The sequence below is a fragment of the Rutidosis leptorrhynchoides genome, chromosome 10, assembly GCF_046630445.1.
Source record: "Rutidosis leptorrhynchoides isolate AG116_Rl617_1_P2 chromosome 10, CSIRO_AGI_Rlap_v1, whole genome shotgun sequence".
In the NCBI taxonomy this organism is placed as follows: Eukaryota; Viridiplantae; Streptophyta; class Magnoliopsida; order Asterales; family Asteraceae; genus Rutidosis; species Rutidosis leptorrhynchoides.
In genome coordinates, this window is record NC_092342.1 from 24,363,942 (window position 1) to 24,436,030 (window position 72,089).

A 72,089-nucleotide genomic window follows, 5' to 3' on the forward strand; every position below is an offset into this window, starting at 1 on the left:
AAATGGGAAAACATTACCATGGATTTCATCACTAAATTGCCAAGGATGCAAGTGGTTTTGATACTATTTGGGTAATAGTTGATCGTCTCACCAAATCAGCACACTTCCTGCCAATAAGAGAAGATGACAAGATGGAGAAGTTAGCACGACTGTATTTGAAGGAAGTCATCTCCAGACATGTAATACGAATCTCTATTATCTCTGATAGGGATGGCAGATTTATTTCAAGATTCTGACAGACATTATAGCAAGCATTAGGAACTCGTCTAGACATGAGTACTGCCTATCATCCACAAACTGATGGGCAGAGTGAAAAGACAATACAAACGCTTGAAGACATGCTACGAGCATGTGTTATTGATTTCGGAAATAGTTGGGATCGACATCTACCGTTAGCAGAATTTTCCTACAACAACAGCTACCATTCAAGCATTGAGATGGCGCCGTTTGAAGCACTTTATGGTAGAAAGTGCAGGTCTTTGATTTGTTGGAGTGAAGTGGGAGATAGACAGATTACGGGTCCGGAGATAATACAAGAAACTACCGAGAAGATCATCCAAATTCAACAACGGTTGAAAGCCGCCCAAAATCGACAATAGAGCTACGCTGACATTAAAAGAAAAGATATAGAATTTGAAATTGGAGAGATGGTCATGCTTAAAGTTGCACCTTGGAAAGGCGTTGTTCGATTTGGTAAACGAGGGAAATTAAATCCAAGGCATATTGGACCATTCAAGATTATTGATCGTGTTGGACCAGTAGCTTACCTACTTGAGTTACCTTAACAACTCGCGGCGGTACATAACACTTTCCACGTCTCGAATTTGAAGAAATATTTTGCTAAAGAAGATCTCACTATTCCGTTAGACGAAATCCAAATCAACGAAAAACTTCAATTCATCGAAGAACCCGTCAAAATAATGGATCGTGAGGTTAAAAGACTTAAGCAAAACAAGATACCAATTGTTAAGGTTCGATGGAATGCTCGTAGAGGACCCGAGTTCACCTGGGAACGAGAAGATCAGATAAAGAAGAAATACCCGCACTTATTTCCAGAAGATACATCAACACCTCCAACTGCTTAAAATTTCGGGACGAAATTTATTTAACGGGTAGGTACTGTAGTGACCCGAACTTTTACATGCTTGTATATATTAAATTAAATTGTTATTTACATGATTTAGTGTTTCTAATATATTAAGCAATCAAACTTGTTAAGACTTGATTAATTGAAATAGGTTTCATATAGACAATTGACCACCCAAGTTGACCGGTGATTCACGAACGTTAAAACTTGTAAAAACTATATGATAACATATATATGGATATATATATAGTTGACATGATATTATGATAAGTAAGTATCTCATTAGGTATTTTAACAAAGAGTTATATACATAAAAATGAGACTATTGAATTAAGAAACTTGAAAACGATATATATAACGATTATCGTTATAACAACGTCTTACTAATTACATATGTATCATTTTAAGATATTGATACACTATATATAAATATGATAAATGATAAGTAAACATATTATTAAGTATATTAACAATGAACTACATATGAAAAAACAAGACTACCAACTTAAGGATTTCGAAACGAGACATATATGTAACGATTATCGTTGTAACAACATTTAACTGTATATATATCATACTAAGATATATTAATATATCATAATATCATGATAATGTAATAAATTAACATCTCTTTAGATATAATAAATAATGGGTTAACAACATTTAATAAGATCGTTAACCTAAAGGTTTCAAAACAACACTTACATGTAACGACTAACGATAACTTAACGACTCAGTTAAAATGTATATACATGTACCGTTTTAATATGTATTCATACACTTTTGAAAGACTTCAATACACTTATCAAAGTACTGACACTTATCAAAGTACTTACAATTACATCCTCATTCATTTTCATCAACAATTCTACTCGTATGCACTCGTATTTGTACTCGTACAATACACAGCTTCTAAATGTATTTACTATTGGTATATACACTCCAATGATTAGCTCTTAGCAGCCCATGTGAGTCACCTAAACATGTGGGAACCATCATTTAACATCTAGCATGAAATATCTCACAAAATTACAAACTAATGGAGCCTGTATGGGACTTACATATTCACGTGAAGTAGGAGACTCACAAACACATTTCCATTTCAATTTTCTTGAATCAAATTACTCTCTCTCAATTACCCTCTTAGTGTTCTAAGTGTTCTTCATCATCTTCATCAAAATCTAGCTCAATCTAGTTCATAAATCCATACATAAACCAAGTTACAAAACAACTACTCAAGAACACACCAACAACACTTCCAAGTTTGCTAGCTTACTTTCAATCTTGCAAATCCACTTTGAGTGATCATCCAACCTCAAGAAATCTTTCTTATTTACAGTAAGATATCTTTCTAATACAAGGTAATACTCATATTCAAACTTTGATTCAATTTCTATAACATTAACAATCTTATTTCGAGTGGAAATCTTACTTGAACTTGTTTTCGTGTCATGATTCTACTTCAAGAACTTTCAAGCCATCCAAGGATCCTTTGAAGCTAGATCTATTTTTCTCATTTTCAGTAGGTTTATCCACAAAACCTGAGGTAGTAATGATGTTCATAACATCATTCGATTCATATATATAAAACTACCTTATTCGAAGGTTTAAACTTGTAATCACTAGAACATAGTTTAGTTAATTCTAAACTTGTTCGCAAACGAAAGTTAATCCCTCTAACTTGACTTTTAAAATCAACTAAATACATGTTCTATATCTATATGATATGCTAACTTAATGATTTAAAACCTGAAAACACGAAAAACACCGTAAAATCGGATATACGCCGTCGTAGTAACACTGCGGGCTGTTTTGGGTTAGTTAATTAAAAACTATGATAAACTTTGATTTAAAAGTTGTTCTTCTGGGAAAATGATTTTTCTTATGAACATGAAACTATATCCAAAAATCATGGTTAAACTCAAAGTGAAAGAATGTTTTCCAAAATGGTCATCTAGACGTCGTTCTTTCGACTGAAATGACTACCTTTACAAAAACGAATTGTAACCTATATTTCCGACTATAAACTTATACTTTTTCTGTTTAGATTCATAAACTTAAGTTCAATATAAAACCATAGCAACTTGAATCACTGAAAACGGATTTGAAACGAAGAAGTTATGGGTAAAACAAGATTGGATAATTTTTCTTGTTGTAGCTACGTGAAAATGGGTAACAAATCTATATTAATCATATCCTAGCTAACTCATATTGTATTATACATGTATTCTAATATATTATGTAATCTTGGGATACCATAGACACGAATATAATGTTTTGACATATCATATCGACCCATTTATATATATATTTCGGAACAACCATAGACACTCTATATGCAGTAATGTTGGAGTTAGCTATACAGGGTTGAGGTTGATTCTAAAATATTATATATACTTTGAGTTGTGATCTAGCCTGAGGCTTGTATACACGAGGTCGTGGATTGATTCGAGATAATATATATTGCTTTATTTTCTGTACATCTAACTGTGGACAACTAGTTGTAGGTTACTAACGAGGACATCTGACTTAATAAACTTAAAACAGCAAAACGTATTAAAAATGTTGTAAATATATTTTGAACATACTTTGATATATATGTACATATTTGTTATAGGTTCGTGAATCGACCAGTGGCCAAGTCTTACTTCCCGACGAAGTAAAAATCTGTGAAAGTGAGTTATAGTCCCACTTTTAAAATCTAATATTTTGGGATGAGAATACATGCAGTTTTATAAATGTTTTACAAAATAGACACAAGTAAATGAAACTACATTCTATGGCTGGATTATTAAACCGAATATGCCCCTTTTTAGTCTGGTAATCTAAGAATTAGGGAACTGACACCCTAATTGACGCTAATCCTAAAAATAGATCTATTGGGCCCAACGAGCCCCATCCAAAGTACCGGATGCTTTAGTACTTCGAATTCATCATGTCAGAAGGGAGTCCCGGAATGATAGGGGATATTCTATATGCATCTTGTTAAGGTCGGTTACCAGGTGTTCACCATATGAATGATTTTTATCTTTATGTATGGGATGTATATTGAAATATGAAATCTTGTGGTCTATTATTACGATTTGATAAATATATAGGTTAAACCTATAACTCACCAACATTTTTGTTGACGTTTAAAGCATGTTTATTCTCAGGTGATTATTAAAAGCTTCCGCTGTTGCATGCTAAAATATGGACAAGATTTGGTGTCAGCATGCTTGTATAATATTGTTTAAAACTGCATTCGAGATTTACTTTGTTGTAACATATTAATATTGTAAACTAATATGTATTGGTAGTGTGTAAGTGTGATATTTTAGATTATCATTTCTGGAAAATCTAGGTGGTGACTTTTTAACCTTGTCGATAAAATAAAGGTTATGGTTTGTTTTAAAAACGAATGCAGTCTTTGAAAAACGTCTCATATAGAGGTCAAAACCTCGCAACGAAATCAATTAATATGGAACGTTTATAATCAATATGAACGGGACATTTCATTAGGCCGCGTTGTGCCTAGGAGAGGCCGAGATGCGCCTCTTCCCTTGAAACATTTTCTTTGACTTGTTTAACTCGATTCGCACTCCAACAATCTCCCACTCGAAGTGTGATGACCAGGAAATTTCTGACCAAATTTAAACTTAATCTTTGTATGATTAACATTTTCGACACGATAAGCAAAGTCTGTAAAACTGAATCTCAAAATTTTTGAACTACTCAAATACCTTTCGGTTGTTCTTGACGATTCGAGAACAATTATATGTATATATATATATATGTATATATATATATATATATATACATACATATGTATATATATATATATACACTATAACTTGAAAACGTAACAATGTATTAATTGTTTGATACCGTACATTAAACTTATTGGTTTAAATATTTATTTGAATATATATAATAAGTTGGAATTGTATGAATAATTTGCGACGTATATTTAAAACGTGTTTATAAATGTTGAAAATATATATTAACTTGGTCATAAAACGATTTGTTATTATATATATATCAACAAATAGCGAGATAATGATTTATAGAAGTAAATGACCAAAACACTCGAAAGTTTAAGATACACTTTGAATGATATAGTTTATTGATAATTTAAGACTATATTTTGACAAAGGTACGAGTCACAAAACATAAATTGCGAGTTTTCTAAGCGTACGAAAATGCGTTCGAGAAACCGGAACTGAGACATAAGTCGAGTGACAACGTACGAGTCATCGGAACGAAAATTACAAGTCAACTATGCACATGAATTTAATATAATATATAATTAATTATTTAAATTATATATATTTTATTTAATTATGTCGACAAACAAAAAAACAAAAAATATGTGAGCTGGATCTGACGGTCATGCGATCGCATGGAAAATAGGCATAAAACCCATGCGAGTGCATGAGCTCATGCAAGTGCATGAGATTTGCACTAAAATCCCATGCACTCGCATGGGCATTAGAATCAGGCCACATTATAAAGCTCAATCATTCGGTTCAGTTTTGCACACACAATTCACTTCTCTCGATCTCTCAAGCATATAAATACAAAAAATATTTATTATTAATTTTATTATTATTATTATTATTATTATTATTATTATTATTATTATTATTATTATTATTATTATTATTATTATTATTATTATTATTATTATTATTATTATTATTATTAATATCAATTATTATTATTATTTATACATAAAATACTACGACGAGGTTCTGCTTGCATGTTTTCAAAATGAATTTTTCGAGAGGGATAGAATTAAGGAAATTATGGGTTATAGCTATGGAGGTTATGTGTATGGATCGGGGTATAGCTCGTGAGGTCAATCTAGTGTTTATCATCTCCGTTGCGTCTACGTACTTTTCTACAATATTGAATCATAATATTGATACGTAAGCATTTATATCTTATCTATTATATATGAATAGTGTATCCCTGACTAGTGCTCGAGTATATAGGATTATGCATGCTAGTACGATTAATTTTGTCGTTAAATAGTTTATGATAGATCAGGAATTTGATACATATGTTATTGATAAAAGGTATATGATATGCATGTTTTTAGAAAGCTGGCGAAAAATCAATAACTTTTCATTTAGAGATCGCGTAATTTCGATGAACGAATTAAAAAATATGGACAACTGAATTATGATTAACGTTAATTGAAATTGTGTTTGAAACTGTAAATTAATATTTAAACAACTTGTCTATGAGATTGATAAATTGGATTTTTAGATATTACTAATCGAGTAAATGAATTTCCATATAAGGCACGTCTCGTTTTGTTGACCAATTGTCAAGTTGACTGTCTTATCATGTTTTAAAGCTTTATAAATACTAAATCTGGTTTTACAAGTATTAGGAAACTATATGAAATGTTAAAATATATCCAATTACCATGATCATTCAAACTATAGTATAGATTTTAAAAGTTACTATTGAGTCAGGTTGACTTTTTGAAATGACTTTTGATAACTTTTGTATGTCAATCTCGAGCATTAGGATTGTGATACACTATGACCCAACCTAGCTTATTAGATATGTATTAACCAACATATGTTCTCTAGGTTGAGATTTACGGTTAATTTTGCATTCCGAGTTTCAGTCACTTTTTGGTGAATGACCTTATGTGCTGCTAAGGTGAGTTTCATATGCTCCCTTTTTAATTGCTTTTGCAATCTATATTTTTGGGCTGAGAATACATGCACTTTATTTTAAACGCAATGGATACAAGTACATACTTAATTCTACACTGAGCTTGAACTGAAAATCCCTTAGCTTTGGTAACTAGTAACTACCGGTTATAAGAACTGGTGGGCGCGAGTAGTAGTATATGGATCCATAGGGCTTGACATCCCCGTCCGAGCTAGAGCACTAGCCTTTTAACGGACGTATGCTATTTGAGAAGCGTATACGTTGGTTTGCGTGTATTATTAAGATTATTATACAAAGGGTACTTATTATATAGACGTTAAAGTTTAGTTACCAGGGTGCTCTGTTACGTAGAATCTTTTGGTAAACGTTTCTGGATGAAACAACTGAAATCTTGTGATCCACCTTTATATACAGATTATGCGCAACATTAAAACTATGAACTCACCAACCTTTGTGTTGACACTTTTAAACATGTTTATTCTCAGGTTCCTAGAAGTCTTTCGCTGTTTGCTTATACGTTATACAAGCTATGTGCATGGAGTCATACATGCTTTATTCAAGAAAACTTTGCATTCACAAAATCATCACCGTGTATCTTATTTTGACTGCTTTGTCAACAGACGTAGTATTGTAAACTATTATATACGGTAATTGTCTATACGTGGAAATTATCAGACGTTGAAAACCTTGGATTTATATATTCATTTATGGTGTGCCTTTTTAAAAGAATGCAATGTTTACAAAACGTATCATATAGAGGTCAAAACCTTACTATGAAATCAATGAATGATGTATTCGTCCAAAGGAGTTTGGAAGGATCGTCACACGAAGATACGTTAAACAACATCCATCTTAACCTAACATCATCAACTTCATCATCATCCCACAATAACAACTTGACCCGCTAATTATATCTCCTTTTGATACCGCCGGATTTGCACCCGAATCACGCCACACTTCTCCCGATAACCTTCGAGCAAGTGAAGTCTTTCGACACCAAAAATACCGCTGAGCTATAATTCGACCCTTTTGTTACTAGCTTGGGAAACAAGAACCTCTCTTTGGCTATGTCACATACCTCCTTAGTTTTGGAGATAACGGGTCGTTTGAGTCCGACCCACCCAATTAACCCCATCTCCCAAGCGATCCACCCGTACACAATATCATCCACCCGATTCAACTTTCCAACAAAGAATAAACCCGCCGGTAGATCAAACATATGGATAACACCATCAAGGCAGCCGTGTGAGAATGCAATCACACCCTTGATCTTCCACATAACCGCCTTTACTTTCACCACTGGAACACCGACCACATACGTGCGCACGTCTTTTGACAAACCTGATTTTCTATTTCGAGCCAACTCCCATTGTACAGATGTATCATCAATCATGACTCTTAAGAAAACCTCTTGTTCATCTTCCTCGATCGACCACAACAAAGTTGCCATTGGAGAAGATCTACCCGAAGTACCGAAAATCTCTAGTGTACCCAATTCGACCCGAATTTTCACTAGCTTCAACTTCCTTTGAGCTCCCACTCAACCAAGATCCCTCAACAATTCTGGAAAGCATTAGCATGCTAGGACTTTGAGCCTCCACAAAATCACCTAGCCATTCTTCCTTAGGAACTTCAACCATATACATGGTTCCCCTTTTAAATCCGCGAACAACCACATAATCTCCCTTAAACACTACACACTTTTGATCTCCAAATAGGACATGACAATTATCGTCATCCAATTGCCCAACCGAAATCAACCGACTCTTAAGCTTTGGTGCGAACCGCGTATTCCTCAAGATCCAAGCATAATTCAAGTGTCTAACTACGAGATCACCAATACCCGCAATTTCAAGTGTACTCCCATTCGCAACTCGAACCTTACCGGAGTATTCCTTGAAGTTCACCATCTCGTTCATGTATGGGGTAACATGATACGAGGCATCCGAATCAAAAACCCAAGATTCATCAAGAACCACTTTTTGACACATCAACACATCTTCGATCACCACAGTCGATACGCTCTCACTCGACTTAAGACTCGGGCACTTTGACTTATAGTGACTAACTTGTTGACAATTCCAACACACCACGTTCTTGATCCTTGACGGACTTCTTGACCTAGCTCTTCCCCGACTAGCACTTAGAGCCAAACCCGAACTTCCATTTGAATCTCTCCTACGAATACCTTCGCTAAGAATCAAATCCCAGATTCCTTCAAAAGTTAACTTAGTAGTTCCGGATGAACCACTAACCGCCATAACTGTACCGGCCCAACTATCGGGCAATGAAGATAGCAAAAACAACGCCTCAAGCTCATCATCGAATTTAATATTCACCGACTTCAAACGAGTTAAAATCGAATTAAATTCGTTAACACGATCAGCCGCCAAGGAACCCTCCATCATCCTAGCATTCACCAATTGCCGAATCAAGAAAACTTTATTCAAAGCGGATGGTTTTTCATACATGTTAGATAAAGCTGCAAGTACACCCGCCGTTGTGGTTTCACCCACGATGTTGTAAGCAACGTTCTTGGCCAGAGAAAGTCGAACAACTCCTAGGGCTTGCCTATCCAACAACTCCTACTCGCCTTGAGTCATCTCTTCCGGTTTAATACCCTTCAACGGTTGGTAAAGCTTCTTTTGATAGAGCACATCTTCAATTTGCATCTTCCAAAAGCTAAAATCATTCCCATCAAACTTATTAATCTTCACATCACTCTTTTCCGCCATTGTTCCCGTGAAACCGAACCGAAGCTCTTGATACCACTTGTTAGGAATTAAGCACGTGAGCCCTAACAAGACTTGATAACCATAGGTTATCAAACCCACTTACAATAAACGAAAATAATTGATGTATATGAAGAAACTAGCAAAAACGATAAAAACAAGAGAATTTAACGAGGTTATATGTAATCACGAATGATTACTTTAATCCTCGGCCACCAAAGAGTTCTTTTATTGACAAATTTCGTGGATATATGTATGGGTTACAATAAAATGCTTAAATAGGCAAAAACTCAACAAGGAAATAGCTTTGGGAACAAGAAAACGCGTTTTGGAAACTTCCTCGTCAGGCATAGCCGCGCCGCGCCTAGAAAGGGCCGCGCCGCGGCTCCAAGGCAAATTCCATGACAGAAGCTTCTCGAATCTGATGCTCTGTTTATGCGTTTGGCCACGTCGCGCCTAGTAGAGGCCGCGACACGCCTCTTCCCTTGAAACATTTTGTTCGACTTGTTTAACTCGATTCGCACTCTAACAAAAGAAAATGAAGTGAAAGGAAAATTTAAATATTTGGTGTTCCTGAGTTTAAGTTTGAAGAGAAAGGAAATGAAGTGAAGATTATTCAGTGTAATTTTCTGTCTAAAGCTTACTTCTGGAAGGATCCTCTTCCCTCCCTTTCATTCAATTTCATTTCATTTTTTTCTCAAATAATCTTTGAAACAGAACCTAGAGGTAGAGATAAGTCAAATTTAGTGTGTGTTTTTTTTTTTTTTTTTTTTTTTTTTTTTTTTTTGAAGGTACAAAATGGAGTGGTTCATTGTTAAAGTTCACTGTTCATGACTATATATATACTATATATGAACCATTAACAAAAAAAAAGAATGAAAGAATTTTTTTTTTTTTAAAGCATGGAACTTCGATAACTTGGGGTCTATTTCAAGACTTTCAGAAGGAACATCGGACCAGAGAGGTGGAACTTCAAATCACGACGTTCTAGAGGTATAACTTTGGAAAAAATGAAGGAAACTTCGACCATTCTTGGTGCTCTAAGAGCACCGAAAGTAACTCGCCGATTTCAGCGTTTCGCTTGTGAAACTTCTATTGCAAAGCTCCACCACTCCCTATCCAAGTCCCGCAAGTGTTTCGTCACCGATGTCTAAATCAAGATGTTGAATAAAGCTGACATTGATCTGTTTTTCCCTAAAAATCGCATAATACCTATATTTGCTGTTATTTCTGAGCAAACTGTTAGAAATAAGGGTTGTAAATGATAATCCCGGATTGATTCTTGAATCGTGAAACACTTTCCTAATTAAGTATTTCGACCCTACTTGCCTCGGGTTACACGAAATCTTAATTGGGATAAGACAAGAACACAATTTGTCTCTAGGCAAGAAGAGATCAAATTATAGTATTAGTGAGAATGTGATTTTTCTTGTATGTTCTTATGAAAGCAAAACTCATATCCCATATATATAAGAAATGAAAGGGTGCGATGAAAGGTCGCAACCTTTCAACTAAAATAGGCAATCTTTCAACGAAAAGACGCAACTTTTCGTTAACACCTAATGGAAAATGGTGGAATTTTGAGCCTTTTCAATACCACAATTTTCATGCCAGCATCAAGTTAACTCTTACGGGCGTGTACTCCACACACTCCAAACCCGTTACTAAGTATAACTTGATTACCCTTGCTTTCAAGTAAATCCCAATTAACTAAAATGCTTGTTGATAACAATAAAATCACCAACACAAACTCAATTATCTCGATTCTAACAATTGTACAGCCAAAGTTCCCCAAACTCAATTCTCTTAACAATTAAATAAATATGAACAAACGTAAATTTAGTGTAACAAGACTTGTATACAAAGTGTAACCACGAGATTAAATTGTTCACAATTAACCTTAAAATTAGAGTTCAAAATTGAATCATTACATAGGTAATTAAATCAAGTAATTACACATCAATTTTTATCCACTTTGTATCCACCATGTTCTTTCACTTTTAATTGATTTGTTATAGATTACTTGAAATGAGAAACGTATGAGTTTAGTAGAATTACTTCAAAAAGAAAATAAAAATATAGTAGTATTTTTGTAAAGGAATTCATATAAAAAGTGTGTTTTTAGATTCTTGTTTTCTTTTCTTTCTTTATGGGTGCATAGGATTCTATACTTTAAATCAAAACAATTAAATAAAAGACACTAACATAAAAAGAAAAAAAGAAAAAACAAATGAACTTTTGCTTTTAAGAAAGCAACTTTCACATAGAAATACAAAGAAGAAAAAGTCAGCTGTATTGTGTTGTACTCAATCGCATCTATTAGTAGTATGTAGAAAGACTTGTACATATATGAAAATTTTATTTTTAAGGTTATTTTATTAAGGTTATATTACGAAAAAAATGTTTTATTTAAATTTAACCTTTTCCAACTTTTTAATAGCCGTTCCAAGGTAGCTTATTAGTTCGAGCCTTCAAAATCCTCGCAACAGATTTCAAGTTCGAATCATGAGTGACTATAGAAGAGTTGAAAATAGTTGTGTATAGTAAAGTATCCAGTTGGATTATCTACCATCATGAATACCTGAAGTCGTTTGTTCTTTGCTTGAACAAAGTATATAATTAACGAGGTTTGAAACTGAGATCTATTATAAGGTTATTAGAATGTCTAACTATTATTAAAATACATTAAGATTAAAATGATAATATATATTATTTATATATTATTCATAATAATCCATTGAGGCGTGCGTCTAAAATGGACGGGGCGTGTAAGTGGTATTATGTGGGCTCGGGATCGAGACGTGCATTAGGAAAGGAAGGTTTTATTGCGGTGATATATGTGATATACACTTTTCTTATAATATTAGTCCTACCACTCCATGCTTGTTTATCGACGAAATCAGATTCATCTCGTTGCCCTAATCTATGTTGATGATATCCTTTTAATGGGAAATGATGGTAAAAGGATCGAACAAGTAAAAGTTCACTTGCATACAAACTTTAGCATTAAAGATTTTGGTAGACTCAAATACTTCTTAGGCATAGAAGTTGCACGTTCTGATAAAAGTTTTCTCATTAGTCAACGTAAATACACGCTGGATATATTAGAAGATTATGGTGTTCAAGGGGCTCGTCCTAGTGCTTTCCCTATGGAGCAAAACTTGCTACTTAAAAAGGAAGACACGAGTGATGAAGTAGATGTTGCTAAATATAGGCGGTTAGTAGGAAGACTTTTGTATCTCACGGTTACTCGGCCCGTCATTGAGTATTCCGTTAATCATCTTAGTCAGTTTTTGAGCAATCCACAAAAGACTCATATGGATGCTGCAATCCGTGTCTTACGTTATTTAAAGGGCACACCTGGGCAAGGATTGTTTCTAGCGTCAACTGAGACCCTAGAACTTGTTGCTTATTGTGACGCGAGTTGGCTTAGTTGCCATCGTACCAAACGTTCGTGCATGGGATATTTTATTAGTCTTGGAGGTGCACCTATCTCGTGGAGGACAAAGAAACAGAGTTTGGTATCCCGTTCCTCCACTGAATCAGAATATCGCGCCATGGCTACCACTGTTTGTGAAATTTTATGGCTCTGTTGGTTGTTATACAGACTACGACTACTCCATTGATGTGTGACAATGAGGCAACGAGACACATTGCATCAAATTCGGTTTATCATGACAGAACGAAACATGTGGAGATGGATTGTTATTTTGTCCGAGAACGTGTTAATAATGGTGATATTAAACCGTGTGCCATTCGCTCTGAATTTCAAGTGGCTGATATCTTTACTAAAGCTCTGGGAACGGACAGATTCTTGTTCCCGCGTGACAAGTTGGGTGTTTGTGACCTACACATTCCAACTTGAGGGAGGAGTATTGCAGTGATATATGTGATATACACTTTCCTTATAATATTAGTCCTATTGTATATATAGTTGGAGAATTGGTCTATATGTATTAGATTAGGATTGGTATGTTTTAGATATAAATACAGCCTCTTGTAAACAAGGTTTATTCATAAGTAATAATAAAACTAGATACCTGATTGAATTTATTAGGTTTTTTTGAGGAATTTAGAAAGAATGGTTTGATTCTCCTCCGCCGGGATCTATAAACGATGAGGATTCGACTTTCTCCTTCAAGGCTTTTGCGGGTAATGGTGATGCAATGAACAACACCGGCGATGAAGTTTGATTTTGTGTTAGTTGGTAGTTTAGCTCCATTGTTAGTTTGGTTCCTTTTTCGTTTTTTTTTTTTTTTTTTTTTTTTTTTTGCATTTTTGTTGTGTGAGTTTGTCGTGCTGTTTTTTAGGCTTCGGTCGGGCTCGGGCTTAGTTTGCTGTAGGATGGTGTGTGCCGTCAGGTTTAGTATACTCTTCTCGAGCCCATCCTTATTTTGCTTCTTGTATCTCGTTTTTCTTTTTCTCTTTACAAAAAAAAGATTTGTTATAAAGTTCTCGTTTTTAGCCAAAAAAAAAAAAAAAAAATTATTCTATTCACCCATGCAATGCATACTCACTCGATATTGTATTCATTGTGGGTTGTGACACTTCTTTAATGACATTTCTTGAATCGAAAAATATTGAACTTGAATGCGGTTAACCATTCCACCGGCCATTTGACCTCTTGAAGTGTTACCGAGCCACGGGTGTTCCATGAGGCTATCATCAGGGTTTGAATTTTTTGCTCGGCAACTCGTCCGCTGCCATGCTCACATTTAGTATATCAAATTTCATCACTTTTTTTTATACGTGACTTTTTTTGAACTAACTTTTTTCTTAGTCGCTTTGAGATAGCACTACACGACCCTTACCCTTGCCCAACGTCATTAATTATATCACTTGAAATGTCAAACATTTACCGAGATATCGTACACATCATTTGAACAATCTTTTTTTATCCTTTGCTCTGATTGTATCCTTCTCACTGCTTTCAGAAGAGCAAGAGATGCCAAATGAATTTTTTTTGTTTCAATCCCCTTTAGTACGAACAAGATGAATGAGGTCCGCGCGTTGCGACCGATTGTTGCCATTATTTTCAGGTGTGGTTAATGTGCTTAAGTGAACGATTATAAGCATTACAGATGTTATAGAACAACATTATATGACTATTTTGTTTTGTTTACGAAAACTTCCTACTTAATAAGCATATAGATAGACAGGCCGCCAACAGAAGGTACTTTCTCAGGTACATTTTTGCTGAACAGTGAACAAGTGAAGGATCTCGAAGTAGCTTTTTGTGAAGAAGAAATTTGGGAAGCGTTAAAAGGTTGTGCAAGTAACAAGGCCCCGGGACCGGACGGTTTTAACATGCGATTCTTTAAAAAATTTTGGCCTATTATTCGTGAAGATTTAGTGGAAGCAATTAGTAATTTTTGGTATACGGGTGAGATTTCTCCGGGTTGTAATGCCTCTTTCATCACACTAATTCCAAAGATTACTAACCCGATAAATCTAAACGAATATAGACCAATTAGTCTTATTGGAAGTTTCTACAAAATTATTGCGAAGCTACTATCCAACCGTATCAAGAAGGTAATTCCGAATCTAGTTGGTTTTGAACAAAGCGCGTTTATAAAGGGTAGGAACATAATCGATGGCGTTTTAGTGGCAAACGAATCCCTTAAATTCTTGAAGTCTAATCATCTCAAGAGTATGGTGTTCAAAGTGGACTTTGAGAAAGCTTTTGATAGTATTAGTTGGGAATTTTTGGAAGAAATGATGATTTTGATGGGTTTTGGCCAAAAGTGGAGAAAATGGATTGCTTCCTGCCTCAAATCCGCATCTATCTCGGTCCATGTGAATGGTTCGCCAACAAAAGAATTCAAGCTAGGGAGAGGGGTTAGACAAGGAGATCCTCTTTCTCCTTTTCTTTTCATCATTGCAGTGGAAGGTCTCAATTGGTTAGCAAAGTCGGCAGTATCTAACAATCTTCTCGATGGGGTTGAAATTGGTAACGACAGGATTCCTATCTCCCACTTGCAATATGCGGATGACACCATGTTCTTTGGCAAGTGGAGCTTCGAAAATATTGAGAATCTAATGAAACTTTTAAAATGCTTCGAGTTAACTTCCGGTTTGAAGGTTAATTATAATAAAAGTTATCTCTTCGGGGTTTGTGTTGAAAAGAATGAAGTTGTCGATATGGCAAACTTATTTGGTTGCAAGGCAGTATCCTTTCCTATGTCTTATCTCGGACTACCTATTGGTGCTAATATGAATAAACTCTCTAATTGGAAACCGGTGGTCGAAAAATTTGAGAAAAGGTTGGCGGATTGGAAAGCTCGTGCGATTTCTTTCGGTGGACGTTTGACTCTCGTGAATGCGGTTCTAAATAGCTTGCCGTTGTACTACTTCTCTCTCTTCCGTGCTCCGCCTTCCGTGCTTAGAAAACTCGAGAGTGTAAGACGTAAATTTTTTTGGGGCGGGTCAGGGGATATTTCAAAAATTTCATGGGTAAAGTGGGATGACGTCATTTGCCCTTGGGTGGATGGTGGTCTAAATTTGGTTTCTCTTAATTGTAAAAACTTGGCCTTAATCGGCAAGTGGTGGTGGAGGTTTTTATTCGATACCACTTCCTTGTGGGTTAAAGTCATTAGAAGCATTTATGGGGGGTCGGGGTTTACAATTTCGGGGGGGGGGGGGGGGGGGGGGGGGAATTTTTCCACTAATAATTCTACTTGGAGTAATATTGTGAAAGCAGGGCTCGAGATTAACAACATGGGTGTTGACTTCACAAATTCTTTCGCGAGGGTGATTGGCAACGGTCATAGCACAAAATTTTGGGAAGATATTTGGATTTTAGACAAACCACTTAAAGATGTTTTCAAAAGATTAGTTCGGCTCGAATCAAACCCCAACGTCTTAGTATCTTCTCGTCTACATCAACACAACGGTTCGGTATCGTTTTCGTGGGAATGGACACGGGATGCTACGGGACGTACAAAAAATGAATTGGAGAATCTTGAATCGCTACTATCCACTTTAGTAATGGAATTAGAAAAGGAAGACTCTTTCTCTTGGAAGCTATGCGAGTCGGGGAAATTCACAACAAAAAAGTTAACAAAACTTATTATGTCGAAAGCATACCCTTCAAGGAATATATCCTTAGCGACCATGAGAAATAACTTTGTTCCAAAAAAGGTTGAAGTTTTCGTATGGAGAGCAAAGCGAGAACGATTGCCCGTTTTATGTGAACTAGACAAACGGGGAATTGATCTTCATTCCACTCTTTGCCCTTTTTGTGATGGGGACATTGAATCGGTGAGACACTCACTGTTTTCGTGTTCGAAGGTTCGAGAAATTTGGGAAAAGGTCCGAGATTGGTGGGGTTTTGATTCGGTTGGTCTATCTTTTGAAAATCTTCTTTGTGGTGTTGTCCCCTCATGTTGCACGGAATTAGGTAGCAAATTATGACAAGCGGTTGAGTGGATTTGCGTCTATCTTATTTGGAAAAATAGGAATAAAAAAGTTTTCAAGAAGACTTCATGGACCACTCCAAATGCGCTTAGTGAGATTCAAGCAAAGAGTTATGATTGGGTTGCGAAGCGTTGTAAAAAGAGAAAGATCGAATGGCACGAATGGTTGCATAATCCACGCGCTTTACTTATGTAATTATTTCTAACGTTTTTTTGTGGTGCGCTTCACTCATGTAAATTATTTAGGCGTAGGATTCTAACTCAGCATCTCTACGCTTTGCGATGTAATTAACTTTGTACATGTGATTTTTTCGAGGAATAAAATCTTTCTGCTGTTCAAAAAAAAAAAAAATAAGCAAATAGATAGATGTTATAGAACATATACACGTTATATTGACTATAATAATAATAATGTTATTTTGTTTACAAAAGCTTCTTACTAAATAAGCAAAAGATGTTGCATGGAGTGGTTCTACTTGCAAAATATTGTCCTATAAAAATATCAAAATATCTTCTGCTCCTTGTAGCTGCAACTGGTTCAATTTTCAACCTGCAATATGTATATCAAAAGCTAATACATTAACATACTTGTTCTTGTTACCCAGTTCTTTTTTTCTGTTCCTTCCTGTCACCGATGCTCCTGTTAACAAAAATATACAATTGATTTTAGTTTAGATAGTTTGTTCAGAATATGACCTGACTGATCCTTTAATCCGCATTATAATCAATAGGAATAGTATGTAGATCGACTATAGTTGAAGCAGGAATAAACAACGATAAATTAAGAAACTAAAACTCTGGTTAAAGACTAAATTAAAAAAATAGATAGGAAAAGACACAGTAACAACATGTTTTAAAATTATGATAACCAAAAATAAGAAAACCAACCATGTTCGAAACAACATGTTATAAAATTATGATAACCAAAAATAAGAAAACCAACCATGTCTCGAACGTGGGTGTAAGGTAAAGAGTATACAGCTCACTCATATGGGTCAGTCTACGGTAATTATGACAGTAATTTAGACGGTAATATTGACATTTTTTTTTACATACTTCCCTTGTTATCTCCACATCAAAAACATCATCGACACTCAACATCAATGAGTGTTCAAAACCCAATCAAATTGTTTTTCAAAACCCACACATAATAATTGCTCAAAAGCCTAATTTTTTGATTTCACGATCTAGTTATCGTCAAAACCAAAAATCAAAATAACAAATGTTCTATATACGATTTCGATTTTAGGTACCTTGAATTTGCAACAGGTAGTCAACATGAGGCTATCAATCATTCCAAGTAAAGCCCTCGGGGACATTTCCCGGCTAATGTAACACACATGGCGTTCACTCCACATATGTCATGGATGTTGTTTCTCAAACAACAAAAAGACGAACTAAAAGTAAACATGACCTGCAAAATAAGGACGACAACAATAAACTACAAAAGTATACAAACAAAAGAAGAATCGAAGAAAACAAACCTTAATACCTTCGATGAAGGATGAGGGCTGAAACCTGACATGTAAAGACCATGAAAGCAAAAAAGAAAAATAAAATAAAAAATCAGGTATTACCTTTACCTTATATACATATTTAATTGAACGTCGGTCTATGTTCTTTAAAGTTGATTTCGGATGTCGTGAAGCAAAATCTGAAATCAAGAACAAAATAACAACAACAACAATAAATAACAATTTTATAAAAAAAAATAAAAAAAATTCATATCTTCGACGAAGAATCTAGTCAAAAGCTTAGATGTAAAGAAGATAAGAGGAAAAAGAAAAGGTGAAAAAAAATAGATTTGTGGGATCACCAATAAAGAAACTGCATGAACACTCCACAACCACCTAATGACACGTGTGTGAGGAGTAACCAAACATTGAATATTAAAAACAAAAACAGATAAAAATTCCAACCAAAAGTGAATCAATAAAACTATCGGAAAAAGGGAAACGATCATACCTGAGTTGCAGATAAAGCGGAATATATGAATACGACACGAAAACAATTGAACATTAGACCCAAAAAAAAAAAAAAAAAAAAAAACCTAACCAATCAACCAGTAAATTAAGCATGGAAATCAATAAACACATAGAAGATATTACGCGTATAGAAAGAGCAGATGGAAAAACCTAATAACCGTACCTGTGAAAATCACAGGGAATAAGAAATCGAGGCAGAGCAAGAAAGGCACGAGTTTTGGCGCGCAAAAAAAAAAATAATAAGAACAGCAAAGGTTAAAACGTTGAAGACGATAAACAGGATGAACACGTGGACGACATGCGTGAGATACGTCCGATAAGATTTTACACCGGTGCAAGTTTATTTGCTGCGATACTTGACCTCAAAATATCCAATTTATATATATTCCTTTATTCTTAAGCAGCCGAAAAAAAAGAAAAGCAAAAAAGTTGAATAGTTGGTGGCCCAATAGGAAGGCTGGGTTAAATGTATGGCCCAATGAGGAATGAGCTTACTCGGGTAGAGATAGGGTAATTATGTTGTTTGATATAAAAATTATGTTTATCACCACAGGTTTTTCGCACACAAAGCCAATTAAATACGTATTTATTATTATTATTTTTTGGCAAAAAAACTTTAATTTTATAAAACTCGAGCTTCATCAAAAAGATGAAAACCCGCAACAAAGATACAAAACAAGACACCGAGGCCCGCACATGACTAAACAACCACCTAACATGCTAACATTAAAGAACTAAGAAATCAAAATAGTTCATAAACCTACAACATTAGCCTTTTATAGTACCTTTTTTCTTAACTTTAAACTCCTTTTTCAAAGTTTCGGAAGCGCCTTCGAATTAAGCAGTTTACCTTCCACCCTAGTACATCCTTCAAGATTTTTCGCCACCTCCTCAAAAAAACTAGTAGCCAAATCCTAATACTTATTTCCTTAACTATAGGTTTTTCACCAAAATTAAATTGCTACGACATAGTGTTGTTTAATACAAAAATTATGTTTATTGTTTAAGGGTGTTGATTCGTACACCACTAAAATTATCCATACACCACTAAATGTGCAATACAGTGTTGTACTGTACAAATCTCTAAAACATATTTAGTGGTGTATGGATAATTTCAAGTGATGTACGAATGTCGTTCCCCATTGTTTAATCCTACAAAATTACGGGTAATCTGTCTTTAGTTTATTTATCGTTTGTGGGGACAGAATGTTTAATACAAAATGAAAAACAGTGGAATACATATGTTTCTGTGGGGACAAAGCTAGACGAAATCGATGATGAACTATGAGACACACAAAGCCGACATATGGGTCCCACAATCCACTATCCCCACCCCCAAAATGTTCAGTTTTTTGCTCCAAATTCATCATAATCCCCTGTTTACTACACCTCTTTCTTTCTTTCATCAAAGCTTCAATCTTTCTTTGTAAAATTCAATCTTTTTTCATCAAGTTCTAACCTTTCTTAAAAAATGAATGTTACCCTTGGTTTATTAGGTCATACTGGTGGCGATGGTGGTGGTGGGGGTGGTGGTGATGGTGTGCCTTCTGGTGGGTCAACTACTGCAAGGTCAATTTTGACTGGGTCAAAAGAAAATGGTACTACTGAGGTTAGCTCATCGTACCCTGATGAAAATTTAGATGGTCTTGAATTGGGACTTGGGTTAAGTATTGGTGGTTGTGGTGGGTTGAAATCAAAAGGGGTGGTGGTGGCTAATGGTGGTTGGGGTCCATATGCAAGAATCTTGACTGCAAAAGATTTTCAAGTTTCTAAACCTAATCCTAGTTCTTCATCATCTTCTGTTAATATCCCAAATTTATCTAGCTCTGGTACTAAAAGAACAGCAACTGATTCTGTTTATCCTCCTAATGGAACTAGGTATGAATTTATTTACTTATTTTGTTATTTTTACTGTCTGTAGTGTTTAGAGTAAACCAACAAAACCCTTTTTATAGTTTGTTGTATACTTGTGTTTTGACTGATTTATTTATAAAAGTTTAAGACTTGTTGAGTAATTCATTAGTTTGTGGATATTGGATGCTTCTGTTATGCATTTATTATCTTCAATTTTTATCCCCCTTTCAAAAGAAGAAATGCATTTTTTTCTTTCTTTCTGAATTTATTAGAACCCTCTAGGTCTATAGATTAGTTTTTGTGTGAATCTTGGGAAAAAAATTCATCAACCACACTTTTGTATCTGATGGTGTGGGAAAAACTGATTATTGACATAAATGTAAATTACTATCTAAATTTAAGCACATGTTCAATGGCTCTTTCAGTATCAGAACTTAATGGGGTCATGAATTTTTTTTTTCCCGTACTAATTATATTTGAATACTATTTTAGTGCTTGTTTATCTTCAGAACAATTACAAATTTAAAAAATATAGAGTTCGAGTAGTTAAATTAGTGGTGTAAACTATAAATTTAAAAAATATATGGGGTGTTATAGTTAAATTTAGTAGTGTCCTATACAAAATTAAAGGATATTTTATATAAAATAATTTCAAACTAGTTGTGTTCCGTGACTCTGCATGCTATAACCTATACTCGCCAGTGCACATGTTCATAGTGTATGTGTATGAATCAAAACATCAAGACATTTCCTTAGAGTATGTGTATGAATCCTGAAAGATCATATTTTTTCATGATTTTACGTCATATATAACGAGGCTAATTTGTGTTTTGAATTTGTGTAAATGAAGTGTGGTTGGGTGGCCTCCTGTAAGTAAAGCAAGGATTCCTAGTTTGGCTAACCAGATCAAGTCACCAACCGAAAACCTCATGAAAACAACCGAACAAACCAAAAGTAAGAACCAAATGATTGGAATGAAAGATTCTTCTAATGAAAGAAAAGTAATATCCAACACGAAGTATCGGTCAATAAAAGTCAACATGGACGGAAGTTTGATCGGAAGGAAAGTTGATCTCGTTGCTCACACCTCGTATGAGATGTTGGCTCTAACTTTAGAAGAAATGTTCTTCGGAAGAAGTAAGTAGGCCCCACTTCAAAACGATATGAGTTTGTTTCTTAATTTCTTCTATCAATTTAGGTTTTGTTTGATTTTCTTTAAATCAATTTGATCTTTCGAAATATCATTTACTTAAATGATTGATTCATTTATATTTGTTTATTATATGTTTATAGGGTCAAGCGCAGATGCCGCAAAACCTTCAAGATTGTTGAATGGAACATCGGAATTTGTTCTCACTTATGAAGACAAAGACGGAGATTGTATGCTTGTCGGAGATGTTCCTTGGCAGTATGATTTCGTAACTTTCAGTTTTTTAAATACTGAACAATTAAAAATAAAAACAGGTTAGGGAAACGGGTCAAATGGGGTTTGAGTTACTCAAAACGTATATGCAATGCATAATCCTCTGAAATCATCTTATATAAATGAAAATAATATAAATTTAGTAATTATATTGCATTCACTATATATTTATAAAGTAAAGATCAATACTTGTGGACGAAACCAATTCTAGGTCAAGCCAACTAATGTGATCTGTATCAAAATGACCCATTTCGACCCATTTCAAAACCTGCCTGACCCATTTATTTTTGGCATCTAATTTGTTTGGATATAGTTTGACATCTGCTTCACAAACTGATTTCAGGATGTTTATTAGCTCGGTTAAGAGGCTGCGTATCATGAAAAACTCGGAGTCTAATGAGTTTAGTTCTGAATTATCAACAAAACAACAACAGAACTGATGCTGTGTAATGATATACATATAAACTGTCTTTTTTTTGTTAGATAAACTCTAGCCAAAGTAAGTGCTTGTTAAATGGTAGAAAGAGAGTAATGATTTGGTCGATGCGTTTGGTTTTGTTCTTAGTAATAGTAAGCATACAAAATGCACAAGTCACTGTTCTATGATATTGTAATTAGATTATGAAATTTACTATGAATGAATGAAAGAATTAGGGGTTATCAGTTCATTTGTGTAATTTTGGATGTGTGACTTTTTGCTGATTGAGATTGTTTGTTGTTCACCCTTAACAATGGGTGGGCATAAACAAGCCAATTCGACTTTGATTAGACTTAAGCTCGGCTCGTTTTGAGCCTAGTATAATAGAAAGCTTGACCCCGACTCGTATTTGAAATCGTTTCGAACGTATTATGTTTTTGGTATATATTTTTGAGCTATAATGTGATTCGAAAGTATAAAAGAATAGTTTAATGTATATAATAATGTAAATGGAGAACTCATTTAAGGGTATGCTTTGATATGAGCTTTTATCTTCTAGTTTTTATTAATAAAACTCACATATAACAAAACGTTTCGTTTGGTTGAAAGCTTTTAAAGCTTTTAAACGGAGGGAAAAAACAAGAAATTAACAGATTATATGACGTTTGAAAAAAGCTGCTAACTTTTTGTCATTTTATTCTTTATTTTAACAGTTATGCTAAATACCTAACTACATATAAAAAGCTAACAACTACTAGTTAATTTTACCAAATATATTCTAAGCTTGAACGCTAATTTTAGCGTAATATAAGCTCAAGTTTGCTTATCAAGCGAGCTCCAAACTATATTCAAGGCTTCAAGCTCAAACTCAAGACTCAAATCGAGCTTTAAAAGAATTGAAATCAACTAAAAAGAAAATAAACATTCCAATAAAAATGGATCCATTAATCATTTTATACAACAATATTTGAACAATTCAAGAAACTGCTTGCAAACTACAACCCAAGAATTCATCCAACCAATGACACAAACTTCACAGTTGCATACAAATCTACAATTCCACAACCAAAACCATGAAATAATCAAAGAACACAAAATGGGTGACAGCCCTTTTATAATATTAAAGGCTCAACCCTAGCCATTACTAATAATCTGGCTATAAATTACCATTACCACTCACTGTTATTTTCAATCAGTATATATGTACTTTATTTATCTCTGTATAAAGGTGGCGAGTTGGGTCTCAATTTACGCCCAAAATGAAGGCGTGAATCTCAGCCCAACTAGAAACCGTGTAAAGAGTACCAGAAAGACCTTTCCAACAAGGACAACCGTCTTCGATTAACTCTCTTTGTTTCTTCACCAAACCAGAAAACAACGGGACAAATGAAAACCCGAATAAACTTCCAAGTTTCAACAAATTTGCACTTGGTGAAATTACGACTCCTATATCTGCTGTTAGCAGGCATAGTAATTCTTCTATAGAACCTCCTATGTAAACCGACAAGTTTCTGCCTTTGTTATAATTGGAGTTTTTGCAGATATCGTTGAAAGTTTGTAGCTTTTCAATCGGACATTGCACTTTTGTCAAGATTTCTCCAGTTGATATCGAATCAATGAAGAGTAACTCATTTGAATGGACATTCGGATATTTTGAATCTCCTGTTCACAAAAGATAATCAAAATGGATCTAGATTATCTATATGATTGTGCATATACATTAAAGGTGAAACTAACAGGTTGAAAAACGTTTTTGTTTTCAGGATTATCATAAAATATCAAAGTAACAAATAGGATACAAGTCAAACAGGTTGAAAAATACTTTTGTTCATTAAATTGCATAAAACCTCCAAAGTTGGTTGACTAATATGATGATAATTTAGTTTTCAACACCATATATAACACAACATTTTTTTTTTTTTTTCCTTTTTATTGTCAAAAAATATAAAAAAGGATGGTGAGCGTGTTTTTGTAGGTAGGCCTAGCCTGGTTTGATGAGCACAAAATTGACACAGTTTGATTAGTTACCCAACCAATCCAAAGTTCCAACCCACCCAATTTGCCACCTCTAACATAAATACACAAGCAGTGAGCCAGTGAATACTAATATCACTAGAGGGGGCGAAATGGGCGGGTCAGGTATCTGATCAAATGGGGTCTGGTCAGGTTGGCCTATTACCACCTTTAATTCTTTTTTTGAGTTCAATTAATTACTAAATTATGATCACAAAATCAAACTAGAAAAACTAACAATGTACTTTAGTTATTTAGTAACTTAACCATTTGATCCACATGAGACATTAGTTAAGCCAAATGGGCCTGTTTTCAAGTAAATGGTAGAAATAAAAAATAAATAAATAAATAAAAAACCTGAGTGGAAGGCAGAGCGAATGAGATCGCCAGACCAACAATAGGAAAGTATATGAGCATCTATCGCAACGCCTTTTGTCTTTTCGATCTCTTTAAAGAATTCTAAACAACCGTCTTGGAAAACAAGATGTTCCCCGGCCCACTTTATGTCATCCATTTGCAATCCTTTCAAAATACCCGAACTACCCATTCTTAAGTTTCCCGCCTTCTCCACATCCGTTAATTGCCCAAGTGCGTTACGCAAGCTTTCAAAGTCGAATTTTGTGACTGCTTGATGATAACAGAACACACAATTAAAGACACATAATTTTAAACAAATTCTTTAAATCACATATGCCACATTATAGGACTGAAGTTTGACTACGCAGTATTAGGGGTGTTCAAAGTCGGATGTTCGAAAATTTGGAGACTGAATTATACCTTTATCCCTTTGCATAATTCTGTCAAGACACTGTTCATATTCATCAACATATTGCTTAAGAAGACTGCTCGAAATATCCCGACGATTATCCAAAAAAGTTCCGTCACCAACGTCTTCGTATCCATTTGACTTTACAACCTTTGATGATTTTATAATTGCCACATCAGCTAAAAGCGCGCATGAATCAACAGCACTACACGTCATGTCAAAACCACTACATATGATAACATTGTGTTCATCATTACCATGAGCTCGATATAAGGGTACAATAGTCTTTTGGAAAATCGGTTGAGCCGAGAAAAAATTAACTTGAAGTTTCATAGCATTTTGATAGACCGTTTCTACAAAATGAAGCTCTTCACCAGTCAATGATACGGTCAATTTATCAAACAGTTCTTCAATCTGTGATGCTAAAGCCTAAAATTGGAGAAAAATTAACATAAGGCGTTAGTTTCTTAATTGATCAATGGAGCGATTTCAAACAGTTTTTAGCGTAACTATATTAACTGAAAGATGAAAGGACAATGGGTTAAACGCGTTGAAAATCGCCCAAAGTTTATTTGTAATTCACGCAATCTCCAATTAGTTTCCAATTTTATATTCAAAGATTTAGATTTAGGTGCTACTTGTTTTTAAGATGTTTTGTCTGATGATCTGCGAAGAAGATGCGGCATTAATGTATGTATGCTGAATAGTGAAAACTGAAAAGGCTGTTTGTTTTTTGTCTGCACAATAACTTAATCATGTTTGCGTCACTAAGAAGCATATTTCTAAGTCTGCGAGTTTGCAGACTATTTAAGACATTATTTTATCTTATGTCTTCAGAAAAACAAACAGTTTGCAGCCGCAGACATAAGACATAATAAGATTTGAGACTGAAAAACAAACACCACCTTAGATCATCATTGTAACTTTCAGCAAATAAATATTGTGCTTTTTTATTTGTAGATCTTTTTTTTAATGGATGAATATGTTTTGTATGCCATTCTGTTCAAATCTACCCCTACTAGAAAAGTGTGTTTCAACGTGAACCCATTTGCCCCATTAAACAACCCGCCTATCTTGCCACCTCTAATATTCAAGTCTGCAAGTTCCGCGAAAACAAACGCTAACCTCAAATTTCTGAGAAGCAAGACTATCAATCCATTTCTTGTAAAGATGAATATTTTCATCGGGTTCAAGGACCGCTTGAATCTCCTTACTTAAAAACGATTGAATCCTCATCGAAGGTGCCATGGCAGCAAGTGCATACGCAGAAAGCTTCGTTTTCTCAAACGGAGTTGCGAATTTACCGGGAAATTTTTCTCTTACCGATTTTCCTGAAGCTGTTGCCAGCAAAAAATCGGTATATTTGATCATTGCACGATCTGATATCCCTGCTGGAAGTTCAAATCCCCATTCCTACATGATTATGTACTAATTAAACACGAACTTTTGATCTAGAGGTTGAAGACGCATAATAGGGCACCATAAATGTGCATCAATAGATTGTACAGTACAACATGTTGATGCATATCCATGGTGGATAGAACAAAAAAAAAATGGTGGATTTATCACCACCCCGCATAATAACATCACAATTATGCTTATCAAAGTTTATATATACCGTTAAAAACGGATTCTTTTTCGTTTTTACTTTTTAAGGAACCGGAACAAGAAGGTTGTTTAAACCACTGAAGAAATGTACTTTTTCCGTACTTTACGATCAGAAGGTGATTTGTTCCTTTTATGATCGATAAAATTTGGCTGTCCGATATGAACAATTTGATAAAGATGGGTACTTCCATTTTTCCTTCCAAATTCGATAATATAATAAAAAAAAACCCACAATCAATATATTGGAATTTGATTGAAACATACTTGTACAATTGATTGAAACATGGCCATTTTCCTTAACACATGTTTTCTAATCTTCCGAATTACAGTCTTATCCTCGTCATCATCTGAAAATTCTTCTGCCATCTCAAACCTACATTCCCAAAAATTCAAAATATTTAGCTACACACACATAATCATCAACAATAACATCTATACAAAACTTATATCAATTAACCATCTACAAACTTACGCTTCGGCTGACGCTTGAAGAAACCGAAGATCCTGAGATATACAATGAAGAAAAGAACCAGAATCCAGTTTCCCAGATGCTAATGATAATATGTAAGGAGTATATATTGCGAATATCGATTCAGTTATCGATTTTGTCCATAAACTTTTGGCCATCCCACCTTCATCTCTAATCATTAAACCCCCCATTTCAAAGATTATTATTATTATTATAACCGAAAGTTTTAAGGACATGAACTTATCATCTCAAAATGATAAAATTAGGTAAAACCCCAACATCACACATCAACTCTAAGGAATACAGTACTACTAACCTATTAGGGAAGGATAACATTAAAATCTATACCAAACTCAAAACTTGAAAAAAGTGGACTTTAGGCCTAAAAATTTAAACTTTTTACTTTCAACAATTAGAAGAATTAAATTAAATTAAACCCTGGATCAAATAACACCTACCTTAAACACAAGTGAAACAATTGATGACCCAATACATTCAATTTCAATCCCAATTCAAATAATTTAAAGTGTAATGAATTTTAAATAAAGCTTTGAACTTTTTGCTTTCTTTTCAAAAGTTGGAAAAATCCAATAAGACCCTAGATCAAATAACACCTACCTTAAATACAGTTAAAGAATCAAAGACCTTTTATGTTCAAGTTAAACCCAAATTTGAATAATCTACAGAAACATTAATTTTAGGACAAAAACTTTAATTATTGTCAAAGACTCAAAGCTGAAAAAAAAAAATAAAACCCCACATGAAATAACACCTTCCTTAAATAAAAATGGATAAACTGAGACAATATACATTAAAGATTCAACCTTTAGGACGCGTAGTTGAAAGTTTCACAAGAAACTGGGGACTTGCATTTATTATAATTTGTGGGGAAATTAATTTTGAAAATGAAATTGATCTGGTCGCCGGCGATTAGTTGATAAACGGGTGATGGATGTTTAACTGCCGACATGGGAGATTCATGAATTGAATTGAATCAAATCAAGTCGTTGTTAATTGCTGAAACTTTTGAAGTCAACGATTTTGACTTTTGAGCAGGGAAAGAGGGAAAATAGATTATGGTTATTAACAGGTTTTATTTTTTAACCAGAAATAACCGGGTGAAAAAAGAAAAAGGGAAAAAAATAATACTAAAACGTCATTTATTTCGGAGAAGTACTATTTATTCATGGTGGCTATTATATGTATTGTTAATGTTAATGAAAAAATTACTTGGTTGGTCATCAAGATTTTTCTTATCTATCTTTTATTTCAATTTCAATTTGGTTGGTCAATCACTCGGTCACTCTTATTAGCGACCGTTAATAAATCCGATTAAATCTTGCACATAAGGGATTTTCCGTCATTTTAATTGTTTCTCTTGACTTTCTCTTTCTTTTTTCATTCCTTTTTTTTTCTTAATTATGCCTACAACTCTATCAATCTCAAATTCACCATTACCACATTTAAAATTACTAGAGCACGAAATTATAAATACATATAGAAGATAAAAAATAAATTCAATACAAAGATAACATTTAACCGTTTTGAATAAATCTACTAAACTAATCAATTGAGTTTGACAAAACACACAAATGCTCTATATAACCTTTTATATAACCTTTAAGAACTAACAAAAGAAGCAAAAATTTACTTGCTGTAATAAAGCATAAATAAAAAAAAACTTGTTGAAAATATATAACCCATATCAAATTGATCAGATCCGTTTATGGATGATGTCTTAAATCCGCCGTTACATGACACCTGAAAATGTATAATTTTCGAATTGAAGTTGTTCTGCCAGATTTGGGTAACCATACACACCGTCACCCACACAATGCTGTCGGACAGGGATAACCAAAAACACCGCCGCCCACCCATCCCGCCAGATCTATTTGAGTGGCCTAAAAGCTCCGGTAGTCTAGATATAAACATTAGTTGAGATTCCTTCAAGAGGTGAACGATTCATTCATCGATTTTGCTATCATTTGTAAATGATATTAGTAGTGCTTCGTTAACTTGTAAATGAATGTGAAAAAAAAATGAACAATATAAAGAGAATTGAAAGAGAAAATGGCGAAACTGCATTCACATGCTTGGCACATGTCAGGACTTAACGGGATTTTACAAACGGGCGTTAGTAAGAGAGACCAACCACGTAATTAATGATACTTTGGTGACCAACCGAGTCGAAAAAAGACTAATGGCAAATGTGAAATATGTGACAAACGTTAAGGATCAACCGCATATTTTTTTCTTTTTCATTTCTTTACTTTATTTTTACATGGAACGTGTATTCAAGAATACATTTTTAATCACATGTTTTATTTTGTTCATTATATCCAACTCTCTAAAACTAAAAATCTTTTAGCACTATATGTTCATTAAGTTATTGGGTGCCTCTAAGTGTGTATCTTTTAACGACAGTTATGAGTTACTGAACGCAATGTCAGAACCCATATACTTTATCATTTTTTGGGGCGAATCATTACAGTGATACCAACCTGTAAGTGTGTATTAATATTTGTTCTAGTTGAGATCATAAACCAATAAACTTACATGACTAACAAGTTTAATGAAAGTACGTTACATGAACGTTAATGTTATACTGTACACGCTTACTTTGTGATGTGAGACATATCGTGTTTTTTTAGTTTCATAGAGGAAACCTTCCTAGTAACAACCACATTGGATGTTCACTAGCTAGTAAAATCCCTGAGTGACGAGTCCCCGAGTGACAAGACCCGTAACCGAGTGAATTGCGCACATTGATGCCCCCTCCGGCATGGCCGTCTCAACAATTTAGAAGTCCCTGGACGCAAATAAAAATGGCTACACGTTAAATTTTTTACTTATACACGTTAAATTTTTGAATACAGATAAAAAGATTATACTAAATTTGATCAATACGAAAAATGTTTTCAAGAGTGCCGTATCAAATTGTTTATTATCAAATATTTATTTGACAATTTTTTATTTAATTTACGTAACTATTCGACAATTGTTTATTATCAAATAAGAATTCAAAACTTTGGACCCTTCTAAATTTTTGGGACCTAAGCGGTTGCCAATGTTGCATATGCTTGAAGATGCCTCTACCCTCCGGTTAAGACATATCGTGTTGGATGATAAAGTTTTCATTGGTGACTTAATAATGGGGATCAATTAAGCTATCACTTGATAACTTAAAGAAAATGTAACACAAGTACATAACTAATAAAGACGATCATGATAGAAACGTAAATCATTCTCTTATCAAACTTATTAAAGACTTGCACGATGTTCAGATAAATAATTTTGTTTATTATAGAGATTTATTATGTTACGATTTCACTTCGTAATTTACTAGTAACATATTTTGAGTTGATTGAGAAAAGGTAAAAAAAATTACAAGAAGACACAATTAGATTGCATACATCCATCTGAAAATATTCTCCCTATTTGAATAACTTGAATAGAAAAAATCTGATCTGTTTACTAATCTGTATGAAAATATATTAGTTGAATTGTTACGGAGCATTTGAAAATCGTGTTTTATTTACCAACTAGTTAAAGACCCTCGGTTTCGCGGGATTCTTAAAGGGTCAAATGATTTAAAATATAAAATTAAATATATAAATTAATAAAATATTATTATGTTTAGATGAACATTAAACCAAATGATTTTTAAAGGCTTGAAATTAAAGTTTCAAAATGCACTAACGAACTATTATTAAATCTATGATGAACATTAAACCAAATGTTTTATAGGGTTTCAAATTTTTTAAGTTTCAAAATATACTAACAAATAAATAAAAAAATAAAATTTTAATTAAAATTAAATAAATCATCTCCGATATCTTGATGTAGTTTTAGGCGATTGAATTAAGAATTTTGGATGGTTAGCTCGGATCTTCGTTGTAATTTCCCACATATTCGACAATGAAGTTATTCTTGTTAGATGATCATGAATTGTGAATAATGTCATAATTCTTTGTCTTGTTGTTAATACTTTGTGGATCTGAGAAAGTCTTATGTCCTAATTCGTCAGCCTATAATGAGTTGTAACATTATATTTATAATAAAATGCATAATGTTGTAATATTTTTTTAATTATTTAGAAGATGTATGAAGTTTATGATTTAATATACCTCATCCATAAAGTTTTGCATAATAGTGAGCTTTTCAACTAAAAATGACAATAACTCTTTGTCTTGTAGTAGTTCGTTTTTTAGTTGTATTTTCTTATTCAGTTGTATAACGTTTTCTTCCATCTTAGTGAAGTACGTCTACAATAAAAAAAATATAATTGTACGCTAATTATAACAGTTTGAAATTAACAATTACTCTTGTCATTCTAACAATTGGAACCTGATTTTTTTTAACTGTTTCTCTATTCTTTGCTTTTTCTTTTCTTTCTGCAAATTTAAAAAAAAAATAACATATAACTTATATTTAACTCATATAAATGTTGTTAAAAAATATTATATCAATTTTTGTAATCTCATACTTTATAAGTTAATATAACATATATATTATTAGTGCTTTGACCTTTCAGAACTTCTACCAGAATAAATATTGTGCATATATCTCTCGCCTCCTACATATTATGTACTAATATTCCTCCTACCGATCTTAATTTTCTACCGGCAATTCAATCAACGTATCTCACTCCCTAAACACTAAACCCTAAATCTAAACCTTAAACATACTAAACTCTAAACTCTAAACCCTAAACCCTAAACCCTAAACAATAAACCCTAAAACCTAAACCCTATACCCTAAACCCTAAACCATAAATTCTAAAATCCAAACCCTAAACCCTAACCTGTAAACCATAAACCCTAAACCCTATACACTAAACTCTAAACCCTAAACCCTATATCTAAACTCTAAGCCCTAAACCAACCTGAAACTCTAAACCCTAAACCCTAAACCAACCCGAAACCCTAAACTTTAAACAGTAAACCCTAAACTCTAAACCCTAAACCCTATACCCTATACCCTATACCCTAAACCTTAAATTCTAAAATCTAAACTCTAAACCCGAAACCCTAAACCTTAAACCATATATACCTTAAACCCTATACATTATATCACAAACTCCTAAACCCTAAACCCTAAATCCAATACACTAAACCCTAAACCCTACTATACTCTAAATCATAAGTTGTAAAAACTAACCCTATACCCCAAACCCTAAACCATAAATTCTAAAATCTAAACCTTAAAGTCTAAACCATAAACCCTAAACACTAAACCCTAAACCATATACACTAAACTCTAAACCCTAAACCATATATCTAAACCCTCAACCCTATATCAACCATAAACCCTAGACCACTAACCCTTAACCCTACGCACTAAACCCTAAACCCAAAACTCTATACCCTAAACCCTAAACCATAAATTCTAAAATCTAAACCCTAAACGCTAAACTATAAAACCTAAACCCTAAACCCTATATCTAAACCTTAAACTATAAATTCTAAAATCTAAACCTTAAACCTTAAAGTTCAAACCATAAATCCTAAACACTAAACCCTAAACCCTATACACTAAACTCTAAACCCTAAATCCTATACCTAAACCCTAAACCGTACACCCTGAACCCTAAATCAACCTTAGGCTCTAAACCACCAACCCTTAACCCTACACACTAAATCCTAAACCCTAAACCGTAAGCCCTATACCCTAAACCCTATACCCTAAATTCTAAAATCTAAACCCTAAACTCTATACACTAAACCCTATACACTAAACCCTAAACCCTATATCTAAACTCTAAACAATAAACCATAAACCATAAAACCATAAACTCTAAACCTTAAACTCTATACCATAAATTCTAAAAACTAAACCCTAAACTCTAAACCCTAAACCCTTAATCCTAAACCCTAAACACTAAACCGTAAACCCTATACACTAATCCCTAAACCCTATATCTAAACCTTAAACAATAAACCATAAACCATAAAACCCTAAACTCTAAACCTTAAACTCTATACCATAAATTCTAAAAACTAAACCCTAAACTCTAAACCATAAACCCTTAACCCTAAACACTAAACCATAAACCCTATACACTAAACCCTAAACCCTAAATCCTAAACCTCAAAGCATAAATTCTAAAATCTTAACCCTAAACCCTAAATCTTAAACTGTAAACCATAAATCGTAAACCCTAAATAGCAATTCCTAAACCTTAAATCATTAACTCTCAACGTTAATCCTTTTTATCCATTAAGCTTATATTAGTTATCAAAATGAATTTAGTTTGTACTATAAGTATATATAATTAGACATGTACAAAAAATATTCAAAGGACATTTAACCATAGAACATTTACATCTCAATCATATACGTCACAAGACTTTCTTATAAACAACATTCTTAGTGGTATTTGAATCATTCTCATCGTCATCCAATATGATTAGTTTTAATCCATTTTTGGTAGTCAAATACGCATGTCTGCAATGATTGTTTATTCATTTTATAGAAAGAAGTAAATACATATTAATAGTTTTTGTAATATGATGTATATGCTACATGACAAATGTAATGTGTCATTATTATTATTATTTTTTTTGTTGCCATCACATTGTAGAATGCTTTAAAAGAGAATAATTATTAGGTAATAATTAACAACTTTACAACATTGATTTTTTAGTTGTAGTAGTGAAACCCACATATACAAATTTTGTAAAGAATATTGTTTGTAGATGTCGCATCCAGAGGACTTGGCTTGACTCCTATATCTCTGACATATATCATCAATTACAACCTAGCCAAAATTTAAAGAAACACAATATTAGTATTGCATATTGTGTAACGACCATGGATTTTCCAACGTTTAATTAATAATATTTATTATTAATGCTTGTGATTAATGAATGTATTTTTATACATTTACTTGTTACCGTACTTGACTTTACATGCCCGACTCGTCTTTGTGACACACGTACTTTTAACGAATAATATTTTCGAATATTATTTACATTCATGATTAATTATTATTAATCATTTTAATTAACTAATGCAAGTGGTTAATTACTTGAGCCTTATTTAATTAATTGTTGCTTACTTGCTTAGACTTGGGCTTTTATTAATGGACTCATATTAGTGGACTTGGAAGCCCACCCTACTTTTCTTAATGGACTATTAGGAGCCCAACATTATGCTAATGACTTATTAAACTTAAACTAGATTAATTAGTGAATGAAGGAATCTAGTTACTAGTATACTTACACCTTGTTCCCATACAATTTGCTTTAATACCATTTCAAACTAACACCTTCTCCCACATTTAAAAGTTACAAATTGACCCTTCCCCTTTGGTGCCCAAAACCGTCAGCCAAGCTATGGTGGGAGGGTGGTTTTGTTTTCAAATTTTGATTACTTATTCACTTGTATTTTCTCACTTTTACACACACTTCATTTACTACTTTTCTTTCTCTCTTTTTCTCTCAAATATTTGTAAGTAACAAACTTATTTCTTCTTTCTTTTCTTGTTCTAAAACCGTCCCATATCATCATCATTCTTACTAGTTTCATTACTTGTTCTTGTTTAATGTTTATTTACTAGTTGTAGTTTGTTGTTACTTGTTGTTGTTTCTTGTTTATGTTAAAGATCAAGTTTTCTAACTTGTATCTTCATGAAATCTAGTTACTTCCATCTTTATTTGATGAAGTCAAGAACAAGGAATCTAAACTTTCTAGTTTATGGTTCTACACTTAAAAGTTTTCAAGATTTAAAGTTCATAAGTTTCATATTCATACTTGTGTTCATGTTTGTAAACTTAAGGTTTACTTTCTTAAAAGATCAAAGCCTTGGCTTGAATCTTTAAAGTATGAACAACCATGAACTTGTCACTTGTAAATTTAACTTATTTCTTACTTTGTACATGCTTTAAATTCGTGAACCTTGATAAGCTTGGTCAAGTGTTACTAGTTAATCTTTATCTCATTTATCTTGAACTAAAGTTAACTTTATAAGTTCAAGAACATGGAAGTATAACTTTCTAGTTATATAACTTCATATACTTATGTTGGATCTAAGTTTATATAACTTATAGTCTTCTAATTTTGTAGTAAATAAGAGCTTTCAAGCTTACATACATTCTTCAAGTTGAAAATCTAAGTTTCATAACTTATGGTTTCATTAAAGTGTAGATCCAAGTTTTGTAACTTAGGATCTAACTTAAGAACACTAGTTCTAGCCTTTCTAGTCTAGGATCTTTAAGATCTATCTAAGATCTAAGTTCTACAACTTAATATTTTGATTATTTAATTTACTTTCAAGTTTGTAGCTTAATATTACTTTTGTAACTCGTGTATGTGTCGGATCTAAGATCTTGATGTAACTTTGGTTCATCAAACTACATACAACTCTTAAGTGAGTTGTGCAACTTATCTTAGCCTTACACTAGTGTTATTATGGTCAAACCTTGGTTAAGATGATGAAAACCCATCAACGAGTTGTACACTTGAAGCTATACGCATCAAAGATGAGAACCGTGATGAGCATCAAGCACCAAGAACCCACCGGAACACATTTAGCTACTGTTTTTGGAACTGATCAGACTACCTGGGCTACTGTAAAGTTTATTTTCAGTTATTTCGGTTCGAGTAGATAATATTCCGTTTAGGCCTCATCTTAATCCGAGTTACGGTTTAGGATTTATGGCTCTCCAAAAGTCACTGCACCCTATTAACGTTATGCTGAAATTTCTGACCTACTCGCACTTAAACCGTCACCACGGTCAAACAAAGACGAGTTTGGTTCTGGAAATTGGTCAGACTCTAGGGGACTCATATACAGAGCCATGGCCACTGGCCTTACATTATTTCAGTTTGTATAGAGGTCGTAGCATCTGAACGAATTCAGCCTTTGTTTTAAACTCTTTTCTTGAACGAAACTTACTTTACACTTTTTGTTTAATGATGGATGATGATGATACTTAAGACCTAATTTACATACATTTAAACCTTTGGGAACGATTTACTGACTTAGTAACTTTTGACTTAGGTTGAGGACCTTCCGGACCAACCACTTGCTTACTATTCCCGCGTATCGACTTTTACTACTTTCCACTGTGAGTTATAGCATCCCTTTTTACTTTAACTATTTTGGGAACTGAGAATACATGCACATTTTATGTTTTACATACTAGGCATGAGTAGTTAAAATTTTATATATGTGTGGGTTATACAACGGCATAAACTTTCCCCTTAGCTCGGTAACGTTTAGTCATTGGTCTTTAAACCGGTGAACGCGAATCTTAGATATGGATCCATAGGGTTTGACATCCCCACTCGAGCTAGTAGCGCTAGCATTTAACGGGTGTTTAATACTTCGTAAACATACGCACTCGCCAAGTGTACTTTTAGGGGGTGATAAACGATAAGTTAGTTACCAAGTGTCCACGGTTATACATATACTTTTCATACTGTTTTGAAATGCTGTTTGAAGCAATGAAATCTCGTGGCCTACCTTACATTACTGTTATACTTAAACTATAGCTCACCAACCTTTGTGTTGACGTTTTTAAGCATGTTTTTCTCAGGTGCTTAAGGTTTGCTTGCTTCCGCTGTACTAGTCATGCTTTGTAGACACCCGCTGCGCTTGTTAGAGTTGTCACCGCATGAAATATTTTATTTGCATTCAAACTATGTTACCTTTTGAAACAATGATTTGTAACGACCATTGGGTCATGTACTATTACTAATTGCTTCTGTTCATTGAAGCATACTGTTGTTGTAAAACATTTGATGTTGGTTAAGACATCACCTTTTCTTATGAATGCAAACTTCTTTTGAAACAACATATAGTGTTTGACCTTGTAATGATCCTGTTATTGATGGTCCGTACATGTTGATTTAGTACGGGGCATCACATTTGGTATCAGAGCATTGGTTGTAGGGAATTAGGTTGCATTAGTGAGTCTGGACCGACCTGAGTAGGATTCACTAATAGGACTAATCTATAACTTGCTAGTTTACTTGTTTCTGCGGAACTTACTGCATGTTGCTGCTTACTTTTGCTACTATATGCCGTATACTGCTACATGTTTACTCTACTGCATGCTACTATATGCTTCGATTGCATGATACTTCTGTACGATTTGTTATTATTACCATGCTACTTACTGCTATACATGATCTAGACTGTCGTAGTTATTTTGCCTAATACGTGCTTGCTTTATGACTTACTGACACGAAAAAGTTATTTTTCCTTGTTCAGATGTCGGATGCCCCGCCCACTATCATTCACTTGGAGAGCGACTCGGACTCATCGGCCACCTCACCTACCGTTGTTGCTGACTCGATCCCGTCATCTACACCTTCTAGCGACTCCGGCGATTCATCCTCTGGAGCCAGTAGCCATGTGCCCGGCCCAGTGATCACCTCTGACGGAGCCGAGAACCTACAGGAGATTCCAGCTCCACTTGCCCCAGGACCCTCGGAGCCACAGCACCATTCCGGTGGTGCTGTGATTCCCGTGGAACTTGGGGAAGGTCTGTTCAGTAATGAGCATAATCATTGGTGTAGACGCCTTCCTGATAGACGTTTAGTGCCGATCCCGCCTTTCAGATACCGACTGATGATGGCCGTCCGAGGAGAGCCACCCGTGCAGCCACCCCAGATGATTCTGATGACTCATCATCTGACGACTCAAGTGACGAGGATTCCGACGAGGATCCCGAGGAAGCACCCGTGCAGCCACCCTCTACCCCGCCGAAGAAGCGGTATCGTTTCGACGGTACTGTGATTCCTGAGGTTAACGGAGGGAGATCGTCCGTTAACGCACATGGACTGAGGACTAGAGTTACCGCCCGTAAGCGGCTTGTGCCGTATCCTGCTGATCCATTCATATGTAAGGCTCCCCGATACGCAGCATCTACTTCTGGTGCCGGACCGTCTGCACCACCCGCACCACCCGCACCACCAGCACCACCAGCACCATCAGCACCGCCTGCTCCATCAGCCTCTCCCTCTGTCGAGGAACTGACGAGGGAGGTGGATATCCTCCGTGCTCAGGTAACTGAGCTCGAGGACCAGGTGTCCCACATAATGGACATCCTTTACCCACCGTCACCTTAGGGTTATTGTAGTAGATCTCATTATGTAATCTCACTTGTAGTTTTATGTTTTACTTATGTATTGTACGAACCTATGCGGATGTATGCAACTTATTATTAGTGAATGGAACTTTGTGTTGTTTAATTGTTGCACAGTGTTCTATTTACATTACTATGTGATGACTTTGTGTTATCTGAATCTATTTGCGTTACTTAATTAGCATGTGTTGTGTTAATTCCACGTTAGTTACCATATACTGTATTATTACTATTTGAATACTGGATTTTGACTTGAGTCAAAAATTTTGTTTAGAACATCAATGGCAAACGGAAGATCAAAGCCAACCGCGGCACAAATCGAGGAAATGATCACTGAACGTGTGGCCGCAGCTTTAGCGGAAAGGAACCCCCAAGCGCCACCAGTTAACCAGCCCATTCGTAATGGGTGCACATACAAAGAGTTTCAAAGCTGCAAGCCCCACAACTTTAGTGGTACTGAGGGGCCGGTTGGTCTCACTAGGTGGTTTGAGAAATTAGAATCTGTGTTCCGTGTTAGTAACTGCTCAGAGACGGACAAAACCAAGTATGCCTCGCGTACGCTGTCAGACGGCGCACTAACCTGGTGGAACACACTGGCTCAAGCAAAGGGTATTGACGAGGCGTATGCTACCCCATGGGAGGAATTCATGTAGTGACCCGAACTTTTCCATGTTTATATATATATTAAATGAAATTGTTATTTACATGATTAAGTGTTTCCAACATGTTAAGCAATCAAACTTGTTAAGACTTGATTAATTAAAATAGGTTTCATATAGACAATTGACCACCCAAGTTGACCGGTGATTCACGAATGTTAAAACTTGTAAAAACTATACGATGACATATATATGGTTATATATATAGTTAACATGATTTTATTATAAGTATGTATCTCATTAGGTATTTTAACAATGAGTTATATACATAAAAATGAGACTATTAATTTAAGAAACTCGAAAACGATATATATAACGATTATCGTTATAACAACGTCTTACTAGGTAAATATGAATCATATTAAGATATTGATACACTTGGTTAATTATGTTAAATGATAAGTAAATATATTATTAAGTGTATTAACAATGAAATACATATGTAAAAATAAGACTACTAACTTAATGATTTCGAAACGAGACATATATTTAACGATTATCGTTGTAACGACATTTAACTGTATATATATCATACTAAGATATATTATATATCATAATATCATGATAATATAACAATTTAACATCTCATTTGTTATACAACATTCAACAAGATCGTTAACCTAAAGGTTTCAAAACAACATTTACATGTAACGACTAACGATGACTTAACGACTCAGTTAAAATGTATATACATGTAGTGTTTTAATATGTATTCATACACTTTTGAAAGACTTCAAGACACTTATCAAAATACTTCTACTTAACAAAAATGCTTACAATTACATTCTCGTTCAGTTTCATCAACAATTCTACTCGTATGCACCCGTATTCGTACTCGTACAATACACAGCTTTTAGATGTATGTACTATTGGTATATACACTCCAATGATCAGCTCTTAGCAGCCCATGTGAGTCACCTAACACATGTGGGAACCATCATTTGGCAACTAGCATGAAATATCTCATAAAATTACAAAAATATGAGTAATCATTCATGACTTATTTACATGAAAACAAAATTACATATCCTTTATATCTAATCCATACACCAACGACCAAAAACACCTACAAACACTTTCATTCTTCAATTTTCTTCATCTAATTGATCTCTCTCAAGTTCTATCTTCAAGTTCTAAGTGTTCTTCATAAATTCCAAAAGTTCTAGTTTCATAAAATCAAGAATACTTCCAAGATTGCAAGTTTACTTCCAAGTTTTCTAAATCCATTCCAAGTAATCATCCAAGATCAAGAAACCTTTGTTACTTACAGTAGGTTATCTTTCTAATACAAGGTAATAATCATATTCAAACTTTAATTCAATTTCTATAACTATAACAATCTTATTTCGAGTGGAAATCTTACTTGAAATTGTTTTCGTGTCATGATTCTGCTTCAAGAACTTTCAAGCCATTCAAGGATCCTTTGAAGCTAGATCTATTTTTCTCATTTCCAGTAGGTTTATCCAAGGAACTTGAGGTAGTAATGATGTTCATAACATCATTCGATTCATACATATAAAGCTATCTTATTCGAAGGTTTAAACTTGTAATCACTAGAACATAGTTTAGTTAATGCTAAACTTGTTCGCAAATAAAAGTTAATCCTTCTAACTTGACTTTTAAAATCAACTAAACACATGTTTTATATCTATGTGATATGCTAACTTAATCATTTAAAACCTGGAAACACGAAAACACCGTAAAACCGGATTTATGCCGTCGTAGTAACACCGCGGGCTGTTTTGGGTTAGTTAATTAAAAACTATGATAAACTTTGATTTAAAAGTTGTTATTCTGGGAAAATGATTTTTATTATGAACATGAAACTCTATCCAAAAATTATGGTTAAACTCAAAGTGGAAGTATGTTTTCTAAAATGGTCATCTAGACGTTGTTCTTTCGACTGAAATGACTACCTTTACAAAAATGACTTGTAACTTATTTTTCCAACTATAAACCTATACTTTTTATGTTTATATTCATAAAATAGAGTTCAATATGAAACCATAGCAATTTGATTCACTCAAAACGGATTTAAAATGAAGAAGTTATGGGTAAAACAAGATTGGATAATTTTTCTCATTTTAGCTACGTGAAAATTGGTAACAAATCTATTCCAACCATAACTTAATCAACTTGTATTGTATATTATGTAATCTTGAGATACCATAGACACGTATACAATGTTTCGACCTATCATGTCGACACATCTATATATATTTCGGAACAACCATAGACACTCTATATGTGAATGTTGGAGTTAGCTATACAGGGTTGAGGTTGATTCCAAAATATATATAGTTTGAGTTGTGATCAATACTGAGATACGTATACACTGGGTCGTGGATTGATTCAAGATAATATTTATCGATTTATTTCTGTACATCTAACTGTGGAAAACTAGTTGTAGGTTACTAACGAGGACAGCTGACTTAATAAACTTAAAACATCAAAATATATTAAAAGTGTTGTAAATATATTTTGAACATACTTTGATATATATGTATATATTGTTATAGGTTCGTGAATCAACCAGTGGCCAAGTCTTACTTCCCAACAAAGTAAAAATCTGTGAAAGTGAGTTATAGTCCCACTTTTAAAATCTAATATTTTGGGATGAGAATACATGCAGGTTTATAAATGATTTACAAAATAGACACAAGTACGTGAAACTACATTCTATGGTTGAATTATCAAAATCGAATATGCCCCTTTTTATTAAAGTCTGGTAATCTAAGAATTAGGGAACAGACACCCTAATTGACGCGAATCCTAAAGATAGATCTATTGGGCCTAACAAACCCCATCCAAAGTACCGGATGCTTTAGTACTTCGAAATTTATATCATATCCGAAGGGTGTCCCGGAATGATGGGGATATTCTTATATATGCATCTTGTTAATGTCGGTTACCAGGTGTTCACCATATGAATGATTTTTATCTCTATGTATGGGATGTGTATTGAAATATGAAATCTTGTGGTCTATTGTTACGATTTTATATATATAGGTTAAACCTATAACTCACCAACATTTTTGTTGACGTTTAAAGCATGTTTATTCTCAGGTGAATACTAAGAGCTTCCGCTGTTGCATACTAAAATAAGGACAAGATTTGGAGTCCTTGTTTGTATGATATTGTGACGATCCAGAAATTTCCGACCAAATTTAAACTTTAATCTTTATATTATTTCGACACGATAAGCAAAGTTTGTTAAGTTAAATCTCAAGAATTTTAAACTGTGTTCATACATTCATTATAACCTCGACCAAATTCCGACGAGTCACGAACCGTTATATATAAATAGATATGTATATATATATATATATATTATAACTTGAGAATATTAATAAAGTATTAAACGTATAATACTTTACACGAATGTATTTGTTTCAATATGATTTTCGACGAAATTAAAAAGAAATATATTAAATGATTGAATTATCAGAAACATTGAATTATGATTACAAGTCTCTGTTGAGAGGTCCACTATGATTTGAGAAAATCTATTCCTCTTAACGATATTCAGAATAATTTGTAAAGCTATTTATAAATAAAAACAAAAAGTGTCATTTACGAAAGTTAGACAAAAGTTAGTGGAGAATTGGTTTCCATAATATTCTATTAATCTATTTTCAAACGTACAAAGACGTTTTCAGTTTAAAAAGAACTTTATTATTAAAACGTATATAACTTTTATAAATATCTAGAATCACTTTTGACAACTCATTACTTAACCAGTATAATAAATATAACGATATTTATATTTTATTTCATTAAATATATATAACGATTTAAATTAATATTATATATATTTATACTCGTATTATACATACATAGTTTTTATACTTTTACTATACTTTAACTTTACCTTTACTTTACTTTTACTTTACTTTAACTTTAATAATTCACTTTAATAATTCATACTTTAATAATTCACTTTAATAATTCATACTTTAATAATTCACTTTAATAATTCACTTTAATAATTCATACTTTAATAATTCACTTTAATAATTCAAAAATCTATTATAAATAGAATTCAATAGGTTTCATTATTTCATAGAAACTTGAAAATATATTTCTCTAAACTCTCTCAATCGATTTATATATATATATATATATATATATATATATATATATATATATATATATATATATATATATATATATATATATATATATATTTGCTCTGTATTATTTCAAGATATTATAAGTATACATAAAATATTACGACGGAGTGCTGTCCGAGTGATTTCAAAATAGTTTTTTTGAATGAGTCGAAGCTAAGGAAATTATGGGTTATAGCTATGGAGGTGATGAGTATGGTTCATGGGTATGCTCGTGAGGTCAATCTAGTGTTTATCATCTCCGTTGCGTCTACGTACTTTCCTGCAATATTGAATCTCAATATTGATACGTTCGTGAATCCGAGGACAACCTTGCACTTGTTAAATGACGTTATATGTATTTTTACTACGAAATACAGTATTGTGAGTTTCATTTGCTCCCTTTTATATATATTTTTGGGACTGAGAATACATGCGCTGTTTTTATAAATGTTTTACGAAATAGGCACAAGTACTAAAACTAATTCTACGTGGGTTTAAACCAGAAATATACCCTTAGCTTGGTAACATTAAACTACTTGTCTATGTACGGTAGGCGCGAATCCTAAAGATAGATCTATTGGGCCGGACAAACCCCATCCTGACTATGGGATGCTTTAGTACTTCGAGGTTATTTTAAACACACCTGATCTGGTGTACTTCAGAGGGTAAAACATGAACGTTAAGGCTTGTTACCGGGTGCCTACAACTTATAGAATACTTTTATACACTTGCGAGTGTACATATATTTATAAACAGAAATCTTGTGGTCTATTAATATATTGAAATGATTGTTATGATAAACCTATGAACTCACCAACCTTTTGGTTGACACTTTAAAGCATGTTTATTCTCAGGTATTAAAGAAATCTTCCGCTGTGCATTAGCTCATTTTAAGGATATTACTTGGAGTCATTCATGGCATATTTTGAAAGACATTGCATTCGAGTCATTGAGTTCATCAAGATTATTATTAAGCCAATTATAGTTGGATGTATTATGAAATGGTGTGCATGCCATCAACTTTCGTTGTAAAGAAAGTTTGTCTTTTAAAAATGAATGCAATGTTTGTAAAATGTATCATATAGAGGTCAAATACCTCGCGATGTAATCAACTATTGTGAATCGTTTATAATGTATATGAACGGGTCCTTTCAGTTGATATCAGAGCGGTGGTCTTAGCGAACCAGGTCTGCATTAGTGTGTCTAACTGATAGTCGTTAGGATGCATTAGTGAGTCTGGACTTCGACCGTGTCTGCATGTCAAAAGTTTTGCTCATCATTTTTGTCGAAAATTACCTGCTTATCATTCTTAGTATAGACACATCTTATTGCATTGATTGCATGAATAGTGTATAGACAAAATTCATATCTTAGCGTATCTGCTAATTCATATCTTAGCGTATCTGTTACTGTAAACTTTGCCTGACATATTCCGTAAATTCCTCCGTAATCTACGAAACCTTTTGCTCTATATAATTAGAATACCACCCGATAGCCGGAAAATCATTTCATATCGAAAAATTCTTTATTCAATCGTACGAAATGGAATTCGTCATTAGTTCAAGTCCCTCGGATTCCGAAATGGAATCCCACTCAAGTTCCGAAAGCATTGTGACCGGAATGGATCAACCAATTAGTCATCATCTATTCTGGATGAATTGGGGATGGGTTCGTAGCCTCCTTAATCATTGGAGACAAGAAGAAGGTGATCCCTTCCATCCACCACATTGCCCTCTTGGCGAAGAACCTGAAGCACTTACCGGCGAACCTATCCGAAACACTATTTTCTCTCTTATTTCTAGAGTATCTCGTCACGATTACATACTACACCAAATTCTAGATTTTATTTATCCACTCGTCCGAACCGACAATCACCCCGGTGTAATAGAAGAAGTCAATGAGCTTCGCGCTCGGGTAGTGGCTTTGGAGAATATGGTGCAAAGGTTACAAACACCAGCAGCAGCACCAGCAGCATAAACAGTACCACCATCAGCAACACCAACAGTACCATCACCACCACCAACAACAACATCCATATCCCACACCGCAACATCACAATCTGTATCTCAAACATCAACGTCATACGCCCTGTAAATATCCAGGAATATCAACAACAACAAACGATGAAGTATTAATTCATAAACTTCATTGAAGAGATATCTCTGCGGCAGTTATGTAATCTCCAAAATCTTAGAGATTATTTAATTCTGACCGTAAATCGAATGAGTGAACGGAGATGGTAGAGTAGAAACTTTGATCGAAAATGGTGAACGATTTACAAGCTAGAATTGTTTTACCAACAGCATCAACAGGACCGTAGCATCATCAACACAGTCAGTGCCGTCAGTATCGTCAGAATCAACAGCACCTGTAACATCACAAACTCTGTCAGTTCAAGAATCGTTGTGGACATCATTACGAATAAACAACAAATATATTGTATCAACGAGTTATGAAGTATTAACTCATTTCCAATCGAAAGATTTATATGTATATTTTATATGTATAAATTTTTAAACCATAATAAATCTTCCCGTACTAAGCTATTATGTGTGAATCTTAACTACTCAGTTAATTCATATTACAAATATGCAATGATGTACGTCCTTCGTCCGCAACTTAACCAGCGTTAATTACAATCTCTGTCTCAATTCAATAAAAATCCAATTCATAATAAATCAAGTGTATTATTCGAATATATGTTTGATTTTACACTTTCATCATCGATGTACTCGAAACTTTTCAAATAACATCATTCGTACCCTGCGAAGTTCACAAGAATTTCACGAAAACCAACAAATAACAAAGTAATGATTCATAATTTCAATATTATTGAAGAAATACTTATGCAATTTATAAAGTTTTAGGGATTACTCAATTCTAGTTCCAACCATAAAACAAATGAGTTTAATTTAATATTAACTCATTAAATCTATATTACATCTAAAGAAAATATACACATATATTTTCATAAAGACTGTAATAAACTTCTTTTGTACAAAATATTAATTGTGAAATTTTTCTTAACGGGTAGGTAATACCCGAGAGATATATAAATTCACAATTAATATATTACATTTTTCGAAACTGATTCAACAATCATCAACTATACTCCCTACTTTCACAACAATATCCATTCTTTTATATAAATCAAAACAATCATACTCATTCAAATTCAATTACATATTCTGATTTTGAAATCGCATAATTCAATTCGAAATATAACCAGTATCATCACTCTTAGATTCTTATATCTTTCAAAGCTATACTTTGACTTCAAAACTGTGTTAGAACATCATATGTATTAACGATTACAATATGTGCTCAAAGCCTTCGAAATTCCTGGAGACACTTCAACTAAGGAACAATCGAGATGATGATCCAACCACATGTTACCCACAGTTATACACCTGAAAAACTCTCAAAACCCAAGTCATAGTTCAACACGTATCCGTGTTAGACCCTTTGGCATTTACTAGCTAAAATAACTTTTCAATTCCGTTTCAAAATAGACAGTTTTGTCACAGCTCCAGCAAGTCAACTTCGACTTCTCAATCAAAACAGTCTTATTATAACCTCGATAGATACGTTGCCCTTTCGCCAACGTTACCGGAGAATCGTTTATATTCACCTCATTAGCAATAAACTTACCAACAACTTCACTGATCTTTGACTTTCAAAAAAAAAAAATCATTATAATTATCGAAACCCTATCATATACTCATTCGTACCTTATAACAAGAATTACCATACCAATTATTGAGAATCAGCAATCAGTATTTTGAAACCTCGCAGCATGTCTACATCAACAATTATATATATACACAACGTCTACCTCCAAGACTTACATTCTTTGAATGAGAAATTTCTAAAAAACACCCTAAACTGCGAACCAGTTCTCGAAATTTTGAAAAATGCTGATGTAGCAGCAAAAACTGTAAACGACCTTAACAGTAAAAAGTTGGATGATAAAGGATAGTATATTGGCAAAGCTCAGAAAAAGAGAAGCTTTGGAACTGGAAAACGGATTGAGCAAAGTATGAAGGAGGCTATGGACAAATCACAAAGGCTGAACCTGCCTTCAAAGAATCCAAATGATTCAGTACTTACTGAAGTCATTAACGAATACCTTGCTCCTGACTCTAAACCCCTGTTGACCATATCCTTCATCATCCTCTGATATTAGACATTCTAAGATATCATCGTATCTTTCATTATAAGTATCATCCATACTTCTGAAGATATTTTTATAATTATTCTTATCTGAAATCATTTACCTCTTCGCGCTATCTGTATTATATCATAAAAGAAACAATTTTAGTTTCTAAATTCTGAAACATTCGAGTTTAAAATAGGAATATTCTTGAAGAAGTGTTGGGAGCTGAAGCATAAGTTAGTATAATATAATGACACTTGATCAACGTGATTATATTACAGTAATTCATGCTGAGTTTCTAAATGGAACATGATGATTCACAGATCATAACATCATCATGTGCTATGTTACACGACTCTTGTATTCTCTTTGATCTCTAAATATCAAGAAAATATTTCTTGATGATTCGGCCTTTTCCGAGGTATTCTGGTAAGTTGACAAGTCAAGATCGTGCCATTACAATTTCCTTCCTAGAACATTAACAATGTTCATCCGAAATTTATATCTGCGAATTCTGGACCATTACAAGCGGTACTTAATCGCAAGAAGAAGAAATGAAAGGACAAAGCTCCGAACTAGAAATGGGAGTATAAATCATAACAAATAGAAGAGAGCATTAACTGTGGATGACAATGATTATAGAAGAAGCAAGAACTTTGAAATACAAGGGAAGATATAAAATCCAACAACAACCCAGAAATCACAAACCGTATATATCAATGCATATAGCAATATAAAGACAGGGGAGAACTAAAAACACTATAAAACCAAGAGTATAGTAGAAGTAAATAGATTCTTCCGGAGGTAGATGAAAAAGAAGAGCGACAGATATGAAAGTGAGGAGTATATCAAGAATCAGCACTGGATGAAGCATATTGACAAATACTTTAAAATATGAGTTGAGAAGGTGTGAGTTGTAAGAAAACAAATGAGGTGGATTTATAGTGAAATATCCGACAGAGAAATCAAAATGGATTATCGCATTAATTCGAAGAGGATCATAATTTCCTTAATTTCCGAATAATCAAATCCAATATAGATTACAAAGATTTTCTTTTCGGAGATCAATCGTGATGACGTCAAAAGATACGACGAATCACTATTATCTTATTTCATTTATTTACGATAACTTCACTCACACGCTTCGAGTAATCGAATTATTTTAACCATTCTTCTTGAACATGATAAAACTCTATAATCGTTATAATAACATTCTCATTGTTAATCATGACGACCTCTATCAAATTTCGGGGACGAAATTTCTTTAACGGGTAGGTACTGCGACGACCCAGAAATTTCCGACCAAATTTAAACTTTAATCTTTATATTATTTCGACACGATAAGCAAAGTTTGTTAAGTTAAATCTCAAGAATTTTAAACTGTGTTCATACATTCATTATAACCTCGACCAAATTCCGACGAGTCACGAACCGTTATATATAAATAGATATGTATATGTATATATATATTATAACTTGAGAATATTAATAAAGTATTAAACGTATAATACTTTACACGAATGTATTTGTTTCAATATGATTTTCGACGAAATTAAAAAGAAATATATTAAATGATTGAATTATCAGAAACATTGAATTATGATTACAAGTCTCTGTTGAGAGGTCCACTATGATTTGAGAAAATCTATTCCTCTTAACGATATTCAGAATAATTTGTAAAGCTATTTATAAATAAAAACAAAAAGTGTCATTTACGAAAGTTAGACAAAAGTTAGTGGAGAATTGGTTTCCATAATATTCTATTAATCTATTTTCAAACGTACAAAGACGTTTTCAGTTTAAAAAGAACTTTATTATTAAAACGTATATAACTTTTATAAATATCTAGAATCACTTTTGACAACTCATTACTTAACCAGTATAATAAATATAACGATATTTATATTTTATTTCATTAAATATATATAACGATTTAAATTAATATTATATATATTTATACGCGTATTATACATACATAGTTTTTATACTTTTACTATACTTTAACTTTACCTTTACTTTACTTTTACTTTACTTTAACTTTAATAATTCATACTTTAATAATTCACTTTAATAATTCATACTTTAATAATTCACTTTAATAATTCATACTTTAATAATTCACTTTAATAATTCATACTTTAATAATTCACTTTAATAATTCAAAAATCTATTATAAATAGAATTCAATAGGTTTCATTATTTCATAGAAACTTGAAAATATATTTCTCTAAACTCTCTCAATCGATTTATATATATATATATATATATATATATATATATATATATATATATATATATATATATATATATATTTGCTCTGTATTATTTCAAGATATTATTAGTATACATACAATATTACGACAGAGTGCTGTCCGAGTGATTTCAAAATAGTTTTTTTGAATGAGTCGAAGCTAAGGAAATTATGGGTTATAGCTATGGAGGTGATGAGTATGGTTCATGGGTATGCTCGTGAGGTCAATCTAGTGTTTACCATCTCCGTTGCGTCTACGTACTTTCCTGCAATATTGAATCTCAATATTGATACGTTCGTGAATCCGAGGCCAACCTTGCACTTGTTAAATGACGTTATATGTATTTTTACTACGAAATACAGTATTGTGAGTTTCATTTGCTCCCTTTTATATATATTTTTGGGACTGAGAATACATGCGCTGTTTTTATAAATGTTTTACGAAATAGGCACAAGTACTAAAACTAATTCTACGTGGGTTTAAACCAGAAATATACCCTTAGCTTGGTAACATTAAACTACTTGTCTATGTACGGTAGGCGCAAATCCTAAAGATAGATCTATTGGGCCTGACAAACCCCATCCTGACTATGGGATGCTTTAGTACTTCGAGGTTATTTTAAATACATCTGATCTGGTGTACTTCAGAGGGTAAAACATGAACGTTAAGGCTTGTTACCGGGTGCCTACAACTTATAGAATACTTTTATACACTTGCGAGTGTACATATATTTATAAACGGAAATCTTGTGGTCTATTAATATATTGAAATGATTGTTATGATAAACCTATGAACTCACCAACCTTTTGGTTGACACTTTAAAGCATGTTTATTCTCAGGTATTAAAGAAATCTTCCGCTGTGCATTAGCTCATTTTAAGGATATTACTTGGAGTCATTCATGGCATATTTTGAAAGACGTTGCATTCGAGTCATTGAGTTCATCAAGATTATTATTAAGCCAATTATAGTTGGATGTATTATGAAATGGTGTGCATGCCATCAACTTTCGTTGTAAAGAAAGTTTGTCTTTTAAAAATGAATGCAATGTTTGTAAAATGTATCATATAGAGGTCAAATACCTCGCGATGTAATCAACTATTGTGAATCGTTTATAATGTATATGAACGGGTCCTTTCAGATATTGTGTAAAAACTGCATTCAAGAAACTGATTTCGATGTAACATATTTGTATTGTAAACCATTATGTAATGGTCGTGTGTAAACAGGATATTTTAGATTATCATTATTTGATAATCTACGTAAAGCTTTTTAAACCTTTATTTATGAAATAAAGGTTATGGTTTGTTTTAAAAATGAATGCAGTCTTTGAAAAACGTCTCATATAGAGGTCAAAACATCGCAACGAAATCAATTAATATGGAACGTTTTTAATTAATAAGAACGGGACATTTCAATTCAAAGGGGCCATGATTGAAGAGTATTTCCCTAGGACAGAGATCCAGAAGATGGAGATTGAGTTTGGGCAGTTGAAGGTTGTGGGAAACGATCTCGATGGTTACAACCGTAGGTATCTAGAATTAGCCCTGATGTGTCCTACCATGGTTACCCCAGAGTTTAAGCGCGTGGAAAGGTACTTGTGGGGACTTCCTAAGTCCATTAAGAGAAATGTTACCTCGTCTAAGCCACCTAATGTCCCGGAAGCAATGCGCATGACGCACACCTTAATGAACCAAATTATCATCGATGAACCGGAAAAGGCTAAATCCGAATCGGGTAGTAGTGATAAGCGTAAGTGGGACAACAACAAGGGGAGAGTCTATGTAATATAGTGTGCTTATGCTTTATGATATATGTAAAAATTGCTTGTATTAATAAGTATTTTTTTTTATGAATCTAACTCTTGTCTATTTTACAGTATAAAAACACAAAATGGATAGACAACCCAATATTTTAAGAGACCTACCCGGAGACATGATTGATGAAATCTTGTCTAGAGTCGGTCAGAATTCTTCGGCACAACTATTTATGGCGAAATCAGTTTGTAAGACATTCGAAGAACGTTCCAAGAATGTCTTGGTTTATAAGAGACTTTCGTTTGAAAGATGGGGGATATCACATTGGGAAACCCATAAGTTACGATGTGTTTACTTTGACGCATATATTGCGGGGAACCCAAATGCTATTTTATGCAACGGGTTAAGAAATTATTTTGACTCAATGTATCCGAATATAGGTCTTCATGATTTAGAAAAAGCGGCTAACATGCAACATAAAGAAGCATGCTATGCTTACGGGTTAGTAATGTTCGCTTCTCACCAAAGTGAGAAAAAGAACATCGGGCTACAACTATTAAACGAAACATTCCCACAAGTGACGGAGTCGGTAATTGGGGTAAGAAATGAGGTTTTTAGGTTATTACGAGACTGTTGGTCATTACGTAACCCTCGTCCCTTTGACAACGTTACAACACGCTGTCTTATCAATAGCCATAACGGTTATGTTCCACAAGACCAAGGATGGGAAGTAGTCCTAGTAAAACCAGAATGTATGACTTGTTTCTGGATGTATGAATTACATGTCTTTATTGCCTTTGCTGAACGACTTGTGTACTAGCTAGAATTATCTTCAAAATTATCTTGTATCAAAGTTATTGTGTGCTATATTTCATGCTTTATGTAAAATAAGCGATATTGTAAGTTTGTAAAATATTGTATAAAAGTTTGAACGCGAAATATTATTATAATCAGTTTTTCATATAGAATTGTAGTAGTTGAATTGTATATTAGCTACTAAGTATGAACTTAACGGGTAGGTACTACCCGAATTTAAACTTATAAAACGCTAATATGAAGAAAAAGCTTTTATAAATGAGTTCATATTATGCTACGAAATACTATTAACTACTCTTAATATTCTGTATGATTAACTTGTTCCATTTGACTATTTTGAAGGAAATGGCACCGACTACTCGACACACCGTGAATATGAATGAAGAAGAATTCCGTACTTTTCTAGCTTCAAACATAGCCGTAGTACAGGCTGCGCTACATACCAACAATAACCTTGGATCTAGCAGTACAGGAAATCGTGTAGGATGCACCTACAAAGAATTCACTGCCTGCAAACCTTTGGAATTTGATAGAACCGAAGGACCGATCGGATTGAAATGGTGGACCGAGAAGGTCGAATCGGTGTTTGCCATAAGTAAGTGTACTGAAGAGGACAAAGTGAAGTACGCTACACATACCTTCACAGGTTCTGCGTTAACATGGTGGAATACCTATCTAGAGCAAGTGGGACAAGATGATGCGTACGCACTACCGTGGTCAGCATTCAAGCACTTGATGAACGAGAAGTACCGTCCCAGAACCGAGGTCAATAAGCTCAAGACAGAACTTAGAGGGTTACGAACCCAAGGATTTGATATTACCATGTACGAAAGACGATTCACAGAATTGTGCCTATTGTGTCCGGGAGCGTTCGAAGATGAGGAAGAGAAGATCGACGCGTTTGTGAAAGGATTACCGGAAAGAATCCAAGAAGATATAAGTTCACACGAGCCCACCTCCATACAACAGGCATGTAGAATGGCTCACAAACTAGTAAACCAGATTGAGGAAAGAATTAAAGAACAGATGGCTGAAGAGGCTAATGTGAAGCAAGTCAAAAGAAAGTGGGAGGAAAACGGTGATAAGAATCACCAATACAGCAACAACAGCAATTACAATAATAATCGCAACAATTATCCCAACAATCGCAACATCAATCGCAACTACAACAAACGGCCCAACAACAACAACAACAACAACAACAACAGCAACTACAACAATCATCCCAACAACAATAACAACCGCAACAACAACAACAATCAGAAGCAGCTATGCCAAAGGTGTGAAAAGTATCACTCGGGGTTCTGCACCAAATTTTGCAACAAGTGTAAAAGAAATGGTCATAGCGCGGAAAAATGTGAGGTCTACGGACCTGGGGTTAACAGAACGAAAGGAACAAATGGTGTCGGAACGAGTAATGGCGGAGCAAGTAGTGTCGGAGCAAGTTATGCCAATGTAGTTTGTTATAAATGTGGAAAACCGGACCACATTATTAGAAATTTCCTAAACCAGGAGAACACGAATGGACAAGGTCACGGAAGAGTTTTCAATATTAATGCGGCAGAGGCACAGGAAGACCTGGAGCTTGTTACGTGTAGTTTCTTATTGACAATAAATCTGCTTACGTTTTATTTGATTCGGGTGCGGATAGAAGCTATATGAGTAGAGATTTTTGTGCTAAATTAAGTTGTCCATTGACGCCGTTGGATAGTAAATTTTTACTCGAATTAGCAAACGGTAAATTAATTTCAGCAGATAATATATGCCGGAATCGAGAAATTAAACTGGGTAGCGAAATATTTAAGATTGATTTGATACCAGTAGAGTTAGGGAGTTTTGATGTAATAGTTGGCATGGACTGGCTGAAGAAGGTGAAAGCAGAGATCGTATGTTATAAAAATGCAATTCGCATTGTACGAGAAGAAGGAGAACCCTTAATGGTGTACGGAGAAAAGGGCAATATGAAGCTACATCTTATTAGTAATTTGAAGGCACAAAAACTAATAAGAAAAGGTTGCTATGCTGTTCTAGCACACGTCGAGAAAGTACAAACTGAAGAAAAGAGCATCAATGATGTTCCCGTCGTAAAAGAATTTCCCGATGTATTTCCGAAAGAATTACCGGGACTACCTCCACATCGATCTGTTGAATTTCAAATAGATCTTGTACCAGGAGCTGCACCAATAGCTCATGCTCCTTATAGACTCGCACCCAGCGAGATGAAAGAACTGCAAAGCCAACTGCAAGAACTATTAGAATGTGGTTTCATTCGACCAAGCACATCACCATGGAGAGCTCCTGTTTTGTTTGTCAAGAAGAAGGATGGTACATTTAGGTTGTGTATTGACTACAGAGAGTTGAACAAACTTACCATCAAAAACCGTTATCCACTGCCGAGAATTGACGACTTATTTGATCAACTACAAGGCTCATCGGTTTATTCGAAGATCGATTTACGTTCTGGATATCATCAAATGCGAGTAAAGGAGGATGATATTCCAAAAACTGCTTTTAGGACGCGTTATGGTCATTACGAGTTTATGGTTATGCCGTTTTGATTGACTAACGTAGCAGCTGTGTTCATGGACCTTATGAACCGAGTGTGTGGGCCATATCTTGACAAGTTTGTCATTGTTTTCATCGATGACATACTTATTTACTCAAAGAATGATCAAGAGCACGAAGAACATTTGAGAAAAGTGCTAGAAGTATTGAGGAAAGAAAAACTGTACGCTAAGTTTTCAAAGTATGCATTTTGGTTGGAAGAAGTTCAATTCCTCGGTCACATAGTGAACAAAGAAGGTATCCAGGTGGACCCGAAAAAGATCGAAACCGTTGAAAAGTGGGAAACCCCAAAAACTCCGAAGCATATACGTCAATTTTTAGGATTGGCTGGTTACTACAGAAGTTTCATCCAAGATTTCTCTAAAATAGCAAAACCCTTGACTGCATTAACGCATAAAGGGAAGAAATTTGAATGGAAGGATGAACAAGAGAAGGCGTTTCAATCATTGAAGAAAAAGCGAACTACGGCACCTATATTGTCATTGCCTGAAGGGAATGATGATTTTGTGATTTATTGTGACGCATCAAAGCAAGGTCTCAGTTGTGTATTAATGCAACGGACGAAGGTGATTGCTTATGCGTCTAGACAATTGATGATTCACGAGCAAAATTATACGACGCATGATTTGCAATTAGGCGCGGTTGTTTTTGCATTAAAGACTTGGAGGCACTACTTATATGGGGTCAAAAGTATTATATATACCGACCACAAAAGTCTTCAACACATATTTAATCAGAAACAACTGAATATGAGGCAGCGTAGGTGGATTGAATTGTTGAATGTGTAGCGACCCGACAAAATCACCATTGACGGCGCCGTCTACTTAGGTCCCGTTACGTGGTCATAAGTCCTTATGATGACGTTTGACCAACAATATGTCGCATTCATTTCAAATGTAAAGGACGTTTCAAGTTTACAAAAGTAGTTCAACGACTAGTTACATTACAATGTTTAACGTACAATTGAAACCTATGCGACACAATTTAAAAGCAAGTCAAGGGCTCCAAATATGCATGTATACTCGACATCCAAGCAAGTATCAAAAAGAGTGCGGAAGCATGTATCATATAGCATTCAGGGACCTGAGAAAACATAGAGAATCTGTCAACGAAAACGTTGGTGAAATCATAGGTTTAGTAAATGAGTATGTAAGTAAAATAAGTTGAACCACAAGTTATAGTATAAGTCGATTTTCCGAATCGTTTGAATTCCATAAGTATTGTTGTTTACCGAGCACCCAATTATCAAAGCTTAACCGTATCATTTACCTCAGCATAAAAGTGTTAGAACATACACCGTACCGGAATATATTTCATTCGCTTAACGGTAGCGAACCGTCCGAATGAGGGTTAGTCAAACCCGTATGGATCCACACAACATAGTCTCGCTTACACCATCTGATGTAATTAATGATAATTGAATTGAGGGTTTTCGTTCAAACTCGTCCGTATCTTTGTATTCGTATTCGTGTTCGATGTATAAAAGTATGAAAGGTATATATACATATGAAATGTATATAAGTATGTAACGTATATGTTTCTCAGCCCACGATTTAAAAATATAAAAGTTGTTGAAAAAGTGGGACTATGATCTCACCTCGAGTACACGAGTATAAAAGTACTTCACAAAGTAAACGTGTGCATGAAAGTTGCTTAGCCTTGACCTAAACAAGTAAGTTGTATCAATTTACCGATTACGACACAAGGTCGGGTGAAATGTGTTCAATTAGTCCTATGTCAAGTTTCATGCAAGAATCAAATATAAAATAAGATTAGAGCGATTGCATAAGTGTTTTGTTAAGTTTGACTAAAATTCAAACTTGGTCAAAGTCAACGAAAAAGTCAATGGGGTCGGGTCGGGTCCTGAACTATTTTCATGAGCTTAGAAGTCATATATGAGCATGTTTCCAAGTTTCATGTTGATCGGGGGTGTGTAGCATAGCAAACATTATTCAAAAATCGACAAAATTGGACAGACCACTTTGGCGCGCCGCACGGGTATATGGCGCGCCGCGCCATTACCTGTGCAGAGAATTCTGGCAGTTTTCACACTCAAGCATGAATCCAACTTCAAATACCCATAAATCCTAAACCGTAAACATCCAAAACAAGTACTCCCTCCGTCCCAGATTAATTGTCCCCAGACAAAAAACACACAGTTTTAGGAAATCCCACTAACTTTATTTCTCCACCAATGAAATATCTTCTCTCTCCATATCCACCAATGAAATATCTCCTTTCCTTTCTATTTATGGAAGTAGACAATTAATTTGGGACATCCCAAAATGGAATACTGGACAATAATTTAGGGACGGAGGGAGTATCTTATATCATTGGAAAGGTATTTTGACAAGGAATACAACTAACTACTTTTCACCAAGCAAAAAAATCAATTACAATAATCGAAAACTCGTCAATTGATCAATAAAGGTTTATTTTCAAAGTGCAAGTTCATCAAATGCATTTTAAGTTTCGGGAATCCAATTCACACATATGATATGCTGTTTTGAAGGTAATGAAACGTGCATTACAACTAAACACTTACTAACAACATTTCATGACATCCAAAGTATCAAAAGTTCATTTCAAGTTCATCAAACCCTAATCAAGAATCACAAAATCAATAATCATGTTAACGCAAGGTTTTCATATCATCCAACATACCAAAACGAAACTAACGATGCTAGTAACACTTTTAACACAATGGGTTTAACATCTAACAACATTTAATCAATCAAAATCAAAGATTAAACTAACCCATTTTAAGTGTTCATGCTAGTTACACCAAATAACAAGATCGAGCATACAAATTACATACACGACATCACAATGAGCCATAGACACTAACTAACATCATTTCAAGTCAAAAACACGAATTTAGAGAAATCTAGAGTTTTAGAAATATTACCCAAACGAGATGAAATTGGTACCAAAATGTAGAGGATGAAGAGAGGATCACGAATATGTAATTTGTTTTGATGTTGGCCTCCTAGATCGAATTTAGATGATGATTGAATGAATTGGGTGTTATGGTTGTTCTTGCAACTAGAGAGAAAAGGAGGAGAAAGGAGGTGGAAGGTGGATGGAAATGAATGGATGAGAATGGTGGGTTGACTAGTTGACCTAGTCAACTAGTTTGCCCACTTGACAACTTTGGTCCCTCAAGTTTCAAAGCGGGTGCGTGAATTAACCGAACGAATATTTTAAAAACGCTAAAGTAACCGAGAGATGTTAAAATTAAATAACAGAAATATTAAGAACGTTAGTTAACGAAAATTACGAATTTAAATAACGAAAGATATTATTAAAAAAAAAGATAGTGTTAAAAATAAATTTCAACGGGAAAACGTGGGATGTTACAGAATGATTACGACTTTGAGATTCGTTACCACCCGGGGAAGGCAAATGTGGTAGCCGACGCCTTGAGCAGAAAGGACAGAGAACCCATTCGAGTAAAATCTATGAATATAATGATTCACACTAACCTTACTACTCAAATAAAGGAGGCGCAACAAGGAGTTTTAAAAGAGGGAAATTTAAAGGATGAAATACCCAAAGGATCGGAGATGCATCTTAATATTCGGGAAGACGGAACCCGGTATAGGGCTGAAAGAATTTGGGTACCAAAATTTGGAGATATGAGAGAAATGGTAGTTAGAGAAGCTCATAAAACCAGATACTCAATACATCCTGGAACGAGGAAGATGTACAAGGATCTTAAGAAACATTTTTGGTGGCCCGGTATGAAAGCCGATATTGCTAAATATGTAGGAGAATGTTTGACTTGTTCTAAGGTCAAAGCTGAACATCAGAAACCATCAGGTCTACTACAACAACCTGAAATCCCGAAATGGAAATGGGAAAACATTACCATGGATTTCATTACTAAATTGCCAAGGACTGCAAGTTGTTATGATACTATTTGGGTAATAGTTGATCGTCTCACCAAGTCAGCACACTTCCTGCCAATAAGAGAAGATGACAAGATGGAGAAGTTAGCACGACTGTATTTGAAGGAAGTCATCTCCAGACATGTAATACCAATCTCTATTATCTCTGATAGGGATGGCAGATTTATTTCAAGATTCTGGCAGACATTACAGCAAGCATTGGGAACTCGTCTAGACATGAGTACTGCCTATCATCCACAAACTGATGGGCAGAGCGAAAGGACGATACAAACGCTTGAAGACATACTACGAGCTTGTGTTATTGATTTCGGAAACAGTTGGGATCGACATCTACCGTTAGCAGAATTTTCCTACAACAACAGCTACCATTCAAGCATTGAGATGGCGCCGTTTGAAGCACTTTATGGTAGAAAGTGCAGGTCTCTGATTTGTTGGAGTGAAGTGGAGGATAGACAGATTACGGGTCCGGAGATAATACAAGAAACTACCGAGAAAATCATCCAAATTCAACAAAGATTGAAAACCGCCCAGAGTCGACAAAAGAGCTACGCGGACAGTAAAAGAAAAGATATAGAGTTTGAAATTGGAGAAATGGTCATGCTTAAGGTTTCACCTTGGAAAGGCGTTGTTCGATTTGGTAAACGGGGGAAACTAAATCCAAGGTACATTGGACCATTCAAGATTATAGATCGTGTCGGACCAGTAGCTTACCAACTGGAGCTACCTCAACAACTCGTGGCTGTACATAACACTTTCCACGTCTCAAATTTGAAGAAATGTTTTGCTAAAGAAGATATCACTATTCCATTGGACGAAATCCAAATCAATGAAAAACTTCAATTCATTGAAGAACCCGTCGAAATAATGGATCGTGAGGTTAAGAGACTTAAACAAAATAAGATACCGATTGTTAAGGTTCGATGGAATGCTCGTAGAGGACCCGAGTTCACCTGGGAGCGTGAAGATCAGATGAAGAAGAAATACCCTCATTTATTTCCAGAAGATACGTCAACACCTCCAACTGCTTAAAATTTCGGGACGAAATTTATTTAACGGGTAGGTACTGTAGTGACCCGAACTTTTCCATGTTTATATATATATTAAATGAAATTGTTATTTACATGATTAAGTGTTTCCAACATGTTAAGCAATCAAACTTGTTAAGACTTGATTAATTGAAATAGGTTTCATATAGACAATTGACCACCCAAGTTGACCGGTGATTCACGAACGTTAAAACTTGTAAAAACTATACGATGACATATATATGGTTATATATAGTTAACAAGATTTTATTATAAGTATGTATCTCATTAGGTATTTTAACAATGAGTTATATACATAAAAATGAGACTATTAATTTAAGAAACTCGAAAACGATATATATAACGATTATCGTTATAACAACGTCTTACTAGGTACATATGAATCATATTAAGATATTGATACACTTAGTTAATTATGTTAAATGATAAGTAAATATATTATTAAGTGTATTAACAATGAAATACATATGTAAAAATAAGACTACTAACTTAATGATTTCGAAACGAGACATATATTTAACGATTATCGTTGTAACGACATTTAACTGTATATATATATCATACTAAGATATATTATATATCATAATATCAAGATAATATAACAATTTAACATCTCATTTGTTATAATAAATAATGGGTTAACAAGATTCAACAAGATCGTTAACCTAAAGGTTTCAAAACAACATTTACATGTAACGACTAACGATGACTTAACGACTCAGTTAAAATGTATATACATGTAGTGTTTTAATATGTATTCATACACTTTTGAAAGGCTTCAAGACACTTATCAAAATACTTCTACTTAACAAAAATGCTTACAATTACATCCTCGTTCAGTTTCATCAACAATTCTACTCGTATGCACCCGTATTCGTACTCGTACAATACACAGCTTTTAGATGTATGTACTATTGGTATATACACTCCAATGATCAGCTCTTAGCAGCCCATGTGAGTCACCTAACATATGTGGGAACCATCATTTGACAACTAGCATGAAATATCTCATAAAATTACAAAAATATGAGTAATCATTCATGACTTATTTACATGAAAACAAAATTACATATCCTTTATATCTAATCTATACACCAACGACCAAAAACACCTACAAACACTTTCATTCTTCAATTTTCTTCATCTAATTGATCTCTCTCAAGTTCTATCTTCAAGTTCTAAGTGTTCTTCATAAATTCCAAAAGTTCTAGTTTCATAAAATCAAGAATACTTCCAAGATTGCAAGTTTACTTCCAAGTTTTCTAAATCCATTCCAAGTAATCATCCAAGATCAAGAAACCTTTATTACTTACAGTAGGTTATCTTTCTAATACAAGGTAATAATCATATTCAAACTTTAATTCAATTTCTATAACTATAACAATCTTATTTCGAGTGGAAATCTTACTTGAAATTGTTTTCGTGTCATGATTCTGCTTCAAGAACTTTCAAGCCATCCAAGGATCCTTTGAAGCTAGATCTATTTTTCTCATTTCCAGTAGGTTTATCCAAGGAACTTGAGGTAGTAATGATGTTCATAACATCATTCGATTCATACATATAAAGCTATCTTATTCGAAGGTTTAAACTTGTAATCACTAGAACATAGTTTAGTTAATTCTAAACTTGTTCGCAAATAAAAGTTAATCCTTCTAACTTGACTTTTAAAATCAACTAAACACATGTTCTATATCTATATGATATGCTAACTTAATCATTTAAAACCTGGAAACACGAAAAACACCGTAAAACCGGATTTACGCCGTCGTAGTAACACCGCGGGCTGTTTTGGGTTAGTTAATTAAAAACTATGATAAACTTTGATTTAAAAGTTGTTATTCTGGGAAAATGATTTTTATTATGAACATGAAACTCTATCCAAAAATTATGGTTAAACTCAAAGTGGAAGTATGTTTTCTAAAATGGTCATCTAGACGTTGTTCTTTCGACTGAAATGACTACCTTTACAAAAACGACTTGTAACTTATTTTTCTGACTATAAACCTATACTTTTTATGTCTATATTCATAAAATAGAGTTCAATATGAAACCATAGCAATTTGATTCACTCAAAACGGATTTAAAATGAAGAAGTTATGGGTAAAACAAGATTGGATAATTTTTCTCATTTTAGCTACGTGAAAATTGGTAACAAATCTATTCCAACCATAACTTAATCAACTTGTATTGTATATTATGTAATCTTGAGATACCATAGACACGTATACAATGTTTTGACCTATCATGTCGACACATCTATATATATTTCGGAACAACCATAGACACTCTATATGTGAATGTTGGAGTTAGCTATACAGGGTTGAGGTTGATTCCAAAATATATATAGTTTGAGTTGTGATCAATACTGAGATACGTATACACTGGGTCGTGGATTGATTCAAGATAATATTTATCGATTTATTTCTGTACATCTAACTGTGGACAACTAGTTGTAGGTTACTAACGAGGACAGCTGACTTAATAAACTTAAAACATCAAAATATATTAAAAGTGTTGTAAATATATTTTGAACATACTTTGATATATATGTATATATTGTTATAGGTTCGTGAATCAACCAGTGGCCAAGTCTTACTTCCCGACGAAGTAAAAATCTGTGAAAGTGAGTTATAGTCCCACTTTTAAAATCTAATATTTTGGGATGAGAATACATGCAGGTTTTATAAATGATTTACAAAATAGACACAAGTACGTGAAACTACATTCTATGGTTGAATTATCAAAATCGAATATGCCCCTTTTTATTAAAGTCTGGTAATCTAAGAATTAGGGAACAGACACCCTAATTGACGCGAATCCTAAAGATAGATCTATTGGGCCTAACAAACCCCATCCAAGTACCGGATGCTTTAGTACTTCGAAATTTATATCATATCCGAAGGGTGTCCCGGAATGATGGGGATATTCTTATATATGCATCTTGTTAATGTAGATTACCAGGTGTTCACCATATGAATGATTTTTATCTCTATGTATGGGATGTGTATTGAAATATGAAATCTTGTGGTCTATTGTTACGATTTGATATATATATAGGTTAAACCTATAACTCACCAACATTTTTATTGACGTTTAAAGCATGTTTATTCTCAGGTGAATACTAAGAGCTTCCGCTGTTGCATACTAAAATAAGGACAAGATTTGGAGTCCATGTTTGTATGATATTGTGTAAAAACTGCATTCAAGAAACTGATTTCGATGTAACATATTTGTATTGTAAACCATTATGTAATGTTCGTGTGTAAACAGGATATTTTAGATTATCATTATTTGATAATCTACGTAAAGCTTTTTAAACCTTTATTTATGAAATAAAGGTTATGGTTTGTTTTAAAAATGAATGCAGTCTTTGAAAAACGTCTCATATAGAGGTCAAAATCTCGCAACGAAATCAATTAATATAGAACGTTTTTAATCAATAAGAACGGGACATTTCAATTCAAAGGGGCCATGATTGAAGAGTATTGCCCTAGGACAGAGATCCAGAAGATGGAGATTGAGTTTGGGCAGTTGAAGGTTGTGGGAAACGATCTCGATGGTTACAACCGTAGGTATCTAGAATTAGCCCTGATGTGTCCTACCATGGTTACCCCGGAGTTTAAGCGCATGGAAAGGTACTTGTGGGGACTTCCTAAGTCCATTAAGAGATATGTTACCTCGTCTAAGCCACCTAATGTCCCGGAAGCAATGCGCATGGGGCACACCTTAATGAACCAAATTATCATCGATGAACCGGAAAATGCTAAATCCGAATCGGGTAGTAGTGATAAGCGTAAGTGGGACAACAACAAGGGGAGAGTCTATGATCAAGCCCCCGCTAAGAGGCACAACAACGGTGGGAATCCTAATCCGAACACTAGCTCGAACTCCAACCACAAGGGTAGTCTGCTGCAGTGCAAGAGGTGCTATAAGCACCATACCAGGTACTGTAACGTTGTTTGTGAAAAATGCAAAAGGACCGGGCATATTGGCAAGGACTGGAAGATCACCACCATGACTGGGAAGCCGAACCCCACGGGACCGAGAAAGTGCTATGAATGCAGACAGAAGGGCCACTTCAGAAATGAGTGTCCCAACAAGTGAAATGACGGCAGACCACCGCGTGGCAGAGCTTTCAATGTAAATACAAGGGATGCTCGTGAGAACCCCGACTTGGTGACAGGTATATTCACTATCAACAATCTATTAGCTTCTGTCGTATTTGATACTGGTGCCGATAGAAGTTATGTATGTAGACACTTTTGCTCTAAGATAAATTGGTCATTAGTTCCTTTAAAGGAGAGTATGCTTGTAGAGGTAGCCAATGGAAAACTTGAGAAAGTTGACCAAGTTAGCCGAGGAGCTATTATCAACATAGCTGGTGTGGATTTCAAGATTGACTTGATACCCATTAAGTTGGGAAGCTTTGATGTTATTGTCTGTATGGACTGGTTGACCAAGATAAGGGCCGACATTATCTGTGGAGATAAAGCTCTTCGTATACCACACGGAGACGGTGAGCCACTGATTATTTACGGAGAGAGATGTAGTTCGAAACTGAATCTCATTAGTTGCATGAAAGCACAAAAGATCATGAAGAAAGGACGTCTTACTGTTTTGGCACATGTGAAAACGTTAGAAACTGAAGTGAAGAGCGTGGATGACGTGCGAATTGTGAACGAATTTTCTGATGTTTTTCCGGAAGAATCGCCTGGATTACCGCCACTGAGAGCAGTGGAGTTTCAGATCGATTTAGTGCCAGGAGCTGCACCTGTAGCTCGTGCACCTTATCGACTCGCACCTTTCGAAATGCAAGAGTTATAGAGTCAATTACAAGAACTGCTAGACCGTGGATTTATCCAACCAAGTTTCTTGCCTTGGGGCGCACCTGTTTTGTTTGTGAAGAAGAAGGATGGATCCTTCCGCATGTGTATCGACTACCGTGAACTCAACAAATTGACGATCAAGAATCGGTATCCTCTTCCCCCAATTGACAATCTTTTCGATCAGCTACAAGGATCAAGCGTTTACTCTAAGATTGATTTACGATCCGGTTATCACCAGTTGAGGGTGAAAGAGAGAGACTTGATGATGACTGCATTCAGAACTCGTTATAGTCATTATGAGTTTCTCGTGATGCCTTTCGGTTTAACCAACACACCTGCTGTGTTTATGGACCTCATGAATCGTGTCTGCAAGCCATACCTGGATAAGTTCGTTATCGTCTTCATAGGTGATATCCTCATCTACTCCAAAAGCGAAGAGGAACATGAACAACATCTTCGTCTAGTGTTGGAACTCTTGAGACAAGAGCAACTTTATGCCAAATTCTCCAAGTGTGAGTTTTGGTTGAAGGAAGTCTAATTTCTGGGTCACGTTGTGAGTGATCAAGGTATCAAGGTTGATCCCGCAAAGATTGAAGCTATCAGCAAGTGGGAGACCCCCACTACTCCGACTCATATCCGCCAATTTTTAGGCCTCGCCGGTTACTACCGAAGATTTATTGAAGGTTTCTCTCTGATTGCGCGTCCTTTGACCGCGCTGACTCACAAAGGGAAGAAGTTCATTTGGGAACCCGAACAAGAATCAGCATTTCAAACCTTGAAAAAGAAGTTAACCACCACACCTATCTTATCTCTTCCTGAAGGCAGTGACGATTTCGTCGTTTATTGCGATGCTTTGAAAAGTGGTTTTGGTTTTGTACTGATGCAACAAACAAAGGTTATCACTTGCGCCTCTGGTCAACTGAAGATTCATGAGCGAAATTACACAACGCATGATCTCAAGCTTGGAGCTGTTGTCTTTGCATTAAATCTGTGGAGACACTATCTTTATGGAACTAAGAGCACTATTTTCACCGATCATAAAAGCCTCCAACACATCTTTGATCAGAAGCAACTGAATATGAGACAGCGTCGATGGATCGAGACACTGAACGACTATGATTGTGAACTTCGTTATCACCCTGGTAAGGCCAATGTTGTGGCTGACGCTTTGAGCCGAAAGGAGAGGATGGCACCTCTTCGCGTCCGAGCACTGAACATCACCATTCATTCGAACCTCAATAACCAGATCCGAGCAGCCCAAGATGAGGCTCTCAGGGAGGAGAATATATCTCATGAATACTTGAACATTCTCGTTTCTCGATTTGAAGTTAAGGAGACTGGACTCCGATGCTATACCGGAAGAATTTGGGTACCCCGTTATGGAGATCTACGAAACCTTATATTAGATGAAGCCCACAAGTCGAGATACTCAATTCATCCAGGAGCCGGTAAAATGTACCACGATCTTAAGGAATAGTATTGGTGGCCTAATCTTAAGAAGGACGTTGCAACTTATGTTGGTAAGTGTTTGACTTGTTCGAAAGTTAAGGCCGAACATCAGAGGCCTTCTGGGTTATTTCAACAATCGGAAATCCCGCAATGGAAGTGGAAAAGGATAACAATAGATTTCATTACGAAGTTACCAAAGACGGTGGGCGGATACGATACCATCTGGGTTATCGTTGACCGTCTTACCAAATCTGCACACTTCTTAGCCATGAAGGAAACGTATATGATGGAAAGACTCGCTTAACTATACATAAAAGAGGTTGTATCTCGTCATGGTGTGCCCTTATCGATCATCTCAGATCGCGATCCCCGTTTTGCTTTCAGATTTTGGCGTTCTTTGCAAAAAGCCTTGGGAACACGTCTCGACATGAGCACTGCATATCACCCACAGACCGACGGACAAAGCGAACGCACGATTCAAACTTTGGAGGACATGTTGCGTGCATGTGTCATTGATTTTGGAAAGGCTTGGGAAAGGCATTTGCCGCTAGCCAAATTCTCATACAACAACAGTTATCATTCGAGTATTAATGCCGCATCTTTTGAAGCGTTGTATGTCCGCAAGTGCCGATCTCCTATTTGGTGGGCCGAAGTAGGCGAAACGCAAATCACCGGACCCGAGATAGTCCATGAAACAACTGAGAAGATTGTCCAGATTCAAACGAGACTTAAGACGGCTCGTGATCGCCAAAAGAGTTATGCATACCTTAAATGAAAAGACTTTGAATTCAACGTGGGTGACCATGTAATGTTGAAGGTCGCACCTTGGAAAGGTGTGATCTGTTTTGGAAAATGCGGAAAGTTAAACCCGCGATACATTGGTCCTTTTAAAATCTTGGAGCGTGTTGGACCCGTTGCTTACCGTCTGGATCTTCCAACTCAATTGAGCTCAATTTATCCTACCTTTCATGTATCGAATTTGAAGAAGTGTCTTGCTGAACCGGAACATGTCATACCATTGGAGGAACTTACGATTGATGACAAACTCCACTTCGTGGAAGAGCCTGTCAAAACTATGGACCGTGAGGTCAAAACTTTGAAACACAACAAGATTTCGATCGTCTGAGTACGATGGAATGCCAAATGAGGACCTGAGTTTACCTGGGAATGAGAGGATCAAATGATGCAGAAGTATCCTCACCTTTTCTCAACTCCGCCATCTACCTCAGCTTAAAATTTTGGGATGAAATTTTCTTTAACAGGTGGGTAATGTAACGACCCTGTATTTTCTAACGTTTAATTAATAATATTTATTATTAATGCTTGTGTTTAATGAATGTATTTTTATACATTTACTTGTTACCGTACTTGACTTTACATGCCCGACTCGTCTTTGTGACACACGTACTTTTAACGAATAATATTTTCGAATATTATTTACATTCATGATTAATTATTATTAATCATTTTAATTAACTAATGCAAGTGGTTAATTACTCGGGCCTTATTTAATTAATTGTTGCTTACTTGCTTAGACTTGGGCTTTTATTAATGGACTCATGTTAGTGGACTTGGAAGCCCACCCTACTTTTCTTAATGGACTATTAGGAGCCCAACATTATGCTAATGACTTATTAAACTTAAACTAGATTAATTAATGAATGAAGGAATCTAGTTACTAGTATACTTACACCTTGTTCCCATACAATTTGCTTTAATACCATTTCAAGCTAACACCTTCTCCCATATTTGAAAGTTGCAAATTGACCCTTCCCCTTTGGTGCCCAAAACCGTCGGCCAAGCTATGGTGGGAGGGTGGTTTTGTTTTCAAATTTTGATTACTTATTCACTTGTATTTCCTCACTTTTACACACACTTCATTTACTACTTTTCTTTCTCTCTTTTTCTCTCAAATATTTGTAAGTAACAAACTTATTTCTTCTTTCTTTTCTTGTTCTAAAACCGTCCCATATCATCATCATTCTTACTAGTTTCATTACTTGTTCTTGTTTAATGTTTATTTACTAGTTGTAGTTTGTTGTTACTTGTTGTTGTTTCTTGTTTATGTTAAAGATCAAGTTTTCTAACTTGTAACTTCATGAAATCTAGTTACTTCCATCTTTATTTGATGAAGTCAAGAACAAGGAATCTAAACTTTCTAGTTTATGGTTCTACACTTAAAAGTTTTCAAGATTTAAAGTTCATAAGTTTCATATTCATACTTGTGTTCATGTTTGTAAACTTAAGGTTTACTTTCTTAAAAGATCAAAGCCTTGGCTTGAATCTTTAAAGTATGAACAACCATGAACTTGTCACTTGTAAATTTAACTTATTTCTTACTTTGTACATGCTTTAAATTCGTGAACCTTGATAAGCTTGGTCAAGTGTTACTAGTTAATCTTGATCTCATTTATCTTGAACTAAAGTTAACTTTATAAGTTCAAGAACATGGAAGTATAACTTTCTAGTTATAACTTCATATACTTATGTTGGATCTAAGTTTATATAACTTATGGTCTTCTAATTTTGTTGTAAATAAGAGCTTACAAGCTTACATACATTCTTCAAGTTGAAAATCTAAGTTTCATAACTTATGGTTTCATTAAAGTGTAGATCCAAGTTTTGTAACTTAGGATCTAACTTAAGAACACTAGATATAGACTTTCTAGTCTAGGATCTTTAAGATCTAGCCAAGATCTAAGTTCTACAACTTAAGATCTTGATTATTTAGTTTACTTTCAAGTTTGTAGCTTAATATTACGTTTGTAACTCATGTATGTGTCGGATCTAAGATCTTGATGTAACTTTGGTTCATCAAACTACATACAACTCTTAAGTTAGTTGTGCAACTTATCTTAGCCTTACACTAGTTTTATGATGGTCAAATCATGGTTAAGATGATGCAAACCCATCAACGAGTTGTACACTTGAAGCTATACGCATCAAGGATGAGAACCGTGATGAGCATCAAGCACCAAGAACCCACCGGAACAACTTTAGCTACTGTTTCTGGAACTGATCAGACTACCTGGGCTACTGTAAAGTTGATTGTCAGTTTGTTCGGTTCGAGTATATTGTAACATCCCGCCTTTTTCCGTTTTCTTTTCCGTTATACTAATTTAAACTCCGTTATAGGTTTATAACATCTCCCGTTAATACGCGTTTTAAAATATTCCGTTTAGGTATTTTCCGCACCCGACTACAAACTCGAGGGACTAAAATTGACACGGGGCAAACTAGTTGACTAGGTCACCTAGTCTACCCCAATAACCACCATTCAACCATCTCTCTCTCTCTCTCTCTCTCTCTCTCTCTCTTTCTCTCTAGCAAGAACACACCCAATTTCCAAATTCATTCAATCATCATCTAAATTCGATCTAGGAGGCTCACAACAAAATAAACTACATATTTGTGATCCTCTCTTCATCCTCTACATTTTGATACCAATATCATCAAGTTTGGGTAACATTTCTAAAACTCTAGATTTCTTTAAATTCGTGTTCTTGACTTATAAAGTTGTTAATTAGTGTCTATGGCTCATCGTGATGTCGTGTATGTAATTTGTATGCTCGATTCGTTGTTTTTGGTGTAACTAGTTCATTATGAAAATTTGCTTGCTAAATCTTTGATTTTGAATGATCAAATGTTGTTAGATTGTTAAAGTGCATGTTTTAAAAGTGTTACTAGTATCATTAGCTTCGTTTTGATGTATAGGTTGATTAAGGAAACTCCAAGAACATGATTAGTGATTTTGTGAACTTGGATTAGGGTTTGATAAGCTTTAGATGAACTTTTGATGTACCAAATGCTATGAAATATTATAGATAAGAATTTTGTTGCAATGTGTGTATGATTACCTTCGAAACGGCATATCATACATGTAAATTGGTTGCCCGAATCATAAAATGCGTTTTAGAACTTGAAACTTTGATTATGAATGTTTAATGCGGTTTTTGGTTGTTGTTAGTGATGAATTGCTTGATGAAATGTGCTTAGTTGTTTTCCTTGTCAAATTACCTTTCTAATGATATAGGTTATGCGTTTTAAGTGTTTTCGGTGCATGAAATGTGTTATATTGTATTTTGGTTCGTGACTTGGACCATTTTTTTCTGCAAACTGCATGATTCCCAGGTATTGCGCGCCGCGCATTTACCCGCGCGCCGTGCAGAATCAGAGATCCCAGATGTTTGCCTTCTTGGTTGAGTTCTGACCAGAAATTGCACTTGGGTGCGCGCCGCGCAACCCAGTGCGCGCCGCGCAAAAGCCCCAGGCCACTCTCTTTTGTTTTTAAATGTCACAAAAATGTTTCCGCTTAACTAAAACTCCGTTTAACATGAAACTTGACTATTAGGCTCTTATATGACTTCTCGTCTTGGGAAAATTGTCGGATACCCGACCCGACCCCGTTGACTTTGACTTTGAGCAAGTTTGACTTTTAGTCAAACTTAACCAAACGATTATACAATCGTTCTAACATACTTAACTACTTGTATCGTGCATGAAACTTGACAAATTGATTCACATGCTTTATTAATCGAGTCGTAACGAGCCATAGGACTAATTGAACATCTTTGACCGTTTGTGTTTACCGTTATTGATACAACCTATATGTTTAGGTCAAGACTAGCTTTGTCTTTGCACGCGTCTACTTGTTGAAGTACTTTATTAACTCTTGCACTCAAGGTGAGATCATAGTCCCACTTTTACTCTTTTTTGAACTTATATTTGGGATGAGAAAACATAAACATTTCTTTTACTAAGTGAACACAAGTACAGGAAAACAAACATTCTACATACGAGTTTAGAACAAAATCCTCAATTCGATTATCATTAGTTACACTTGCCGGGTGTAAGCGAGAACTTATGTTGTATGGATCCATATGGGTTTGACAAACCCTCATTCAAACGGTTCGCTACCGTTTACGAATGAAATATATTTTCGAGAAACAGTGTATGTTCTAGCACTAAGTGATGGGGTTCAATGGAAGGAAATGTTAAGCATTGATAATTGGGTGCTCGTGAAACAAACTTTTGGAATGTATTACTATTATTTCATTGATGCAAATCTTGTGGTTCACTTGTACTTACTTACTTAAACCTATGATTTCACCAACGTTTTCGTTGACAGATTTCTATGTTTTTCTCAGGTCCTTGAACGATACATGATACATGCTTCCGCTCATTATTTTGATACTTGCATTGGATGTCGAGTATATATGCATACATGGAGCGTCTTTTGGATACTTTTAAATTGTGTCGCATAAGTTTCATTTGTACTTAAAACTTTGTATCGTAACTTGTGGTGGAACTATTCTTGTAAACTTGAACAACCTTTACATTTGAAATGAATGCGACATATCTTTTGGTCAAACGTTGTTTTAAAGACTTATGACCACGTAACGGGACCTAAGTAGACGGCGCCGTCAATGACGATTTGGTCGGGTCGCTACAGATGGTATCAGAGCGTTGGTTGTAGGGATTTAGAGTTCATTGGTGTCAACCTCGAGTCATAGGGTACATTGGTGAGTCTAGACTACAACCGGCATATAGACTTGAAGTAGGAATTACTTGACTACTTGTGCATTTATACTCGAACGCTTCTACTCATATCTACTCTTAGTTCATCTTAATCTCACGTTGTTTAATTTGATTGACGCGCCACCTTGACTATATGAAATGATGTCGAATGCACATATGAATCAGGGTAATATAATTTCCGGGATTATATTACGGTGACTCATATGAACGTTCCGACATTATGACATAAAGAATTTAAGGCGAGTCGAGGAAAAACTTCTCTTTATCTTTATTCTATATCACGGTTAGTATTATTGAGAATACTAATCAATGATATTCTTGTGTCTTGAAGGAACAATGGCTCCTCGTCGTGTACGCCGCAATGAAACTCCCGAACAAGCTCTCGAACGGATGATAGCCACCGCCGTAGATGCGGCCATGGCCGGTCACTCATCCAACAACAATAATAATAACAACCACAACAA

The 72,089-nt window shown here is 34.6% G+C and overlaps 2 protein-coding genes and 1 long non-coding RNA gene across 8 annotated transcripts; 1 reads left to right on the forward strand and 2 right to left on the reverse strand.

Moving 5' to 3' along the window:
- Positions 1 to 17,296: 17,296 nt before the first annotated feature.
- On the reverse strand, positions 17,297 to 19,231 carry LOC139873457 (uncharacterized). Of its 3 annotated transcripts, none has more exons than XR_011767348.1 (4): positions 19,056 to 19,231; positions 18,491 to 18,561; positions 18,161 to 18,321; positions 17,297 to 17,547 (listed from the first exon to the last, which is right to left on the reverse strand). It is a non-coding gene; the product is annotated as an uncharacterized lncRNA (long non-coding RNA). The 3 variants fall into 3 exon arrangements; XR_011767349.1 differs by having other exon boundaries at positions 18,485 to 18,561; XR_011767347.1 differs by having other exon boundaries at positions 18,161 to 18,561.
- Positions 19,232 to 20,288: 1,057 nt separating this feature from the next.
- LOC139873060 (auxin-responsive protein IAA12-like) lies at positions 20,289 to 22,831 on the forward strand. The gene is made up of 4 exons (XM_071860990.1): positions 20,289 to 20,770; positions 21,597 to 21,883; positions 22,040 to 22,154; positions 22,513 to 22,831. The coding sequence occupies exons 1-4, from the start codon at positions 20,364 to 20,366 to the stop codon at positions 22,607 to 22,609; spliced, it is 906 nt and encodes a 301-aa protein (XP_071717091.1). The 5' UTR covers positions 20,289 to 20,363; the 3' UTR covers positions 22,610 to 22,831.
- Positions 22,832 to 23,489: 658 nt separating this feature from the next.
- On the reverse strand, positions 23,490 to 28,453 carry LOC139872358 (bifunctional TH2 protein, mitochondrial-like). 4 transcript variants are annotated; one of them, XM_071860212.1, is made up of 6 exons: positions 28,268 to 28,453; positions 27,239 to 27,347; positions 26,492 to 26,779; positions 25,378 to 25,795; positions 24,958 to 25,224; positions 23,490 to 24,249 (listed from the first exon to the last, which is right to left on the reverse strand). In XM_071860212.1, exons 2-6 carry the CDS (start codon positions 27,338 to 27,340, stop codon positions 23,831 to 23,833), a joined length of 1,494 nt encoding a protein of 497 aa, XP_071716313.1. In that variant the 5' UTR covers positions 27,341 to 27,347; positions 28,268 to 28,453; the 3' UTR covers positions 23,490 to 23,830. The 4 variants fall into 4 exon arrangements, with proteins under 4 accessions (XP_071716313.1, XP_071716315.1, XP_071716314.1 ...); XM_071860214.1 differs by lacking the exon at positions 28,268 to 28,453 and adding an exon at positions 27,902 to 28,033; XM_071860213.1 differs by lacking the exon at positions 28,268 to 28,453 and adding an exon at positions 27,490 to 27,881.
- Between the last annotated feature and the right edge of the window lie 43,636 nt (positions 28,454 to 72,089).

Coding starts and splice junctions, on each gene's coding strand:
- LOC139873060 (XM_071860990.1), top strand. CDS start 20,364: ATGAATGTTACCCTTGGTTTATTAGGTCATACTGGTGGCGATGGTGGT. Junction 20,771..21,596: donor TATCCTCCTAATGGAACTAG/GTATGAATTTAT, acceptor GTGTAAATGAAG/TGTGGTTGGGTGGCCTCCTG. Junction 22,155..22,512: donor GTCGGAGATGTTCCTTGGCA/GTATGATTTCGT, acceptor AACTGATTTCAG/GATGTTTATTAGCTCGGTTA.
- LOC139872358 (XM_071860211.1), bottom strand. CDS start 27,679: ATGTCCTTAAAACTTTCGGTTATAATAATAATAATAATCTTTGAAATG. Junction 26,780..27,238: donor TGTTTCAATCAATTGTACAA/GTATGTTTCAAT, acceptor ATAATCATGTAG/GAATGGGGATTTGAACTTCC. Junction 25,225..25,377: donor AATTATGCAAAGGGATAAAG/GTATAATTCAGT, acceptor ATCATCAAGCAG/TCACAAAATTCGACTTTGAA.